We start from the raw sequence: 71,391 nt of genomic DNA on the forward strand, positions 1-71,391 counted from the left end.
TGGTACACCATGGCCAAGTGGGGCTTATTCCATTGAAGAAAGGTTGGTTTAATACTTAAAAATCAATCAATGTAATACACCATATCAGTAGACTAAAGAATAAACATTAAATGATTATACCAATGTGCAGGAAAAACATTTGACAAAATTCAACAGCCATTCATAATTTTTAAAAATGCTCAGAAAAGTAGCAATAGAGAGGATCTTCCTCAAGGTGATAAAGAGTATCTACAAAAGTCCTACAGTCTAATGTCATAGTGAATGACTGAATGCTTTCCCACTAAGACTGGGAACCAGGCAAGATTGAGAACAAGGATATCTATGCTCATCACACTTACTCGGCATACTGCTAGAAGTTCTAGCAAGTTTGATAAAGCAGGTAAAGGAAACAAAAGGCACAAGATCAGAAGGAAAGAAAACTGTCGCTATTTGCAGTTGATATGATTGTCAATGTTGAAAAACCCAAGAAATCTACAAAAATAATCCTAGAACTAATATATGAGTTCAGCAAGGTGCTAGGATACAAGATCAACACACAAACATCAATTGTATTTCTATCTGCTAGCAATGAACACACAGACAGCAAAATTTAAAATAGAATACCATTTATAATTTCTAAGGGAGAAAAAAGGAAATAGGTATAAATCTAACAAAACATGCACAGGAGTTGTATGCTGAAAATGACAAAACATTTATTTTAAAAAGTCAAAGAAGATCTAAACAAATGGAGCGACATACTATGTTTTTGGATTGGAAGACTCAATATAGTAAAGATGTGAATTCTTCCCAAATTCATATACATGTTTAATGCAATTCTAATCAAACTCACAGCAAGATTCTTAGTAGATATAAACAAGATTATTCTAAAATATATATGAAAAGGCAGAGGAACTAGAATAGCTAAAATAATTTTGAAAAAGAAGAATAAAGTGGGAAGGATCCGTCTACCCAATTTCAAGATTTATTATATAGTTACAGTAATCAATACAGTGTAGTACATTGGTAGACAGAAAGACACATAGTCCATGGAATACAGGAGACAGCCCCAAAATAAATCCATGCCAATATGCCCAATTAATTTTTGATAAAGCTTTTACATCAAAGCATACTGGAGCAATTGGACATCCACAGACGAAAAATAAAAAATGAACCTCGAAGTAAACAAAAGTTAAAAATGAACATAAACAAAAATAAACAAACATAAACATAAAAAACATAAACAAAAATACAAAATGAACCTTGACATAAACCTCACACTTTGCAAATCACATAACCAACAAAGAACTTCTATCTAGAATATATACATAGAACTCTTGAAACACAATAGTAATGTAAAAATCCAATTTAAAATGTGTGAAAGATATGCACAGACATTTCACCAAAGAGGATACACAGAAACCTATACACAAGTGAGCATGGCACCTTTATTCTTAATAATGAAAAACTAGAAAATACCCAAATGTCCTTCAGTGGGTGAATGGCTAAACAAACTATATTACATTCATACTGTGGAATACTACTCAGCAGTAAAAAGCAAATAACTAATACATGCAAAACTAAAATGAATCTCCAAACAAATTGTGCTGAGTGAAGAAAGCCAATCTCAAAAAGATACATACTGCATGACTCCATTATACAATATTTATGTAAAAACAGTTATAGAGATGGGAAGCCAGGCGTGGTGATTCACACCTGTAATTCCAGCACTTTGGGAAGCCGAGGTGGAAGAATCACTTGAGCCCAGGAGTTCAAGACCAGCCTGGGAAATATGGCAAAACCTCACCTCTACAAAAAATAAAAAATTAGCCAGGCATGGTGGCATGCACCTGTAGTCCAGGCTACTCAGCTGAGGCAGGAGAAGCTTTAGCCCAGGAGGTCGAGGCTGCAGTGAGCCATGATCGTGCCACTGCACTTCAGCCTGGGTGACACAGCGAGACCCTGTCTCAAAGAATAAAAAATTACAGAGATGGAGAACAGATTAGTGGTTGCTAGGGATTAGGACTGGAAGTGGAGAGGGAGGGTGGAGCCATAAATGGATACCATGAAGGAGTCTTGTGATGATGTTTTAGTATCTTGTTTAAGTATGTTTAAGTATCTTGATTGTGGTTGTGTCATACAAGGCTACACACAGGTCAACGTTGCATCCTAGGAAGCCTCTTAATCCCTGGCAAACCAGACAGCTGGTCACCCTCGCAGATGGCCCCCTAGTAGGGGCCATCATGTAGCCCTTGCATCTCTGAGGAGAAATTTGGTCTTCACCAGGTGAATAATACAGGTCCTCTGGCTGCTTAAGAAGAGCTTGTAGGGGTCAGAGCAGACACAGGAAGGAGCTACTGCATGACTGGGGCAAGAAATGAGGGTGGCCCAACGTTGGTCAATGGGCCAGATGTTCACCAAATTCTTGCTTTTCCTCCTGTGTGTTGTCTAGCACATGGCTGGACTACATTTCCCAGCCACCCTTGCAGGTAGGTGTGGCCATGTGTCTGAGTTCTGGCCAATGGGACATAGGTAGACAGGCTCTGTACTTCCCATAAGCCCTGCCCTTCTCGGTGAGCTTTAAACCAGGTACTGAACAGGGCAGAACACAAGCTGAAAGGAATCTGAGTTCCTGCTATCCCACAGAGAAGGATCTGCTGATCAGGAACACATGCTGTGAGCTTAGTGTGTTTCAGCCATTATACCTGTCTTCATCTATTTGTGACAATGGTGCCTTAACTGACACCCCTTGGGTGCACACCCCCTGGAGCATGCCATCAGCATCACTAGCCTCCCTGGGCACCTGTATTGGGGTAGGGGAACTGGAAAACAGGCCAAGATGCCCAGACAGCCCCCATAGTTAAAGAGAACCAAACACCCTCTGAGCATCTTGGGGCATGAAGGGCCCTGAGTTCTGGGCCTTAGAACCCTAGAAATATCCAATTCTGGAAGCACTAAAGGGGCTCTCACAGAACACGAAATCCCATCTGTGCCATTGAACAACTGGGGAAACTGAGCCTAAGAGAACAGAAAGTACTTGAGGTCCCACAATGAATCTATGGATGAATGAGTGCTTATTCATTCACTCATTTTTTAAAAAAATCCATTCCACAAGTATGTCTTAATCACTGCAGTGTAAGGCACATAGGGACAAAATAGAAGATTCCTGTCCTCATGGAACAAACAAGCAAACAGGAACTGACAGACATGAACAGGTACTACGGATGGTAAAGCAAGACAAGAGGATAAAGTGAATGGTGGTCCATTTTACTGGAGTGGTCACATGGGGCCTCTCTGAGGAGGCAACATCGAGGGGAGACAAGCCCCCAAACATATCTGGGGAAAGATTTTTCCAGGCAGAGAGAACAGCAAAAACCGCAGGATGAGTGACAAGAGTCTGAGAAACACGAGGCTAGCTAGAGCAGAGGCAGTGGGGAAAGAATAGGGGAAGAAATTCAAGAAGGGGTGAGCAGTTTCGTCCTGCAGAGCCATGTGGCTGGCTGTCAATTCACAATGCACATTGGACCTCTCTGGCCCTGCTCATATGGAAGCTCTCCCCTTTGGACTTTGGAGACTCCAGTACTGGGGGTAGTGGGGAAGGGAATGACCTCCACTTTCCTAAGGCTTGATCTTCTGGGGTCACCTCATTTCTCCAAGTACCTGCATTCCATGTACAGGCTGGGAGACTTGTGCATCTGGATAATTCATTCATTCACCATTCATTTATTTATGCATTAATTATGCAAACATTCTGAGCACCGCTGTGTGTCTGGCTCTGACTTGAAAGAGACGGCAGTTTGGAGGGAGAACAGACACATCCATTGTTACCACCTGATGTGATCAGAGCTGTGATAAAGAGATTGTGGATGCCCAGAGGAGGCACTGGACCTGGCCTGAGAATCAGGGAAGGCTTCCTGGAGCAGAGGCAGTGAAGAAGGAGGTAGGATATAGGATGGTATTCCATGGAGAGGCCCCACAACATGAAAAGCTCAGAGGTGTGAGAGGCCTGTGGTGTTTGTGAAATAATCAAGGGCTGAAATCTCTAAGGCTAAAGGGAGAAGGGTGGGGCAGTGGGAAAGACTGAGATCAGAGATATCAGAACAAGAGGGCCTTGCAGGCCATGGTGACTACCACAGTGGGACACCTGGATGCGCATGTCAGCTCTGTCCTTGACTCACTGGGTGGCCTAATCTAGGCACCCCCAGTCCTGAAGCCTCAGTGGTCTCATCTGTGAAATGGAGCACTTTGGGTGGGCTGGCTCTGACATTCCACCAAGATCTCAGTGTTGTCTGCCAGTGTTCTTGGGGCCACACAGAAAGAATGGCCAGGCTAGGGCTGTACCTTCAGCTGCCACACTCTCTGTGTGTTTCCCCTGCCCCTGCCATGCCTTCAGGTGTCCTTCATTGCACTGGGAGAAGGAGCTGGAGGAGATACCAGCATTTACCTTCCATTTCTTTTGGAGCAAGCGCCACATGTAGGAAAAAAGAGGACAGGCTGGGCAGGGTGGCTCATGTCTAGTCCCAGCACTTTGGGAGGCTGAGGCAGGTGGATCACTTGAGATCAGGAGTTTGAGACCAGCCTGGCCAACATGGTGAAACCCTGTCTCTACTAAAAACTACAAAAATTAGCTGGGTGTGGTGGCAGGCGCCTGTAATCCCAGCTACTTGGGAGGCTGAGGCAGGAGAATCACTTGAACCCAGGAGGCAGAGGTGCAGTGAGCCGAGATGGCGCCATTGCACTCCAGCCTGGGTGACAGAGTGAAAATCCATCTCAAAAAAAAAAAAAAAGAAAGAAAGAAAGAAAAGAATAAAGGAAGGACAATTGTTCAGCAAGAGAGTGTCAAGTGTAAGTTTCTCTGGGTCTCCCTCCAAGGCCTCTTCCATTCTGATGAGTCTGTGCCTGAGAAGTGGCTAAGAGGGGCAGGTACTGGACCAGAATGGCCACTGACCTGCTGTGTGGCCTTGGGCAAGTCACTTGGCCTCTCTGAGCTTCCCTTTGCTCCCCAGAAAAGTGGGATTACTTAGAATAGAAACCCAAACCATTGGGTTGTTTTGAAGACTCTATTATATGTAAAGTTCTTAGCAATGCCCACCATATATGCCTCACAAATGATATCTAGCATTATTGTTGTTGTTTTTCGTGGTTATAGTGACAGGAGAGGTGAGCATGCTGTCGGGTTGAAGGAGGAATTTTGCTCTGAAAGGGTTAAACTCGAACCAGCTGCTCCCAGTCCTGGTGATAAGGTTGGAGGAAACACAGTCCAGGTCCCCAGCCCTGTCACAAGCGGATTTATGAGGTGCTGGTCACTTTGAGTCAGAGTAGATGATCCCCGCAGGCTGCGCAGGAAACATTCAGGGTTAGTGGCCAGAAGGGGCTCAGGACTCCGTTAAAAAAATGAGACAGAGTAGAGAGAAAAAGAGAAAGCCAGGCAGCAGGAGCCCCGCAAACACCCCACCCTGCAGGAGGGAAGAAGGGGAGAGATGGGGTTGAAGGGAGAGACAGAGAAAAGGGAGAACCAGAGGCCCAGCCAGGAGGACACAAACAGTGAGCCTGAGAGAGAGACGGCCGGCAAGAGTAAAGGATGCAGGAACAGCCAGGCAGGGTCGGGGGCAGAGCCGGGGAGGGCGGGCCGCGGAAAGACCGAGAAAGCAGGAGCCAAGGAGTTGTCCTTAAGGGCCAGAAGGAGGAACAAACAGAGAAAGGCGGCCAGGGGGAGGGAAAGAAAATCACAGACGCTGAGAGGGCGCGGGAGACTGTAAGGGTCTCCGGGTGTCCGCGCATCTGTACCTGCGCGCGCGTGCGTACCTGTGGCTGACGGTGGGCATGTACACGTGCTCGGGGGTAGTGCTGGAGGCAGGAAAGACGCAAGACCGCGGGCTGCGGGACAGATCGAACTCGAGGACCCTGACCCGAGTGACCCCCGCCCCCTCCCCCCGCGCTCCCGGGCCCCGAGCTGGTTAACGCGCCGCCCCCGCCGCGCCGGCTCCTCCCCGCCAGGGCAGTGCCCCGGCTCCGCCAACGCCCTCATTCGACCTGGCGGCCGGCCTCTGGGCGGACCGCGGGTCCCTGGCGGCCGGACCGACCCGCGCCTGGCGGATGCGCCCGGCGCGCCCACAGCAGCCCCTGTGCCCGCCGTGCCGCCGCCGGGCCGTCGGGCCGTCGGGCTGCCTGGGGAGCGCCAGCCCGGATCAGGCTGCCCAGATGCGGGCGCCACTCTGCCTGCTCCTGCTCGTCGCCCACGCCGTGGACACGCTCGCCCTGAACCGAAGGAAGAAGCAAGGTACAAGGGGTGGCTGGGCGGGGCGGCCGGGCAGGCGCTGCGGGGCAGACCGGGGGCTGGAGGACCGGGGGCGGCGGCTTTGGGGGCATCTGCCTGGTGCCTGGCGCCCTGGATCATTCGCTCCTCCAGACGAGTCTCAACCTCACTTAAGATGGGGAGATTGAGGCTCCAGGGCACCCACTGAGCGAGCCATTGAGCAGGGTGAGCCAAGGAGACTCACCCAGAAGGGAGAGGGTAGCGGGGCTCTCTGTAGCAGCCGCATGGTCAGCAGAAAGGAGGAAGGCTTCGTGCAGAGACAGAAGACTCAAGAGCCAGCCTGGGGGGCACAGGGACTAGGAGACAGACTCAGTGGCGTAGAAGCCATTCCAAGCATCCACGCTCGGCCAGGAAGTGACATAGAGAGCCTTGGGCTGGGAGTCCAGAGGCCCCAGTCCCAGCCTCATCACTCACCCTGACTCCTGGTGTCACCTCCCAGAGGGCAGTGATCCTCCATGGCCCCGCTCTGTTGAGTTCAGCCAGACGAGAGACCTGAGTTCAGGTTGACTTATTCTAATAGGGGATGACCTAGAAGAAGTCCAGCCCCTCAGAGAGCCTTAGTTTTTCCATCTTGACCTCTCAGGCCACTCGGAAGATGAGCCAAGGTTCAGATTGTAAATATACCAGGGGCCGCATGCACTCTCACCTGGGAGTCCTATGCCACAGCCTCGCTGTGAGAGTCAGAACATCCTCAGAAGGTGGGTTGGAGGCTGTCCCTGCAGAGGAGGAGTTGGTAGAGCCTGTGCCTCAGAGAAGGGTAAGTGGGTGAGCAAGTGAGCAAATCGCCTGCCTGAGCTCGGCAGCCCTTTGGCCTCCAAGTGCCACTCTTAAGATCAGCAGCCGAATGCCAGCCACTGTGCCACGGGTTTTTCATGTCCTAGCTCATCAAATCCCAACTATATCCTCATGGCATAGGGATCGTCCAGTTTTAATAAAGCCTGGGATTCCAAGGCTCAGACTGGTTTAAATAACTGCTGAATTGTCCAGCTGGTGTCTTCTCTCTTTCCAGCCCTGGCATCGGGTCTGAGCAAGGATAAAGGGGAGAGAAAATGAGAGAGAATGGCTTGCCCTCTGGGGCCTTCCATTTGTGTGAAAGCCCTACAACGACGCAGTCACTCCTGGAACGGAGCAGGAAGCAGACAGAGGCTGTGGGAGAATTGGGAGGTGGGATTGGATGGGGTTGGGGAGACTGTGGCCCAAGAGGCTCCAGTTCTTGCTGTGACAGTGGGACAAGGGACTGGAGAGGTGTGTGGTTTTCAGCTGAGCTGGGGTGAGTTTGGGACTCTATGGGGACACTCCTTTGTGAATGGCCTTTGTTTAGTAGTTAGGGGCATGGGCTCTGGAGCCAGGTCAACTGAGTTCAAATCCCAGCTTCCCCAGTTACCCACTGAGTGACCTTGGATAAGTCACTTTGCCTCTCCAATCCTCACTTTACCCATCTGAGGGTCCTTTAGAAGATCTCTGAGATCTTTCTCCATTCTAAACAATACCAAAAAAATCAAACAAACCCCCTTTCCGTTCATCAACCCATCTTTTACTTAAGTATCCTGCTCATAAGGAAGATTGTGGGCAAGACTGACTTAGTATGTATGGGAAAGGAGTAGCTAAGGACACAGGCTCCTAATGGGTGCTCGTAAGTATTAATCATTCTCATTTCCTGTCCACTGTGTCTTTGGCTACTCACAGTGGCCTAGTGGGGGGAGAGGAGAGATGCTTGTTTTCTGGATGAGGGAACTGAGGTTCAGAGAAGGAAACTGACTTGTCCAAGGTTGCACAGCAGGTGAGTAGCAAAGCAGGCTCGAATCCCAATCTGCCTGACATAATGCTGAGAAGGTATCTTCTGAGGTGTGCTGGTCTTCCCTTCTCAGAGCCTCAGTTTCCTCATCTAAAGAGGAGCTGGTTTAGGCCAGGTGTGGTGGCTCATGCCTGTAATACCAGCACTTTGGGAGGCCAAGGCAGGCAGATCACTTGAGGTCAGGAGTTTGTGATCAGCCTGGCTAACATGGTGAAACCCTGTCTTTACTAAAAATACAATGATTAGCTGGGTGTGGTGGCGGGCGCCTGTAATTCCAGCTACTCGGGAGGCTGAGGCAGGAGAATCGCTTGAACCCAGGAGGCAGAGGTTGCAGTGAGCCGAGATCATGCCACTGCACTCCAGCCTGGCTGTCCTAGAGTGAGACTCTGTCTCAACAACAACAACAACAACAACAACAAAAAGGAGCTGGTTTAGAAGACTTTAAGATGCTTCTCAGCTCAAAAAAGACAAAAAAGAAAAATGAAAAATTCCTATCCTGCTGCTTTTACCCCCTGCCCCATCTACAGCTCACAACCACCTCCCCAGGAGCTCAGTGAGGAGGTAGGGATATGGCCACAATTTGGCGAGGGGCTCTCAGCATCCCTCCTGCAGTACCTGATCTCTTGCCTCTGGGACACACACCTGCCTAGCATCTTCAGAAGAGGCTTAGGGCTCCATTTATTTGTTGGATACAATGGAAATAGCCTTGGATTTCAGCCACACCCCTGACCCAGTTGTGTCATGTGAACTTGGGTGAGTGGATTTTCTCTGTCCCCCGCCCATAGCCTCAGTGTCCCACTGGCACTGCAGTGGGGACCAGAGCTAGATAAACCCTTCCTGTAGCATATTTTGCAAGGCAGCCACAGGAGTTCTGGTCAAATAGATTGGGAAATGCTGGGTTTAGCAGATTTCTTGGCTGTGAGACTAATCAGAGCATGCTGAAGAGGTGGAGATAGACAGTGTAACCCAGGTGTGATGGCTCAAACCTATAATCCTGGCACTTTGGGAGGCCAAGATGGGAGGATAGCTTGAGCCCAGGAGTTTGAGACTAACCTGGGCAACATGGCAAAACTCTACAAAAAATACATTTTTTGTCTCTATAAAAAAATACAAAAAATAGCCAGGCATGGTGGTGGTGGTACACACTTGTAGTCCCAGCTACTTAGGAAGCTAAAGTGGGAGGATCGCTTCAGCCCAGGAAGGACATCAAGGCTGCAGTAAACCGTGATTGTGCCACTGCACTCCAGCCTGGGCGACAGAGCAGACCCTGTCTCAAAAAAAAAAAAAAAAAAAAAGAGAGAGAGAGAGAGTGACCTTTCCCAAACATATTATGCATCAGAGACCATTTCTCATAAGGCATCTGCTTGGAAAATTCTGTACACAATCCCTCAGGGTCCTACCAGCTTTGACCTTATCTAACTTTGGCAGGAGAATGTGTCCTGAAAACACCTGGGTATTGGCAGTGCTTCATTCATTCACTTGTTCATTTAACAAGTTTCACAGGGCAGCCTCTGTGCCAGGCTCTGTGTTGGGGACCTTGGAGATACCCAGGTGAGCAGCCCTGGGCCTGTCCTTGGGGAGTTGCCAACATAGAGGGATGACCCTTTCCCACCTTTCTCCAGCCTCCCCCATGCCTGAGTCTTTGGCCTTAGCATTTGGCCAGGTCTGCACAATCCCGAGGAATGAGGTGCTGGGCTGGCATCTGCCCTCTCAGCCCCCTTAAGGCCCAATTCCCACAGGCCCATCCTTCCTCAGGCTCCAGCGCCACTGGGTCTTAATGAAGACCAATTTTTCTGTTTCTAAGAAAGAATGAAATAAAAGACTTGAGAAAGATTCTTGGATCTCAAGTGTCTCTTACAAAACAGCATGTTGATTAATTAAGTATAAATGAATCAGAACCAGATGGGGACATTTTTTTGAAACATGCTGGGGTGTCCTGGCAATGGGACAGTAGGGCAGAGTGAGGGGGCCCTGGTTCGCATCCCTAGATATGGAGGTCCATTTAGGCAAGGAGGAGATGCCAGCCTGTGACTGACTTTCCCTGACATCCAAGGCCTTCTGGGGAGGGACCCTCACATTCACATGGGGCTTCTGGATCTTTCTAGACCTGAGCGAGCAAGGGGCAAAGTGAAGAGCCCTGGGTTCAAACCTTGAGCCCTCTCCTACCCTAGATATGTGACATTAAGCAGGCCACATGCCTTCTCCCATCCATGCTTCCCCATCTGTGAAATGGGAAAACTTACACCTACCTCTCTGAGCAATTGGGAAGATTTACTGCAGTCCAAGAGGGAAGGGGGCCAAAGGCACACAGTAGGGGCTTCATAAGGATTTGACCACTTTCCCTTCCCATTTTACAGCAGAGCAGACATGCCCTGGACCAGAAGGAAGTGGGGTCTCATGTGGGTTAAGCTCACCTCTGCCTCTTGCTTGTGGTGCATCCGGAACAAACCTTCTCCCCTCTCTGAGCTTGTTTTTCTTTATTGTAAATTGACTGTGGCAGTGCCCACTCCAGAGGCCTGTTATGTGGAGTGAATATGACACTTCTGTTTAAATTGCAAAGCCCCATGTGGAGGGCCAGGCAGACAGCACTGTCTCCTGTACACAGACAGATGCACCAAGCCCTGGGCAAGCAGGTGCCATCGCTGGGCACAGAACAAGGTATGTCCCCTGGGTGCTGGCATCCAGGTGAAGCCAGGTTTAGATGCAGGGGTAGTTCTGAAAGGGATTCCTACAGGGCGGGGGTGGGTAATGACTGGACATTGAGGGCTGAGGGAATGGCGCTGAGTCTTAATAGAATGTAACCTTGGGTCTCTCGGCTTGGGTTTCTTCATAACAAAGGGGCTGGTTGAGAAATGGAAAGCTGAATGCTTGGCACATAGTAGGTGGTCAATCAGTTGAGCTCCATTTGCCATCCTTCTTCCACTCAGCGTTCTGAAGCCAAGCCTGGGTGCAAAAGAGATGCTGCTTTTCCATCCCATCGCCCCACCACGGGGGGCCCCACCTCCCTCTCCTGTGGACGGAAACCATCCAACCCCCCTGCCCGGCCACCGAAGGAGATTCAGGCCACTGAGACTGAGGCCACTGAGGAAGGAGGGAGGCAGGCCATGTGCCAGGAGCTGTGCAGGTGGGGCTGCGCATCCTCACTCTGCCACTGCCTTGTGTTATGCCTGTTTCCCAGACATGGGAACTGAGGCTCAGAAAGCATCAATGGCCTGCCAAGGAGCTCACAGCTGCTGAGCCAGGACCTGGACCCAGAGTTTTGGAGGCTCTGAAGCCTGTGCAATAGATGTAGAAATGAATCATGTCAGTGATTTGCCAGGGCTGCAAGGTGTAAGTGTCTGAGAGGAACCCCATCACGGGGAGTAGGATTTAGAATTTTGTCAAGCAGAGGTAGCAGTAAGGTGAGGACCTCTGCAGGATGAGGAGAGAGTGTGGCCAGGTGGAAAGGGCACAAGGGACCGCGTAGCCAAAGGAGGTGAAGTTCTGATTGCAGATTGGGCCGGAGTCCAGTCTTGGAGGGCCTTGGGTACCATTCTTCAGTCACCATCATCATGAAGAAATACTTATTGGGTCCTTCCTCTGGGCCAGGCCCTGGGCTGGGTGTTGAAAAGGACAGCAGAGATGGGTATTCCTCCATTTCTGCTGCCAGAGGACTATTTTTGTATGGCCTTCAAGCTAAGAATACTGGAATATGCAACAGATCGTATGTGGTGCAAAAAGCCTAAAGTATTTACTATTGGGCTCTTAAGATCCATCAATGAGAACATCATGGACAAGACCTCTGAGGCTGCACCTCAACACACCCTTGAGAGCAGGCTGGTGGTGGTCCCAGCCTCAGCTGAGGAATCCAAGACAAAAGAGGGGAGGTTGCTTGGCTAAGGTGTCACATGGATAGGGTTTGTTCATCCATCCTGCCATTTGGTGAAAAAACCGAAGCTCCCATTAAAGTTTTCCAAGCTGAGATTTACAATGCATCAGCAGGTGAGGACAATAAATTTAGCGATAGCCAGCATTTTCGAATGAAATGGAATGGAATGGAATGGAATGGAACGGAATGGAACGGAACAGAATGGAATGGAATAGAACTGAATACAATAGAGTGGGGTTAGCAAACATTTTTTGCGAAGGGTCAGATAGTAAATACTTTAGACCTTGCAAGCCACATACGATCTGTCACATACTCCACTCTTCTTAGCTCACAGGCAACACAAAAACATCCAAATTTGGTCCAGGGGCTACGGTTTTTGCCAGCCTCCTTTTTACAATATATCAGAGTGCACTGCAAGTGTGAAAACTATTATTTTGAGAAATGTGTTTCGGTTTACACATATATGTGAATGGGTGTATGAGTGGGTAAGTGTGCATGCACATATATGTGGATGTATGTGAGTGTGTGCATGCATGTGCATGTGTGTACTACTGTGTCTACTGATATAAAAATGTATTTCTTACCATTGTCAAAATAGTGTGGAGGCTGCTGGACCAGCTGAGCCCATCTTCTGTGCTCAGCCCCTTTCAGTCATGGCCTAATGGAGGCCCTCCTGACAGCTGTAAGAGGCAGATTCCAGGAGGATCTTTATGTTATAGATGAGGAGACTGAGGCCCAGTGGGTGGTACAGCAACAGACAGGGGTGCTGGGATGTAAGCCAAGAGTCTGTCTCTGGAGCTCCAAACAATTGCCTTAGTTCAGATGCTTGTTTCTAATCGCCCTGAATCTGACAGCTACATCGTTCCCCAGGTGTGTGGATTTTAGCTCCTGGAAGGTAGAATGATGTGTTGGGGCCCTAAATCTCCTCCTGCATCAAACACCTCTGCGCGGCCAGGGCGTGGCAGACATTGCACGCTCCTTTGCTTTGGTCCTCACCCCAGTCCTGCCTGGTGGATATGCCCCCACCGCCAGCTTACAGAAGAGGGGAGTTGGTTCAGAGAGGGGAACTGGCTTATCCAAAGTGACATTGCAAATACATGTGTGAGCTGGGTCTTCTTAATTCCAAAACCCACAGCAAATCCTGCCTACGGTAGACTTCTCCTGAAAACCGATCTAATGCTGCCATTAACCACCTTCTTGTTTGTGTAGCACTTTATAGTTTGCAGAGCAATTCAGCTTTCATTTTCTCTCTGAAATTCTGGAGAAGGGTTCTAGAATAATGAAGTGTTAAGGCCAAAAAGGCCAAGTGAGACCTTTGAGACCAATCCTTATAAAATTGGAGACTCAAGCAGGGAAGTACCTTACTCAAGGTCACCCAGCTGTGAGTAGGAGTGAGGGTGCAGGAGACTAGCGGTGAAGGCAAAACTTGAATTGGTAGAGGAAGGCAGCCTGCTCCAGAGCCTGATAGGTTGAGAGCCTCTCAGAGCCTCAGTTTCCCCCCATGTGACTTGGAAATGCTCAGTGTGCTTTGCCGTTTTTCTCAGGGCTGGGACAAATGTCAGAAGACAGGAGGGAGCCAGGCACAGTGGCTCACGCCTGTAATCCCAGCACTTTGGAAGGCTGAGGCAGGCAGATCACCTGAGGCCAGGAGTTCAAGACCAGCCTGGCCAACATGGTGAAACCCCATCTCTACTAAAAATACAAAAATTAGCCGGGTGTGTTGGTGCACACCTGTAATCCCAACTACTGGGGAGGCTGAGGCGTGAGAATCACTTGAACCTGGGAAGCAAAGGTTGCAGTGAGCTGAGATTGCACTGCTGCACTCCAGCCTGAGTGACAGAACAAGACTTCGTCTCAAAAAAAATTAAGACAGGATGGAAGTTGGAGGGCTTCCACACATCCAAGGCTGTCTGCAGGAATTTCTTAAAAACCAGAGGCCAACCCAGGGCTGGGTGCCTCTTAAGGGCCTCTAGAGTTACCTGGGCAAGGTGGAGCCTCTCCATAGGGTCTGAGGTTTGGCTGTGTGATTTTGTGAAAGAGATCAAGCCACGGAGCCATCATGGCCTCAAGGCTAGTCCTGTCCTCAGAGTCTTGGGCTATAGGCACCATCAGGACATAGAACAGCCCTGGGGGTGGACACTGGGGAGCACACTCCTCACCTACATCTCTACACACATATATGTTCCCCAAAACATATTTTTTCTTTAAAAATACTTAACTTTCATTGGCATCAAAGGTTTACAAAAGTCACTTTGGATTTGGTTTTGTGGTTGAGCATTTATGTGAGTAGACGTGAGGGTGCAGGAGATGCCAGATGTTACCTGCATTCTTTTATTTTATGTAACAATTTTAGACACTGTTCTACGCACTTTGTATGTATTAATTGATTAAATTACCTTAATAAACCTGTGCAGTGGGCAGTAGCATTCCTGTTTTACAGACGAGAAAACTGAGGCACAGGGAGGTTAATTAACTTTGCCCAAGGCCACTCAGCCAGGGTTCAAATCCTTCCTTGTCCCAGAGCCCAGCTCTAACTACTGAACTTAATTGCCTCCCAGCCTTATTTCATCCTCACAGCACCCCTCTGAGGGGCCTGTTATTACCCACATTTTACAGAGGAGAAAGCAGTTAAAAGAGAGGCGCATTCATTGAAGTATATGCAGTTGCCATTTTTGTAGGTCATAAACAGCCAAATATTAGCAATTTCATGTTTCTACCCCATAGCTTGGCAGAGTAAGTTTGGCAAAAACCAGGATTCCATCCAGACAATTGTTTCCAAAGCCTGAGTCCATAACCACCACGCCAGCCCTCCTCCTGGGCTACCCACATTATAGCCCCATGAAGTGGTTTGACCCTATTATTCTCCCTCTTCTACAGATGAGGCCTTCCACATTCAGGGAGGGGAATCAACTTGCCAAGGACACACAGCCAGGCTGGGGAAAGGTCGTGATGTGCTCCTAGGTCTCTGTGGGCTGGAGCCTTTTTTCCTAGCCCTGTGGAACAGCAGCATCCAGGACACATGTGCCCTCAGCCCCGCCCTCGGAGATTCTTCCAGATCCCATCAGGAATGGTCTGCTTCCCATCTCCGGATGGGTGACGCCAACTCCACCCGGACACTGCTGTCCCATGCTGGGCCGCCACTGCCTGCCCTGGAATGATTTCTTGCAGTAATGCAGCATGATTCATAGGTCCCTTGCTCTGTGGCCCATAGTGGGGGCTCTGATGTGCCATTGCGGATGGGGTGGGAAATTCTGTTTCACCAGCTCAAAACAGAGGCATTCCCAAGCCCAGAGGACCCAGGCCACATGGGGAAACCACTCCCTTTCGCTGGAAGCCTCCACTTTCCCTGGAGCCCGACGGCAGAGCCCACATCCGCCGGGGTGGAGACATGAAGAGAAGGAATGTCACAGCTGCCCTTCTGAGCCTGCTCTGGGGTTGGCCAGTGGGCACAGCTGTCTCTAGCAAGTCCCGGATGAGCACTGGGGGCTTGGCAGGCTGTCACGAGGGCTGTGGGCTCTGCCACTTACTGGCTGAGTGACCTTGGGCAGGTCATCTCTCCCTTCTGTGCCCCTGTTGGCTAATTTGCAAAGTGAGGCATGAAACATAGACAAACGCATTGCTAGCACATAGGGAGTGCTCGTCGATGACGGTTAAGAGAGCCTGGTGCCATGCAGGGAGTGTGAGATTTGGGCTGTGGACAGTCCTGGGCTCAGCTGCCAGTTCTGTTACTGCCATGCTTAGGTGACAGTATTTGACTCCTGAATCTCGATGTTGTCTGTCAATACAATGGGGACAATAAGAGCATCTACCTCATATGGTTTTCAAGATCACTATGCATGTCACCCCCCTGGAAGACAGTCAGTGTTTCTTTAATGGTGATAACTGTCATGCGTCATGGGAGGCGGGTTGGGCTCTTCCTAGTGTACAGAACGTTCGAGCCTGATGTCAGAGATGGCCCTGCCTCTGTTTGAAAGTCCTCAGCAGCCCTAACTCATCCAAACAAGGTCATTTTGAGCATGCCAGATTCAGAGGATAGGGTGGTCCTAAGTGCTGTGTGACTGTGGCACAGTGACCCACCCTCTCTGAGTCTCTGTTCACTCCTCTATGAAAGTGGACCTCAGAGCCTGGGCAACAAGAGTGAAACTCCGTCTCAAAAAAAAAAAAAAAAAAGAAAGTGGACCTCAGAGGACGGCAGTGAGGATGGGGCAGTGAGGATGGGATGATGTAACATGCATGCGTGTGCATGTGTGTATATTGCCAGCACATTACAAATGCATAAATGATGTGATGGCTATTTTGGGGTGAAGCCATGATGGGGCCTGACATCCTGCCCTCTGCCTACAGCGGGCTGGAAAAACCGAGTCAGATGCTGCCTGCGGGTATGCTTTTACTTCCTCCTCCCCTCTCACCCCCTACACCATGCCCCTCATTCACTTCCCCCGCCTCCCTGCAGGCATTTGAGCCAATCGGACTCCTTAATTCACAGCACATCATCAGCATCCATCTAGCAAGACCTTGCTCTCCTTTGATGTTTCTATTATTTTTTCTTCATTCTTTAGATTGTTAAAAATAGCTGATTTTTTATTTTACTCGTAAAAATTCTTTCATGTATTCTTACATTTTTAAATTTTATTTCACTTAAACATTTTACTTTTATTTTTAACATTTTTGTTTTTATTAATTTTAATGTATTTAAATTATTTTACAAATGTATTTTTTATTTGAATGGATTTTTACACTTCATTTTTGTACCTTATTTTTAAATTTTTATTTTGTTATTTAATTTTGTTTTTGAATGTTATTTTAACTTTGTTTTAATCACGTAATTATTATTCACCTGATTTTTAATTTTAATTTTTATTTTTTCACTTTTTAAACATTTTATTTTTATTTTTCCCACTTTTAAAATTGGAATTCCTGAACTTCTCTTGTCAATTTATAGGGCTTCCTTGTATTACCTAGATATCAATCCCATGCTCATTTTGACACAAAAAAATATCTTTTTTAATCTGACTTTGTAGAGTCCTCACCTTTGGAGAGTGGAAATCGTTGCTCACCATGCTGTCAGTGTGGTCAAATCCATTGGTTTTTGAGTGGGGAGAGGGGGATTGTTCTGCCTTATGGTCTGGGTTTTCTGATCTTATTAAAAAGTCTGTATAAGAAGGTCTCACAAGAAGTCACCCCAGAGCCAGGTGCATTGACTCTCGCCTGAAATCCCAGCTACTCACGGGGCTGAGGTGGGAGGACAGCTTCAGCCCAGGAGTTCAAGGCCAGCCTGGGCAATGTGGTGAGACCCCTTCTTTTAACATAAACAAGCAAAGTCACACTCCAGAGTGTGAGCTTGGATCTGCTGCTCGTCACCATTGGACCACCCTTCCTGCGAGGGATTCTTCCAAGTGTTAGTGCTGCTGCAGCAGCCCTCGGGCCTTCCTGAGGACGCTACTGGGACGCTCCATTGCGACAATGCTCCTCTGTCCACCAGCCTTCCGACTGTGCCCTAGGATCACGGCCTGCAGTTGGCACGCATCTGCGGAGCATGTGCTGCAAGCCAGACCCTGTCCTTGGGGTCCCCCTTCCCCCTACTCTGATAGAGGTAGTAAGCTCAACAGCAGTGAATTTTCCTCTAAGAGAGACATCAGCTGGAGACTCCCTGCCCCTGGAGGCGAGTGACATTGGCTTGAACAACACCCCACAGGGGCTCAAAATCCCCCACAAGGAGTATCCCCAGCCAACAGCTTACACTTCCCGCTCGCCTCTGGCTGAGGGCTGCTTTGGCTTAACCAGTTTAGTTTGTGGACATCTTATTCTCTTGCATCAACAACTCCCCACCCCAGGAAGAAAGAGAGAGAGAGAAAGAGAGAGAGAGACTGAGAAAGAGAGAAGAAAGAAAGAGAAAGGAAGGAAGGAAGGAGGGAGGGAGGGAGGGAGGAAGGAAGGAAAGAAGGAAGGAAGGAAGGAAGGAAGGAAGGAAGGAAAGAAGGAAGAAAGGAAGGAAAGAAGGAAGGAAAAAGAAAAGAGAAAGAGAAAGAATGAAGGAAAACATACACTCAGGACGTTTGTGTGCAAAGCCAGCTTTTTTGACGGTCTGGGGGTTGCTGCTAAGGGCTCCATCCCTGCAACGCAAACAATTCCAGACTAAAGGCACTTGGAGTAGCCTTCTCCCTCCTGCCTTCACTTGGCTGATATAACTCCCTGTCTGCCCCCACAAACAGTTTGGAGTCCATCCCTGGTGTGCCTCGGGCCCTGAGAAAGGTATGATTTTAAATAGCATTTGTCGGCCTTTGGAAGCCCAGCTGGCAGGAGTTGGTGACAGGCCACAAGGCAGGCTCCTCCCCAGTAGTTAGGAGCTGGGCTCAGTTTTGCATTCCTCCTGGCTCCTCCTGTGAATGCTTGGGCCAACCCCTTCACCTCTCTGAGCCTCAGTTTTCTCATCCCTGCAAATGGAGTAAGTGTAGCCCCCACCTTGTGGGGTTATGGCAAGTTTTAATGATTTAGTACAAGGACCTGGGTAGCACAGGTCCTGGCATACTGTGAACACTCAGCCAGCATTAGCCTAGTTCTGTTTTTTGCAGTTCTGGTCCCTTTGAAAATCGGCCAGAGCTCCCAGAGGCCCGCATCTCCAGCTGGGGGTGGGGTAGGACAGCCTGTAGCTGCTCATCTTGGTTCCAGCCCAGAATCCAGGTTATAACTGGGTAAGAAGGGTTATGGTTCCCACTTCGCGGATGAGGAAACTGAGGCCCACTAACAGTGAGTGCAGAATTTCCATGCCTGTGCAGGCCCAGGTCCCTCTAGCTGCCTGAATTTGGGTTTGGTGGAGATAGTGCCCCCAGGGCCAGGAGAGGGTTCCAAGGTGGAGCCCCCAACTCCTTGTGTTCCTGCCACCCCCACCATGCACTGCGTCTCTTTCCCCTTTTCTCATTCAACTCCTCCCTACTGGCAACCTACCATTTACTGAGCACCTACAATGCACCAGAGGCTTTGTATGCATTGCCCACAACGTTAGGATCCTCCTACCTGGTAAGTGTTTGCCGTATGAGCTGGGCACACAGCCAGGTGCTCCGCAGGTTATTACCTCACTTTTACCCTGCAAGCAATTCTTTAATAGCATCATTCCTATTTTGCAGATGAGGTGCAGAGACTCAGAGAGGTCAAAGGGCCTTCCTAGGGTCAAGGTGGCAGAGCTAGGACTCAAACCTGGGTTCCCTCCTGCCTGGTGCTGCCTCCCATCTCTCTACTTCTGGGGGCTGGGCAGTTAGTCTGGGAGCCTGGACTGGGTGGAATGTCACGGTTGTGAGAATAGGTGACTCTACTACCTATTCTCAACTTGGAAGATGACTTAGGGAGCCCCCAGATACTGCCTTGGGTTTCATACCAGCTTGGGAGATGGGGGCCGGAGGCTATGCAGTCTGCTTAAAATAACAACTAGAGGAACTCAGAACAAGTACTTCATCCCAGCAGCCTGCAAAAGTCAAGAGGCAACAAGAGGTCAAGGAATCACAGTTTGAACCAATGACCGGGAGAGGCAGAAGCTATTTGGGGCATTTATGGAGGAGGCTGTGGGGTAGACACAGTCATGGGATTCTAGGTATAGGTCTCTTAAAAGCTGAGATCTGGCTGGGCGCAGTGGCTCTCGCCTGTAATCCCAGCACTTTGGGAGGCTGAGTCGGGTGGATCACTTGAGGTCAGGAGTTCGAGACCAGCCTGACTAACATGGTAAAACCCCATCTCTACTAAAATTACAAAAACTAGCCAGGCATGGTGGTGGGTGCCTGTAATCCCAGCTACTAGGGAAGCTGAGGCAGGAGAATTGCTTGAACCTGGGAGGCGGAGGTTGCACTGAGTCGAGATCACACCACTGCACTCCAGCCTGAGTGACAGAGCAAGACTGTGTCTCAAAAATAAATAAATAAGTAAATAAATAACAGCTAAGATCTGTCTAGCATGTGCTATGTGCTGCACTGTGGACTAAGTCACTTACCCTTTAATTTTCGTAATAACCCATGAGCAGAGCTTGTCTGTCCACCCTCCCTGGATCCACCCACTTCTCATAGCTGCCAGCCTCGTCCAGGCCACTAGAATCACCAGAGCCCCTACACCCTGAGCTCCCAGCTTCTACTCCTGCCCCACAGTCCATTCCCCTCAGCACCAGAGAAGCTTTCAAGGTGGCAGACACTCCTTGGCTTGCAACCCACAATGGCTTCCCAACTCACTTCCAGGAAAATCCAGCACCAGCCAAACTCATCCATGTGTCCTGGGGGTCTGGCCCCTCTGCCTCCAGACCTCACCACCCACCACTCTCCCCTCAGTCACTGCACTCTGGCCTCGCTGCTCTCTTCCACACCACGTTCTTTCCCGCTTCTGGGCTTTTGTACCCACTGGTCCCTCCGCCAAGAGTGCTTTCTTGTGTATCTCAGAGATGCCCTTCCAGGCGGCCCAGGCCCTCCCTCCTGCCACTCTGTGTACCCAAATTCAATTCCCTGTGGTTCTCTGAAATGATCTCCCTCTCCCACTTAGGATGTAAATTTAATGAGGGGAAGGTCTGTCTCATTCACTGATGTATCTGTAGTGCCTTGAAAAGTGCCTGGCACATAGTAGGCCCTCAATAAATATTTGTGGAAGGAACAAGCTTTTCAGTGGGTGGGTGATTGTGTCCATTTTAATCTTGTTTGTTTTTGAGACAGGATCTCTCTCTGTCACCCAGACTGGAGGGCAATAGCACGATCTTAGCTCATTGCAGCCTTGACCTCTCGGGCTCAAGCAGTTCTGCCACCTCAGCCTCCTGAGTAGCTGGGACTATAGGTACACATCACCATGCCTGGCTAATTTATTTTTATTTTTATTTTCATAGAGATAAGGGTCTCACTATGTTGCCCAGGCTGGTCTCAAATTCCTGGCCTTAAGTGATCCTCCCACCTCAGCCTCCCAAAGTGCTGGGGTTACAGGTGTGAGCCACCGCACCTGGACAGTGTTCATTTTACAAATGAGCAAACTGAGGTTAAGTAACTGTCCCAGGGAGTAAAGGTGGGGCTGGGATTTTGGAACAGGTTTATCTCATCCCAAACCTTGGAGTCCTACCTCTACCCTCTAAGGCTGCTGCCCAGCAGGACTAATTGAAAGCTTCATCTCTAGGAAGGACAGGGTAATCATAAGAGACGTGTCATTTGGAATAGCAGTGCCCCAGCCATCCTCAGGCCCAGAGCATGGTGCAGCAATGGATATAGCAGACCTAGGCTACCCAGACAGGGGCCAGGGGCCAGGCTGTACACTAGCCCAGATAGAGAAGACCAGCTGGCTGGAGATAAAGAGTCAAAGGTGCCCACCCAGAGGTCTGAGTTCTAGCTCCTTCCCTCCCATGATTCACTGTGTGGCTCCTAACAAGTGCCTACCCCTCTCTGAACTCAGGACACTGCCTGTAAAATGCTGTTACTACCTCATGCTACAGATAATAGACTCTGCCTAAATTGCCTTCTCAAAAGAAGGTGCCAGAGTCTTTTACAGTTTCTGTATCTTGTAGGTCATGGTAGTATTTCATTCTTGTTCTCATCTTCAATTTGAAAATTCTTAGGGAAGTAGAACAGCTTTGCATATGGTTATTGTCCTATTTGTCTTTCTTTTTTAAATTACTTGTAATGTCTTTGCCCATTCTCCCTCCACATACTTGGATCATTCCCCTTTTTCTTATTGATTTATGGGAGCTCTTTGTGTATTAAGGATATTCTTGGCTTACTTTGTGTGTAACTGGCTTAATGATGATACTGAAGTTGTAACAGAGGGTTACAAACATGACATGTTTCCATGCACCCCCCACCTCCCACCCCCAATGTACAGTCGTATTTTTAAACTCCAATCCTTAATAACTCTGGATCTCAAAGCTTTCTGGTAACTTTCAGCTATTAAAAAGCCTAGTCCTGTGCTAAATTTTTAAAACATAGGTCTGATTTGAAGCTCTCCTTTCCCATCACTGCCTTCCCCATCACTGCCTGACTGAGCTTCTGACTCCACTGATTTGCCTTGTATGGAAATATGTCATGCTCTCTCATTCTCTTCTCTCCTCCCTCTGGGTTGATTTCTCCCCTGTATGTTGGGGAGCAGAAGAAGGAATGGGGATAGAGACAGCTGTCACTACCCTGATGCTGCTGTGGCCTCCACAATTCCCGGTGTTAGAAAACTCTGGGGCCATCACCAGTGAGCAGCAGGGAGGGACTGGGACTAAATGTTCCTCTGCCTCCATCCATGCCCTCCCCTTTCTCCCACCTGTGGCAGGTGCCTAATTGGAACGCAGGTGTGATTATTGGGCAAGGAGCACGAGCTTGACCTCTTCAGATCACCCTAGCTTCCTCACTACCCCATCCCCCCTTTGACAGCCTCATGCCCCTTTGGGCTGGAAAACCATGGCTTAGATTAAGCTCAGGCGCCTCCTTCAATGTCCACTTGACTGAATATAGGAAATTGATAGGAAATTGGTCAAATGGTGGCAATGCAGGCTGCCCTTGCCAGACCCCACCCCTTTTGCATTTCTCATTCATTCTCCACTCACTCCCAATAGACACAGGGCAGATCAACAAGTGTGTGTTCAATCAAGGGATGGAATGCCTGTTTCCCTATGGTTCATAGCTTCTCCCCTCCAAGCCACCCCACCTAGGCTTGGGAGTTGGGGACATGCCATGCCCTACCCTTCCCCAGTCACTGCTGGCCAATCCTCCTTAGATCCTCTTTAGAAACTGGCTTATATGGGCTGGGGAGGCAGTGGGGCAGGTCAGGGATGGGGGTGACAAAGATAGTTGGCCCCCTCTCAATAAGTCCTAGAGAGGATGTCTGACTCCAATCTCAGACTCAGGAGGCAGCTCTCTTTAGAACCACAAAATATGTCCTATTCATTCTTACATCCAACAAACATTTTACAGAGCACCTAGTAGACATGTGGCCCTGTGCATGGCACTGGAGAGTCACTGGTGAACAAAAGTCCTGGGGAAATTTACATTTCCAATCCAGTATGATTTTGTGTGTCTTTCTAAAATGTTTCTACAGGTCTGTGATTTGTCTTTTAACTTTAATAAATAAAGGATCCTGGCACATAGATGGTATTCAAGAAATATCTGCAGAATGGATGGATGGACAGATAGGTGGTTGGGTAGATGATGGGTGGGTGGGTGGACAGATGGATGGATGGATGGATAGATGAGTGGGTGGGTGGATGGATGGATGGATGGATGGATGGTTGGATGGATGGATGGATGGATGGATAGATGGATGGATGGGCAGATGGGTAGGTGGATGGATAGATGGGTGGATGGATGGATGGATGGGTGAACAGTGGGCCTTTAGAAACACTGAGTTTAACCATCCATTTGACAGATGGAGAAACTGAAGCCCAGAGACAGGGAGACACTTGCCTGAGGACCCACAGAACTGGACAAGAGTCCACATCTGGGGCTCTCTCCCTTGTACTAGGATTTGAGTGTTGAAGAAGGCCCATGGGGAGAGACCAGACCCAGAATAGGGTCCCCGAAGATGCTCACTTTGTGCCAGGTGTGATTATTGGGCAAGGAGCATGGAGCATTGGGCTGGAGGCCCAAACTGCATTCCCCACTCTCTGCCACCCCTTGGAAGCTCCAGGTACCCAGGGTGCTGGCTGAGAAGAACCGGGGCTTTCCCAGGAACACTGGCAGGGACACACTGACCAAGGACCTGCCTCAGTCAGCCCTGACTTTTAGACCTGGCCCCCTTTCCTGACGCTCACTGGCAGTGGGGCCCCAAGTCTTCTTTTTTTCTGAGACAGAGTTTCACTCTGTTGCCCAGGGGGAGTGCAATGGCACAATCTCGGCTCACTGCAACCTCTGCTGCCCAGGTTCAAGCGATTCTCCTGCCTCAGCCTCCCGAGTAGCTGGGATTACAGGTGCGCACCACCACACCCGGTGCAGGTGTTTTGTGTTTTTAGTAGAGACGGGGTTTCATCATCTTGGTCAGGCTGGTTTTGAACTCCTGACCTCATGATCCACCTGCCTCGGCCTCCCAAAGTGCTGGGATTACAGGTGTGAACCACCATGCCCAGCCTATTTCTAAGCTTTCTTAGGGCTTAATTATATAAGGTGAAGAGGGTATTTATTTTGGACCTATTCTGGGGCCTAGATTCTCCCCAGTACTTAAAATAATAATTATCTGTTACAAAGACTCCCTGGCTTTGAGTTTGCCACTCAGCAGCTGTGTGATCTGGGCAACTTACTTACCTTCTCTGTGCCTTAGCTTCCTTGTCTGCAAGACCAGATAATACTACCCATCTCGCAGGGTTGTTGAGGCAGTCTGGCCCATGAAAGAAGAGATCCACAACTGCTAGCAGCTCCCGCATTGCTGTGCACCCCATGTCAGCCAAACTCTGTTTTGGTATGCCACACACAAAACCGGCTTACTACACTGTCACAACAACATGTGAGCATAGTCATTATCCCCATTTACAGGTGGGAAAACTAATGCTCAGAGAGGCTAGTGTGGGAATGAACCCAGGCTCCAGAGTCCCACAAAATCATATCACCTTCCTTACAGCCATTAGCACTGTGGAACTCTGGGGTTCAAAGGGTCCTTAGGGAGTATCCAAGCTCTCAGAGGCTGCCTCTAGAAGTAGGCAAAGGAAACCAAAAAGACAGCTCGAGATGCTCACCCTCACCCCCATCCTGGCCTCAGCCAAAGCAGCTCAACTCATTCATTTTAGGAATCGATCTCTCATATCACATTTCTCTTGGAAAAAAGAAGGCTCCCTTGGCTAAGAAAAAGTTCAAAAGTTCTTTATCAAGACCAATCCTCTGTTTTTCCGATAGGAAAACTGAGGCAGGGGGCGACGAGGTGCTCTGCCAAAGGTCATACAATGAGTCTGAGTCCAAGGTGAGACAGGAGCAAAGGTCCTAATTCCTAGCCCTGAGCTCTGTTGATTGCAGGACTTTCAACACAAAAAAGTGAAGAAGGTCATTTGTAGAACGAACTTCAAAACCTGGTACCTTTCTCACTCGGGCCGATCTTAGGAATCACGAGCTTTCAGCTCCCCTTAGAAGGTTTCCTCCCACCCTTCCTGGAATCCTGGAGCTCACATCCTCCCCAGAGGAGGCCTCCTGGGTTTGTAACGGTGGGCATTGCCCCCAATCCCTGTGACACTGAGCATCCTGATTGGCTGGAGCTGTCCTGCCAGAGACCTAACCACAGCAAATGTCCTACTCAGCCAAAGCTGAAGCTTCCACAGCCTCCCAAAGAGCCACAAGAGGCCACTCTGCTACCATGAAGAGCCCTGAGGAATCATAAACCCCCCATAAGAGGGAGAGATAATTAGCAGCCAGTATTTATTGTCATACACAGGCCTCAGGGCACTTTACAACCACCAAAGTAGGCTCAGAGAGGATGCGAGAGGCAACAGACCTACCCGAGGTCACACCAGACCAGCCCACTATGGGACAAAGCCAGCATCTGAAAGAACCAGAACCTATCTGAGACTACTTTGCAGCCCTGAGGAGACATTCGGCAAGTACTCATCAAGCACCTACTGTGTGTCAGGCGCTGTTATTACAGAAGCAGCAGCCAAGCACAGTGCCTGTCAGCAACTTGTTCAAGGTCACACATACAGCAAACCTGTCCCTCATACATGCAAAGAAAAGAAACTCTATCCCAATAGTTTTTCAAATGAGTGGCAACTGCATATACTTGACAACTTCATGGCAGTTTTACCTATAGGACAATTGCACGACAATTTCTTATACAAGGTCACATACTTGACAACACTGTGACACCTTCACACACAAGACAGTTTTGTAACAACTCCACAGACAGATTGGTTGGTAACAGTTTCATGCTCAGGACAGCTTTGTGACAGTTCTGTGTTTATGGCTAACAAGGCACTAGCTCTGGGCCGATGGGTCTGGGGAAGCCAGCTGGAGGGTAGACTCTCTGCCCCAGTCCCGAACTCAGCTGGCTGCTTTACCCCCAGCACAGCTTGCCAAATGATGAGGAATCCAAAAACAACCCTTTTTTCTTTCATATGATTTTTCTGAAGGTCACTAGTGGTTGCTCTGGGCTGCTCAGCACCCCCAGGGCTCCCACCAGAAACACAAATGTAACTTCTCTTAATGAGTAGATAATGGAGGGCAGAATAGATGTGGTCCAGGGCAGGTCCAGGAGGATGGGGAAGCAGAGATTTGGTTGATGTGGGGTGGGAAGCGGGGGATGCCAGGCACCAGCAGCCTGTTCTCACTGTGTCAACCCCCGATTTGGGCCCCAGCCGAGCCCTGCAGGACCAGCATGGGGCAGGGGCTCGGGCCTTCTCTATGCTTTAACTTGGAGGCAGGCAAATCCTTTAGACAGAGGTCTCATGTGTCAGCACACAGCTGCTCCTGTCCCCCAAACACACACATGTCAGGCACACATGAACCCAGCCCCTCCTTTTTCTGCCATGCTGGGCCTGGCACGGACTATCCCCAACTCAGGCTGCTTGGGGAAATGCCCCTCCTATGAGTGGCAAAAGGAGTCAGGTTGCCCGTTTGATATTTTATTTTATCTTACCTTTTTTGAGACAGTGTCTCACTCTGTCACCCAGGCTGGAGTGCAGTGGTGCAATCTTGGCTCATGCAACCTCCGCCTCCTGGATTCAAGTGACTCTCATGCCTCAGCCTCCTGAGTAGCTGGGATTACAGGTGTACACCACCACACCCAGCTAATTTTTGTATTTTTAGTAGAGACGGGGTTTTGCCATGTTGGCCAGGCTGGTCTCAAACTCCGGGCCTCCTATGACCTACCTGCCTCAGCCTCCCAAAGTGCTGGGATTACAGGCGCGAGCCACTGTGCCTGGCCAGATTGCCCGTTTTGAGTATCACTCCCATTGTCCCCCCTCCACGTTCATCATTAGACCAACAGGGTAAGGCAGTGTGACGCAGTAGAATGAGTCTGGGGTTTCATCAGCTGTGGGTTTAAATCTAATGCCACCACTTATAATTGTTGGTCTTTGAGCCTTCACTTCCTGAACCGTAAAATGAGGAATGATAACAGCATTTCCCTCCTCGCTTCTTAAAGTTAGTTCTCGGGCCAGCACCTCTGGCCCCATTCCAGAAGTTTAGCATCAAAATCTACATTTTAACCCGAGATCCCTGAGTCAAATCCCTTTGTGTGCATATTACAGTTTGGGAAGCCCTGGCTGGTCTCACAGGACAGGGTTTGAAGATCTCCGAGTTCATGCATGTACAACCCTGGGCACACCATAAGCGTTAAAACAACCACATGTGTCGAGAGGCGACAGCACCTCTTGTTTTTAATAAGCAGCCTCAGGTGATTCTGATGGGGGTTGAAATCTGAGATCACCACTGGCCATGAAATCAACAAATGTGAGTTTGAACCCCAGTTTTACCACCACCCTCTCCACCCCTGCAACCAGCCCATATAGGTCAATGTCTAAAAAGGATTCTGGCCAGAATGTCCAGCAGAGGCTGCAACTTAGCAGGTAATTTTTCTGCATCCTCCCCAAGCCCCAGTTGCAAGGCAAGAGACTCACTCCTGGAGAATTTGAGAGATGGAGTGGGCATTTCATCCCTTGATTGAACACACACCTATTGATCTGCTCACTGTCTACTGGGGGTGAGGGGAGGATGGATGAGGAATGCAGAGGGGGCAGGGTCAGTCCTGGGGCAGCGTCAGTCCTGGGGCAGCCTGCACTGCCACCATTTGGCCAATTTCCTGTCTCAGGTGAGGTCAAGTGGACACCGAAGAAGGCCTTAGCACAGCACTGGGAACTTAGCAAGGCCTCAGTAGGTAAGGGACTCTGCAGGGAGGACTGAGGAGGCGCACAGGGATATGTTGAGTAGCCAGGCTGCAGTGTGGCAACCTGAGGATAACCCTCAGGTTCAGAGTCACACTGCCTGGGTTTGAATATCTGCTCCACTTATTAAGTGACCTCGGGCAAGCAGCATCATTGCCCTGAACCTCAGTTTCCTCCTCTCTGAAATGGGTGTGATAATAGCACCTAAATGAGTTTTGCAGCCCCTCTATGCGGAATGGTAAGCAGCTATAAGAGAAAGAATTGGTTAAGTGAGAAGGCAAGTGCTGCATGGTTGGTCCAGTGTGCTGTGGCTCATCCCTGCCTTCCTGGAACTCATCTTTCACTGGTGGGAAAGAGACAATAGCACTTGCCAAATTTAGAACCTATCAGGTGGGAATAAATGGCATGAAGAACATAGCGATGTGGGAGAGGAATGGGGTGTGGGTGTGGTGCTGCTGCAGGCAGGAGGTCTGGGGGGTCACAGGGAAGGGGTGTTCTGTGAAAGGGCTGTATACATAAAGCGACCCCAAATGCAGAAGGAGCTGAGAAACCAAAGAATGAGGCAGACAATTCCAATTTGTTCGTAAAGGGTTATTAGTTGGGGAACTTATGAACAGAGCAAGATTTGGGCAGCCTCAAGATGGGTAGATCTCCAAGCTGTAATTCCCCAGACCCAGGGCTTATATATCTTGGGGAGAAAGGTCTGCGTGCTCTGAGAGGAGTGCACAGGTGACTGACACTGTGCTATGGGTGTCATAGCCTATGATTCCTGCAGCAGCATCAAGGTTTGTTTTGGAGGAAAAGTGAAACCCGCAGCAAATAAGTGTTTCTACATAGAGAGTAATGCTTCAGCTAGACATCTTGGAGGCATTACTGGACTCAGGGTTAGTCAGGAGTCGACGTGGCACATTAGCATCTAAGAAAGAATCACTCTTGTCCCCACAAGGAGACATTTGAGGGAGGGAGCCTTGTGGGTGAATGTCGGAAGGGCATTCCAGACAAAAGGGAGAGCAAGTGCAAAGGTCCTGTGGTGGGAGTGGTCTTGGCAGATGGGGAACATGGAGGATGAGGCCAGCATGGCCAGAGAAGGTGAGTGGTGGGGAAACAGGGCAGGAGCAGGGAAGGGGGTGGGGGCAGGGAAGGTGGAGAGAAGTATTCCCAGACATATTTCAGAAGTGGAACTGACCGGATTCCTGATGGGCCAATAGTAGGATATGAGGGAGAGAGAAGAGACAAGGATGCCGCTGAAGTCTTTGGCCCTGAGTGGAGTAGCCACTGACTAAAATGGACAGGAGAAGCAGGTTTGGAGGGCAAAGGATGAAAAGTTTCCATTTTGGATGTGTGCCTATTCTTACTGTATTTTGAGGGTCTTATCCATTAGCCCCTTAGGTGTCCTGTATTGGCACCTTAGCAGGGATTTGCCATCTGCTCCTTGCTCAAGCCCCTCCCTTTCTACCAAATGAGTACAATATCATCTTGTACTCACCTCTCTTAGAAATCTTTCTTCCATCTACAAGAACTAGTCCTGCTCCTGGCTTCAGCTTCTGTCCCCACATCTGCCTCCCTAGAAAACCACCCCTGATGTCTCCAGTCTCTGGACTCTCACTCCCACCCTGCCTGGGTCCTTCACTTGGATCTGAGCCCTGCTGGGCAGAGGTCACCAGCTTTCTCCATATTTGTATGGGCCTGGTCCTCCCAAATAGGCTGTGAGCCCCCTGAGAGCAGTTGTTGAGAACCTTTATTGAGCCACCATTCATGCATTCATTTAAGAAATAATGAATGGGCATAATGGGTATAATCACAAATGGGTAGTCAGTGGGCATCTACAATGTGCAGGGTTGTGGGGATTTAAAGGTGAACAAGCCAAGCTGGGCCTAGCCCACAAGGGAGCATCTCTCATGAATCAAGTAGTAACGGAGTGCTCATTCATCTGCCATGAGCTATGCTAAGCACTTTGCGCAGATGAGTTCATGGCATCCCTACAACTGCCTGGGAGGTGGTTGCTACTATTGTCCCCATTTTACAGAAGAGAAGACCAAGGCTCAGAATGGTAAAGCCACTTGCCCAATATCACCCAGCTAGGAAGTGGTGGTTTGTCAGGCCCCAAAGCCAAGGCAACCTCAACATTCTGCTGAATGTTCTGCCCTGCTGGTCCCCCCACCTCCTGAGTGCTGAGAAGGGTCCAGTGGGCTAGCGACCTCTAGCTCTGATCCCAGGGAGTCTCTAAGCTTGGAATGATCTCCAGCGCCCACCCCCTTGCTAGGGATGGTGCAATCTACCCCCAGGCAGAAATGTGCTGGGGGATCTTCTGAGCAAGCATCCAGCGGTGGCCACTGCCTCCCATATGTGGAGGCCTGAGTGGGCAGGCGGGTGCCCAGATGTTGTTTATTTCCCTTGGTCATCGGTGACATGCATCCTGCACTGCCAGGCAGGCATTGGAGGATGCGCTGCCCAGCACTGTCTGTGTGGGGCCCTCCTGCATGGTTCTGGGACCTTCCCAAGGACAGAGCAGGGACCTCAGCCGGGGCAGTGGTGTCTTTCTCTCCTTCCCCATCCTTCGTAGCCCCGGGGAGTCATCCAGGACAGCTGTATTAAATCCTTAGTTCACCATGACACAATGTTCTCATGCAAGACACACTTCCCAGGGCACACCCCAATTATGAAGAAACTCTACCCCCAAAAATGTTGGCATCAAAACCAAAAACTCTGCACTGATTGTCAAAGCAGTTCCAGGATCACAAATGCCACCACAGGCAGGGCAGGTGGTGATAATAATGGTAGTAACAGTGATATCATGGAGACCTGCTTGACTGTCAGCCCCGCCCAGGCCCCCACAGCACACCTGTGAGGTCAGCCAGGAGGATTCTTGTTTTACAGATGAGAAAACTGAAACACAGTGAGGTTAAGGCACTGGTTCAAGGTCACATGGCAAAGGTAAAGGGCAGAGCTGAAATTTCAATCCAACCAGTCTGGCTCTTAACCCTGTTCCACACTAGTAGTTCTCAAAGTGTGGGCCCAGGACCAGCAAAGGTAAGCATCACCTGGGAACCTGTTAGCAATGTGGATTCTCAGGCCCTGCCCAGACCTAATGAATCAGCAACTCTAGGGTAAGGCCCAGCAGCTTGTGTTTTTAACAGACCGTCTAGGTGAATCTGATGCATGCCCAAGTTTGAGAACCCCTCTACATTGTTTTCTATTGTGAGTGAGTGAAGTGGGTGTTAAGATGTAGCTCAAGGATGATAACATAGGGCAGCTGACCTTTGCCCTCAGTATCTGGAATACAATAGGGAGGGGTAGGGTCTGCAGTAACCTGGGGAGCATATGCCTTAATTTATGTAACTCTAACCACTCACTGCCCTGTGACAGCAGACCCAGTGTTGGCAGATGTTCTGACTTTTTCCAGAGAAGTTCAAATTCCAGTTTTTTAATGTGAAATCTCTTGATTTTTTAAATGCTAGAAATCTATCCAAATTAGTCCTGTTTTTAAAAAAAAGAATGTATGGGGCTAGGGTTTCTGGCTTGGGTATTAAGGAAATTTCAGTGACAGATTCACTGGGCTGCTGAGGAGATGAGCTTGCCTAGGAGAACATGACATTTTCAGGGTCCCAGATGTCACCCTGCGCTTTTTGATCCCCTCAGGGAAGTTCTGCAGAGTGAAGGCAGATGGAAGGCATGATATGGCAGAGATGACCCTAAATTCACTCAAAACCCCGAAATGGAAAAAAAAATACAGCGATCACTTGCACATGTTGAGCCGCTGACTCCTGTTGAAACAAGGTGCTTGGGGCAGTTCTCAGGATGTGGGTGATCCTGAGCTTAGGGACCCTTATTTGAAGGGCACAGGTTATTCCCTGTTCCCAAAAGAAAGAATAAGCCTGCCCTTCACCTAGGACCAAAGCTGCTGGCTAATATCTCTGCCCTGAGCACTTCACCATCCAGAGGACAAAAGACCATGTCCCTGGACCCTGCTGGCCTTCTTCCAGCCTCACCAACATCTCTGGCTTCTGTTTGCTCACCTGGGAAAGAGGAGGAGAAGGGTCCAGATGTTGGTTGAGAGTCCCACTGTGTGTCATGGTGGTGAGGGAACAGGGAGGAAGCCTAGGTTTACAGAGGAGCACCTACTATGTGCCAGCGCTTGCCGGTTTGCACATCCCTCATAATAAATCACGTGGAGGTAGGAATTGCTGCCACAATTTTTCAGATGGGGAAACTGAGGCCCACAGAGAGAAGGGGGCTCGTTCAATGAGTGATGGGGCCAGGATATCAACCTGGAAACCTGCATCGTTACACATCTTTAGATTTTTAAGTCCCTTGAGGGCAGAAAACACATCATTCTCAATGTAATAATGGTAGCTTCAGTTTATCAGATGCCTGCTGCAGGTGGTCTGAGCTAACAGTTTTTCACGTACCATCTCCTTTAATCACAACAGCCCTGCAAGATAAGCATTATTATCCCTATTTACAGCTGGAAAAACTGAGGCTTGTAGAGGTAAAGTACCTTGCCCAAGGTCACACAACTGCCCCGAAGCTCATAACCATTGAGTCCTAGCACTGGACCTTACCCAGAATAGGGGCTCAGTAATTGTTGAATGAATGGGTCAATGAATGAATGAATGGATCACTCAACCCTGGGTTAATGCATGCATTCAGAGTTGTCATAAGCCTTTATCACTTTGCAAACTGTCAAATCTGGTGTGTTTGATTCCACTCTCATTCTCCATAAAATGGACATCCAAGTCTGGACTCATCCCTCGGGTGCTTGGGGAAACATGGAGTGACTCAGATTTCATTCTAAGCCTCTCCAGCTGCTGGAGCAACACAGAGCCATGCTTTTGTGGCCTACTGGTGTTTTGTCTGAAGGAGGATGGTCTTGATTACGGGAGACAGTTGTTAATGGAAATTACATGGGATGCCTGCCATCCACTGTGATGTCCCAAGAAAACTTGGAGAGGTTGCAATTAGAGCTTAAATGCTTTTAAAATGTGCATCTCAGCTGGGAGAGGACAGCGACAGAGGCCAAGATGTGTAGAAGGACCCAGGGGGTTTCAAAGTGTGCTCCCTGGAACCTCAGTGTCCCCTGGAGCGCCAGGGTGGTCAGGTTGGGTAGGTGGTGCTCCAGGTTCCTCATCCGCGCCAAAGCAGTGCTGCTCCACCATGATCTGTTCGCTGTCTAGTGAGCTACATCCATTTTTATTGTAATTTGACAGAAGAAAACTAGCTCAAGTGAAAAAGTCACTTTATTTGGAGCTATGGGACAAGCCAAGCTTTGGGAAGGACTGGGAGGCAGTCAGAAATTTTTTCTGTCTTAAGGAGTCCATGAGGTTGTGGTTGCCGCTTCTCTCTCTGCATCTGATTTATTTTTCTCTCTCTACTTCTGTATTAGTCGGGAATCATCTGGTTGCAAGTGACAGAAAACCTAACTCAATGTGACTTGAGAAAAGAAGAGAATTTATGGATCCCCAGGGGGGATCCACATGCACAGATGACTCTTTTTGGTCTTTGTCTGTGTCTCTTGGCTCTGTTTCTGCTGTGTGGCCTCCATTCTCCAGAGGCTCTTCCCTCATGTGGCACTCACCAGCTCTGATCTATATCCTCCTAGATCCAAAGAGAGGAAAGGAACACACACACATCTCCACACACATCCATTGACCTCAGCAAAAACCCCAAGACTAGCTCTTGTGGGGATGCGAGCCTGTGTCTGAACCTACAACCACTGTAGTCAAGGGGACTTGATGCTCTGATTGGCCAAGCCCAGGTTAAGTGCATCTGGGTGGATATGGCAGCACATGAACCTCAATGCCAGAGAGTGCAGAGGAGCAGGGCCTCTGTTAGCTAGTGCCCACCAAGGCTTCTCACACATGTGCATCGGAACAGGCTACCCTCCCACCTGCAGATAGCCTTAGGTCAAAGCCAGCCCAGAACATTGTCCATCAGCCCAGAGAGAGATGGTCTAATTGGCCCATCCTGGAAGAGACAGCCATTGGCTAGGGTCAGAGTCATGCCCTACAAACAGGATTACTGGGGCCAGTTCTCAGGGAAAGGAAACTGTGAACAGGGAAGACACTTCCAAAATTCTGTTACATTTATTTTGGACTTGTTAAAGTGCACATTCCTGGCCCAAAGCAGATACTTTACAAGCCTCTCTGGAGATTGTTATGCACAGTCAAGTTTAAGAACCAGCAAGTTTGGGTCTTTCTAGAGCAGCACTGTACAAACTGTTGTCATCACTGATGATTCACAAAGTGAACATTCAAGTGCCTACACCCATGACTTTAGGGTAGGGGGTAGAGAAAGGCAATAGCACTGCTTTTTCTAATGAGTTACAGAGACATGATGAAACACCAGACAGGCTATCAGAAGTCAAAAAGCAAGAGGTGCCATTACAACATAGAGGCACAAGAGGGCATCCTAGCCAACTGCCAGGGTCGAGGATGAGGCCAGAAACAGCCACTACCCTTCAAAGACCGGGGTGTTGAAGGATGCTAAGCACCATCCTGTGGGCCAACACTCTCCGAGGCCTGGGAGGGTCTTTGTTGGGTTCTTTGGCCTTCAGCATATGCTGTAGCTTTTTGAGGTCAGGAGGTCGAGACCAGCCTGGCCAACATGGCAAAACCCCGTCTCTACTAAAAATACAAAAAAATTTAGCTGGGCTTGGTGGGGGTGCCTGTAATCCCAGCTGCTCGGGAGATTGAGGCACGAGAATCGTTTGAACCTGGGAGACGGAGTTTGCAGTGAGCTGAGATCGCACCATTACACTCCAGTCTGGGCAACAGAGTGAGGCTGCATCTCAAAAATAAACAAACAAATAAAACAAACAAAAAACAAATAATACTATAACTCTAACTGAGGACTGAGGCTTCTTTGCAGTTGGCTGCCTGACTTTGGGGAAAGCTCCACCTCTTCTGGCCTCAGTGTCCCCAGTGAAACTGCAGGAGTTGTGCTGAATGACCTCTAAGCTCTTCTAAGAGTGGTAAGAGCTTTGCTTTGTCTCCATCTTGACCCCTTATCTCATCCTGCTTTGCTGTCACTTCTGTGGGCTTCAATTCCTCCCACCAGGCTGTTTGTCCTATAGGGGTAGGGGCCATGCGTGGCTCACCCCCATGGCCCCAGGCTCTGCCTGACACAGGAGGCCCTGGACAGATGCTCTAAGAGGGTAGCGTGGGGCAGAGTGATGTGGGTCCACCCCTGCCGATTCTGTGTGACCCTGGACATGTCGTTTCACCTCCTTGATTCTCGGTTTTTCTCAGCTGCAAAATGAGCAGCAACACCATGTCAGGGTGTGAGTCTCTGTCCACAGATTTGTTTTGCAGGAAATGCTACTTTGTTTTTCTGTAATTTAAATTAATTTGTAATTTGAAGTTCTATTCTGCCAGGTGGTAGAGATCACCGCAAGTCAACTGAGGGTCCCCTTGCTCTTTGGTAGTGGGGTCGCATCTCAGGCCCAGTGGGCTTACACAGTGCTGGGGCACAGCGCAGGGCACCTTGGTCTCCACTGATATGACTCTGTGCTGCCTTGCAGCAGCATCATCAGTCAATGTGTGTGATATCACCAGTCAATGTGTGCGTCAGAAAGGCCCAGTGACCTAAACAAGATGGGCAATGCTTTCCTCCCTTCCCCAGGAAAGAATCTCGGCGGTGGGCAGTCCTGGGTTAATACAGCCACGCCAAGCTCTCTTTCTGTAAGATCTCTCTGCCTCCTGGATCTGCCATGGCTCCACTCTCAAGCTTGCAGTCCTGCAGGCAGAAGGGAAAATGGGAGGAGAACAGTGCCAGCATTTCCTAAGGGGCTGCACAGGGCATGCCCGCTCATATCCCATTGGTCAGGGCATAAGCACATGACCACATATAGCTGCAAAGGGCCTGGGAAATGTAGTCTTAGAGGACATAAACTCCGCTTAATATCAGGGTTCCAGCCGGGCACTGTGGCTCAGGCCTGTAATCCCAGCACTTTGGTAGTCTGAGACAGGAGGATTGCTTGAGCCCAGGAGTTTTAGACCAGCCTGGGAAACATGGCGAAGCTGTTTCTCTACAAAAAATACACAAATTAGCTGGGCATGGTGGTGCATGCCTGTAGTCCTAGCTACTAGGGAGGATAAGGAGGGAGGATTGCTTGAGCCCGGAAAGTCTAGGCTGCAGTGAGCCAAGGTCGTGCCACTGCACTTCAGCCTGGGGGGCAGAGCAAGACCTTGCCTCAAAAAATAAAATAAAAATCAGGATTCCACTAGTGAGGATGAGGGGAGAGTGGACGAGGAGGATGACTAACAAAGTGTGCAGAGGCATGAGTCGCCACTGCTCTTGGAACCCGGGTCCCACATCTTCAGAATTTGTCACCTTCCCCTGCTCAAGACCTTAGCTTGAGGATGGGACAGGGCTTGGGAGGGGAGCTAGTGGAGAAGGAGAAGAAAGAATGTAGGCCTCCTCCTGCCCCAGGACACAGTAGAGGCTAAATTCTTTTGTTCTTTATGCATTTTTAGGGTGAACTATTTCAAACCTAAAGTCAATAATTTAAAATAATATAATAAATATTTGTGTGCCACAATCCTGAATTCAGTGTTGGTTAGTCTCATGTCTTTTGCTCCGAATGCATATTTACAAGTCACAAATGCTACAAAATATTGCTTTGCAGGTCCTTGAACTTTATATAAATGGCTCTTACTATATGATTCATCGTGCACCTTGCTTTTTTCCTCTCAGCCCCGTCTTTGAGCTGTGTCCACAATGATTACTGTAGCTACCTCAGTCATTTATCATGGCTGGGTTGTGTATGTGGTATCTGGCTGTGGTGTATGAATATACCACAATGTATTTATCTATTCCTTTGGCAGAGGGTTAGCTTTTTGCAGTTGTTTGCTATTAAATAATGCTGCAATAAATATCTTTGTCTCTTTCTACACATATACAAGGGTTTCTCTAGGTCAGTGTTTCTGAGAGCGTGTCCCTGGACCAGCAGCATCAGCATCACCTGGGAACCTGTTAGAAATACAAATTCTCAGACCTACTGAATCAGACGTACCAGGGGTGGAACCTAGGGACCTATACTCCAACAAGCTCTCTAGGAGCTGCTGTTGTGCTCCAGAGTTTGAGAACTGCTGCTCTAGGGTATACACCAGAAGCTAAATTGTTACATTTAGAAGAGAGACATCAGGTCAGTCGTGGTGGCTCATGCCTGTAATCCCAACACTTTGGGACCCTGAGGCAGGAAAATCACTTGAGGCCAGAGTTCAAGACCAGCCTGGGAAACAGAGAGAGACCATCTGTACAAAATTTTTAAAAAAATTATCTGGGTGTGGTGGGACATGCCTGTAGTCCCAGCTACTTAGGAGGCTGAGGCAGGAGGATTGCTTGAGCCCAGGAATTTGAGGCTGCAGTGAGCTTAGGATCATGCCACTGCACTGGAGCCTGGGTGACAGAGCAAGATCCTGTCTTAAAAAAACAAAACAAAACAAACAAACAAAAAAACTTTTTAACACAAAAAGAAAAGAGACATCTCCTAATTTATTAGGTACTGCTAGATTTTTCCCCAAAGTTTACACTCCTATCTAAGGTGAAAAGGTGAAGGTTTCCTCTCATTCTTGCCAGCTCTTGGTAGTATCAGCATCTGAATCTTTTGCTGAGTGAGAAGTCTGGACTCTGCTAAATTCTCAGTGGATGTTCTTGTTTCTCTGGCTCTGGGAATCCCTCTTACAACATCACACTTGCTCTCTGCCCTCAGGTCCCTGCCAGGTATACAGCTCCAGAAGCACAAAAATCTTTATTCTGCTCTCCTGTTGCAGTTTCTTATCCCAGGGCAAGAAAATTGAGGGCAATGCCAACTTTGCCTGGGAACAGGATCCCAGCGTACACGTTAGTTACTGTGTACTTCTGTACGACCCTGGATCAGTCAGGCTCCTGAGTTATAAGCAACAGAAATAGGGTTATCAGCAGGATGTGGGGCCTCACAGAATCTAAGGAACAGAAGGTGAGGACTGGGGAAGTAGCAGTACTCATTCGAGAGCTGGAGCAGGGAGGAAGGAACAGAGGGACTGAGGGATGGAAGGGAGAGAGAAAGGCCTCAGCCAGGGCTGGGCAGAGAGCCTGCCCTGCCTCCACCATGAACCCCATTTCTGTGTGACCCTCACTCTTGTGTCCCACTCCCAGGACCAGAGTCACCAGAATGTGTATCTGGCCAGGCTTTCGTTAGCTCTCACCTGCTGCCAACTTAAAGAAGGGCCAGAACTCTTTTGGTTTCTGTTCCAGGGGGAAGGTGCCAGGGTGTGTTCCTCATCAGGACCTCGCACAATGGGGAATTCCTCTAAAAGGGAGATGGGGCACCAATAGGAAGAGGGGAGCATCTGGGAGCTGGAGAGCCAAGAATGTTTCCTGCCGGGTGGTCTTGGGGCTCAGGTGAATCAAGGCGTATAACCGGATTATTAACCAGTCTGACCCTAATGACATATAAACATGAAACCATTTACTGTTTCCCCAATTGCTGCCTCTCAAAAGCTGCCCTATCCTTTCCTGTCACTTGGTGACACCTGGTCATTTTCTGACTCTCCCCCACCTCCTACTCCCAGTGGTCTCCCCTGCTGCCTCTTACTGCTGGGGCACCTCCCAGCAACCAGCCTTCTTGTGCCAGGCAGCAGGAATACCACCTAAGCCTGGCTGCTCCCAAGGTACCCCTTACCACTGAGAACCCCCTCACATGTGCTGGGAAGGATGTGCATCCTCTTCTACCACACTCTCCCCCTCAGCTCTGCCCTTCTGTCTCCTGGTCTCGTTTCTCTGTTCAAAGAGGAATGGGAAGGGGGCAGATTCGCAGGGCTATGGACATGAATTTATGTCCAAGCAGGGCATGAGATGCTGGCACCTTCTTGCAGGCACCCCCTGTCTTTGTGAGTTTCTCTGGCATCTCCTGACTTCGTTGGGAGGGTCGGGAACAGATGAAAAGTCACAGCACCACAACTCACTTCCCTAGGCTGTCCACTTCTTTTTATTTTCTTCTTTTTTGGAAACGTGGCTTCACTCTGTCTCTCAGACTGGAGTACAGTGGCACAAACACAGCTCACTGCAGCCTTCCTCGCTCAAGCGATCCTCCCACCTTAGCCTCCCAAGTAGCTGGGACTACAGGTGTGTGCCACCATACCTGGCTGATTTTTGTATTTTTTGTAGAGACAGGGTCTCACCATATTCTCCAGGCTGGTCTCAAACTCCTGGACTCAAGCAGTTCTCCCATCTTGGCCTCCCAAAAAATGGTGGGATTACAGGCATGAGCCACTGTGCCTGGCCAGGCTGACAATTCCTAACTCCCATGAGTCCCTCCCTGCAAGTGTTCAGCTTAATCAGCGTCCTGGGGTGATGGTCAGGGTAACAGAGACTCCTTATGAGCCCAGGAAAGGCTCACTTAAGATTCTAGAGCATTTTCCACCTCTTTTTCCCCAGCTTTGGCTCCTGGGTGCCAATTCTGGGGTAACAAAAAATTTTCTCCTTGAAAAAATTTCTCCCATTGCTATTCCTGATGATGGTGGGAGCCCTTGCTGATGGTGACAGTGAGAAATGGAGTATTGTTGAGTATTGTTAAGGAACCCAGCAGGAGGGTGAGGGTCTCACCCCACCCCCACTCATGCATTTGCACCCACACACACTCAAAAATTCACATTACTTTGGTAAAGATTAAGTTTGCTTGTGAGTAATGGAAAACTCCAAATAACAGTGATTTAAGCAAGATAGGTGTTGATTTCTCTCTCATGTAACAGTCTACACAGGCAGGCTAGGGCTGGTACAGCAGTTCTGCCTTCCTCAGGCACCCAGGTGCTTTTTATCTGATTTTTCCACCGCCTCACAGGACGTAGTTTCCACCTCATGATCTAAAATGGCTGCTTGTGCTCCAGCCATCGTTCACATTCCACCCAACAGAAAGGATGAGGGGATGACAAGGGGCACACCCCTGCCCTTTAAGGCAGCGTTCTTGAAGTGTCACATGCTGCTTTACCTTACATCTGATTGGCCAGATTTTGGTCACATGACCATATCTAGTTGTAAGGGAAGGTGGGAAATGTAGTCTTTTGTTTGGGTGGCCATGTGCCCAGTTACTATCCCAATGAGACCATCTCAGCTGCTCACATATATGGTTTGACCATCTCTCTCTCCCTTTCCCCCTCCTCCTTCTGCCCTGGTCTGGTGGGCAGTGGGCACTGGCCTGGGGGGCAACTGCACAGGCTGTATCATCTGCTCAGAGGAGAACGGCTGTTCCACCTGCCAGCAGAGGCTCTTCCTATTCATCCACCGGGAAGGCATCCGCCAGTACGGCAAGTGCCTGCACGACTGTCCCCCTGGGTACTTCGGCATCCGCGGCCAGGAGGTCAACAGGTGCAAAAGTACGTGGCTTCTCCCTTGTTCTATGCTAGTGCTGGGCTCCTAGACACCACGGGCTTAGATCCCACCCTTTCACCCCAGCACAGACAGAGGGGAAGTAGGTGCATGTCTAAGCCTGCGTCCAGGCTGACTCTGCAGCCTGAGGCAAGTCAGTCCACTCTCAGCCTTAATTAGCACTAATAGAGCAGGGAACTTTCACTTCTACCCTAGTTTGCGGTGTGGCCTTAGGCATGTAACTCACCTTCTCTGGTCTTAGCTCAAATAGGAAAAGGAGTCCTAATTCCAAGCTCTAATTTTTGCTGTAACTTTGGGCAAATTATCACTATTTCTGAGGTGAAAAAGAAGCAGGGAGTCCTCACTCCAGCCCTGATTTGCGGGTGACTTCAAGCAAGTCACTGGCTCTCTCTGAGCCTCCCCTCAAATGAGAAAGGGAGTTCTCTTCACATGCAAAGTTTGACCTTGGCCAAGTCTGGGCTTCAAAGGAGACACTGAGTCCTGACCCAAATGCTACCAAGCCTGGAGCTACCCAGAGGGCCTTCCACCTCGGGCAGACCCAGTGGGCCCCATCCTTGGCAGTCTCCCTCACCTGGGGTGTCCCTGGCTCTATTACAGAATGTGGGGCCACTTGTGAGAGCTGCTTCAGCCAGGACTTCTGCATCCGGTGCAAGAGGCAGTTTTACTTGTACAAGGGGAAGTGTCTGCCCACCTGCCCGCCGGGTACTTTGGCCCACCAGAACACACGGGAGTGCCAGGGTGAGTGGGGACCTCCCCGCCCTGCCCCTGCCCCCTTCTCCCTGGAGCGGGGGCTTGGTGAGAGGTGTCAGGGACCCTGGAAGAAATTACAGTAGAATGCCATATGGTGAGGGGAGGCCCAGCACCACCGTTTAAGGTACACTGGGTACCTACGCATAGTAACTGCAAAACACTAGAGCCAACATAACCACCATTACTATGATTACTACTACAACCAACACTGGCATTGTTATTAATGCCAAGGGAATCAGCAGAGTACAGAAGAAGAGCACTGATGTTTGTTTGTCTGTTTGTTTGCTTGTTTGCTTGTTTTGTTTGAGATAGGGTCTTGCTCTGTTGCCCAGCTAGAGTGCAGTGGCATGATCATAGCTCACTGCAGCCTCAAACTCCTAGGCTCAGAGAATCCTCCCACCTCAGCCTCCCGAGTAACTGGGACCACAGGCATGTACCACAACAGCTGGCTATGCGTTTATGTTTTTGTAAAGACAGGCTCTTGCTATGTTGCCCAGGCTGCCCCTGGGCTCAAGCAGTCTTCCCACCTCAGCCTCCCAAAGCATTGGGAGTACAGGTATGAGCCACTACACCTGGCTGAGCACTGATTTTGGAATAGGACAGGCCTGGGGTCCAATCCTAGCTCTAAACCTTACCCTTTAGTGATCTTAAGCAAATCACCTCAGCTCTCTGTCCTTCGGTTTCTCCAAACGTTAGAAAAAAAAAAAAGACAATAGAACATACAGCCTACCTCATGGGGAGGAATTGTTATGAGGATTAAGTGAATTAGTACAATTTAAAGTGCTCAGTACAGCAGCCAGCACACAGTAGATGCTCAGTACATGTAAGTATCAGTGTTATTACTGCTCTGATTGTTTCCTAACAGCTCTTTGTCATACTCCTGCCTGTGAGCCCTCTTCCATTCCTGCACTAGGCTACTCCTTGGCATTCTCATCTAAACTGTGCATCTCTGCCCACGCATTCCCTCTGGGCTCACATTCACAGTCATTCCAGCTGCTGATGGCCCCTGACTCCGTGTCTCTAGCCTCCCTGAGCAGCAGACCCTCACCTCCACTGCCCTCTGGGTGCCTTCTTTCAACTCCCACTGCCACCATCTCCTGCCTAACGCTTCCTCTGGGTTTCCTCTGGGTTTCAATAACCAGCTCCCTGATCCCTGGGTGGCTGTGCGTGAGATGCAGACATCACTGTTGACTCTTCTCTCTCCCTCACCCTATATTCAATCCAATCTGTTCATTTATTCGCTCCAAAAATATCTACTAGAGCATCTGCTATGGCCAGGCACTTTCCTAGGTGCTGGAGACATGTTAGAGAACAAAACAGACAAAGCCTCTGCACTCATGGACATGACATTTCAGTGGAGAGACAGAAGCGACACCTGAAAACAAATGCATAATATTTTGGGTGGTAGGAAGAACTTTGGGGTGAAAATGAAGCAGCACAAAGCTCCCAAACCCACACCATCCAGCTCATCCCTTTCTCCCCACCCATTTGTTTCTCTCCTCTGTGCCCCCCTCTTCCCACCCTCTTGCCACCCCCTGCCTGTCGCCAGGGTTCTGGCCACAGCTCCTGCCCGTCTCCCGCCTCGGCGCTCAGTCCCCCCAGCCCAGTCTCCACTCAACAGCAGAGGGAGTATTTCAAAATGATAGTCTGCTGAATTTCTTTTCCTCCCAGGACGCTTCAGTGGCTCCCACTGCCCTTGGGCGGAGCCCACCCAGGCCCTGGGCAATCTGTCCCATCTGCCAGCCTTTCCACCCCCATCATTTTTTTCCTCCTCAGTTTGAGCTCATTCTCCAGCTTGCCCAGTTCCAGTCCAAATCATCCTGGGACTCTGCTGGGGTTACACCTTCACTTGGAGCACCTCCCGTCCCTCCCTGAGCCTGGCTAGGCTCCCCTTCCCCACCATCCCACCCCCACTTCAAGTCCCAGTCCAGGGGTTTCCTCCCCTACGACCCAACCCATGCTGCCTCTGGGCTCCCACAGTGCCTGCGCTTCCCTCATCACGGCAGTGTCCAGATGGTGAATTCCAGGAGGCCTGCAGACCCTGGTCTGTCTTGCCTGCTGCTGCTCCCTCAGCACCCAGAATAGCACCTGGCACACACTGGGTGCTCAGTCTTTACTTGCCAAATGTGTGCATCTAGCAAGGTCTGGGTCCCACTGTGTCTTGAGCTTGCTGTGTCTGCTGTGTGAGCCTCTTGCTGCGTTCCCTTAGCAAACCCCTGCTCTAGGTCTCAGTGTCCAAATCTACAAAATAGGAGTATTCATAGCTACCCATATTCTGTGCCTACTTCTCATGGACTTTTAAATAATCAAAGTGTGTATATAACACACACACACACACACACACACACGTATATATATAGTGTGTATATATATACACATATATATGTATACATGTATATGTGTGTGTGTATATATATATGTGTGTGTATATATATACATATATATGTATTTTTATTACCCCCTATGAAGAACTTTTATGTCCATGTCCTCCTTTTTCCTCCTTCCAAAGTTGATCAAAGACACATGATCAAGTTTAAAACCTGTGTCCTGGTCCTGAGGGCTTCCCAGGCGACCTTCCAGCCTCCTCTCCTGTCCCCACCTTCCTGAGACTTCACTCCCAACTCAGGCTGCACCATCTCCCAAACATGGTGGGCCTGGCTCCCAAGGCTTTGCACACCTGCCTGGAATGGGCTTCCTTCTTCTCACTTGACGAGCTCCCCTCTCTCCCTTTAACTCATACATCACCTCCTCCAGGAAGCCTTCCCTTTAAAGCTAGACAGTTGGCCACTCTGGCTTCAGGCCCATATTAGTCTGTGCATGCATTCGTTTAGCTCTCATTCCAGGCTCTTATAAATAACTCTGCTCCTAGCAGGTGGAAGTGGTGTCTTCAGTCTTCAGAGGACTGAACCCCTCAAACCCTGCCCTTGGATCTGAAGGACCCTCACTGCCGGCTGACCCTGTCTGTCTGTCTGTCTGTCTGTCTCTCCTTTCACCCCACAGGGGAGTGTGAACTGGGTCCCTGGGGCAGCTGGAGCCCCTGCACACACAACAGAAAGACCTGCAGCTCGGCTTGGGGCCTGGAGACCCGGGTACGAGAGGCTGGCCGGGCTGGGCATGAGGAGACAGCTACCTGCCAGGTGCTTTCTGAGTCAAGGAAATGTCCCATCCAGAGGCCCTGCCCGGGAGGTGAGCCCCAGGACAGGCACGTGAGGCTGTGGTGGGAAAGGCCCACAGGGACAGAGTGGACTCAGATCACTGCCCCACAAATAGTACCTATGAGACTACCTGAAAGGCCACCGTTAGCCATACCATCATGTGGAGTACACATCGCCTTCCCTGGTGTCCTTTCAAAGGAGGACCTTCCTTGCTGGGTTCAGTCCCAAATACTTTAGGAAAATTGAGCTGGCCAGGAGTTCCCAACCCTCTCAAACTGAACACCCCCCTTTTAATAAGGAGGATTTGGGAATACCCTCTTTACCATTCTTAATGAAGTTCATGGAGAATGTAGCTTACTTGCAAAGGTAATTTTTTTTATCAGTATAGTGTCCTAACTGTAATACAGAGGAGAAAGAAAAGAAATTTCATGATGGAAGCGCTTGGCCCAACATATCAGCAGACACTTAGGGAAGCACAATCCCAGTGAGGACCGCGGCCGTGGTCAGCGCCCCAAGTGCGTGGCCGCATCGCCATCAGAGACGCGATTTCCCAACAGTGACCAGCGATTAGTAAGGTCCAACCCAACTGATCTCTGATTGACACCACACTCACAGTGCCCTAGAATCTTCAGTGAATGGAAGTGTTCAAAACCACTTGGCATTCATGGGTCAAACAGAATTCAGCTCCCAGCAAGCAGACTTTTCAGCTACATGAGGGTGGGGCACGATGTAAGAGAACTGGATGGAATGGGGGACAACTCTTCTTTGCGGGCAACTGTCCCACACTGGATCCCGATTGCCGTCCACTGAATGCCACAGGAACCCCCTTCACTGTGGCATTCAAGACCACTACACATATTTCCAAAATGTCTCTGGGGGCTATTAAGGACCACTGATTTACATAGAAGAGAAGCCACAGGGTATGCTTGGTAAGATGTGAATGGTGAGTAGTATTAGCAGTGTTGACTGGGCACTGTGCCGAATTCTCTATAATCGTTAACTCATGTAATCTTCACAGTGATGCTATGTGGTAGGTGTTATTAGCACTATCCCCATTTTACAGATGAGGGGACTGAGGCCCAGAAAGGTTGAGTCACTCACCTAAGGGTCACAAAGCCAGGGAGCTGTGGACCTAGAATTCAAACATAACTCGTCATGCAAACAGGAATCCAAAGTCATGATGAAGGATGAGGGACCTGGAGCCAGGCCACCCGGGGCACCCAGGTGGGACATAGTGGAGCCAGGATTTGAACTCAGGGACACTCCTCTTTCAGAAGGACTTGGCTATTTGGGTTGGGAGTGCAGCTAGCAGAGATAGGAGCCTTTGGGAGTCATGCTGGGCGGGTGAGGACAGAGTGAGATTGAGATGGAACCAGAGAACCTAAGAGACCCCAGAGCCAGGGCAGGACTCACACAGGAGGCAGATAGTTCTCCTGCACTCATTACCACATGGCACCTCTCATGGCTCCAAGAGCTGGGGGTAAATGGCTGTTGGGGGGATCACGAGGGGAAAGCTTTTCCCCTGGATAATAATAATCACAACAACAGCAAACATTCATAAAGCACCTACCATATGCTGGCTGTGCTTAGTGCTGTGAAACATGACTCTAATCCTCGCAACAACCCCGCTGTAGCTCCCTGCATCATCCAGGTCTTGGCTGCAGCGGCTCGTCCTCAGAGAGGCTTCCCAGGAGTCCCCCTCCCAGGAGTCATTTTCCATCATATCACGTGGTAGCACTTACACCCTTCTGAAATGAGCCTGCTCATTCTCGTGTTTGCTTGTTCAGTGTCTGTTTTCCTTACTGGAGTGTGATCTCCGTGAAGGCAAAGGCTTTATCTGCCTTGTTCACAGCTGTCTCTCTAGTGCCTCTAACAGAGTCTGGCACATAGTCGGTGTCCAGTTAATATTTGTTGGATGAGTGGATGGATGGCTGAATGCACAGGTGGGTGAGTGGATAGGTAGATGGGTCGATAGGAGGGTAGATGGGAGGGTAGGTGGGTGGATGAGTAGGTAGGTGGATGATTAGATGGGTGGGTAGGTAGGTAGGTAGGTAGGTGAACAGGTGGATGGATGGGTGATGGGTGGGGTGCCTAGGTGGATGGATGGGTCATTGGGTATGGAGGTGGGTGAGTAGATGGGTGAATAGGTGGGTGAATGGGTAGGTTGGTAAATAGGTGGAGGGATGGGTGGGTGACTGGATGGGTACATGAGCAACTGTCAGGCAGACCTAGGGAAGAGGTAGAGACACAAAGCCACTGGCCCCCAACACCCCCACTTCAGGGCTGGCAGGGCCACTCAGGCAGCACCCACACCGCATCTCCAGATGCTGTCCTACCTGAGGCCTGCACAGTCAGCTCCGCAGCTCGGAGTGGGAGTTGGCTTCAGTGCTCCCCAAGGGCTCAGAGTGGGTGTGGGGAGCCCCAGAAGTGGGCAACCTGGTCTTAGCTCCTTGACTCTGCTCTGCAGAGGAAGGAGCCAGGACTGGAGCCACAGCCCTGACTCTTGTAGAGACAGGCACACATTTGACACCCAAGGAATAAAACTGCCCTCCACTTGCCGCTAGGCTCAGAGAGTCTCTAACAGACTTGCTGCACACCTTCAGAAAGTGACTCATAGAGCCTCAGGTTCATCGTGTTCAAATGGACACACAGCTCCTTGTGGGGAACTGAATGGGGCCCAAGCAATGTAGGAGAATGTCCTGGGTGTGGAGACACTTTGTAAAGCAGAAACTTAGGGCTGGCCTTGCTCCCAGCCATGCTGTGGTCTTCTCACCTGTCAATAACAATGATGAGCAACTGCTCAGAAGAACTCCCCGGGCAGTGGGCACAGCCAGAATGGAGGTGGAGGGAATAAAGGAAATAAAGAGGAAAAAGAAAGGAAAGGTAGACTGGCACAGAAAAATGATAGAAGGGTGGGGAGAAAGAGAGGACAATTGGAGAAGACAGGACTGGGTGTGGCTCAGACCCTACCTGCCTCTCTCGGCTGTTGTGAGTTTCATATATATAAAGCACTTGGGGCTGTGGCCTGCATACAGCGAGCACTTGCTAAATGCTGAAGTATTGTTGCCACAGTGTTATGCAGAAGTTGGTGCAGGGACACAGATGAAAGGTGCCCAGTGTCCAGCACAGAGCCTGCTCAGCTATGGAAGAGTGTGCTGGGGAAAGCCATGGGGACTCCCATGAGGCCACCCTACATGCTGATTGGGGGGCCCCAGGTGAACCTGCTGGCCTGGCCAAGCCAGATGTCCAGCACAAGAAGGCCCTGAGCAAGTTAGTGGCCCTTGCCACTCCCTGAAGAACTAGAGAGAAAGGTTCAGTTTGGGGTAACTTAGCCCAGAGTCCAAACTCTCAACAGGAGGGACTGCAAGGTCAGTGCCCAAATGTTCTTCTGAGCCCCGTTGTTGAGGAGTGGGTGGGGCACCCTTGTCTTTCAGGACTGAGGAGGCTCCCAGGACCTAACTGGCCCTGCAGCCTTGGTCACCGGACTCTGTGCTCTTATTGCAGAGAGGAACCCTGGCCAGAAGAAGGGCAGGAAGGACCGGCGCCCACGCAAGGACAGGAAGCTGGACATGAGGCCGCGCCAGCCCGGCCTGCAGCCCTGACCGCCGGCTCTCCCAACTCTCTGGTCCTAGTCCTCGGCCCCTGCACACCTCCTCCTGCTCCTTCTCCTCCTCTCCTCTTACTCTTTCTCCTCTGTCTTCTCCATTTGTCCTCTCTTTCTTTCCACCCTTCTATCATTTTTCTGTCAGTCTACCTTCCCTTTCTTTTTCTTTTTTATTTCCTTTATTTCTTCCACCTCCATTCTCCTCTCCTTTCTCTCTCCCTTCTTCCCTTCCTTCCTCTTCTTTCTCACTTATCTTTTATCTTTCCTTTTCTTTCTTCCTGTGTTTCTTCCTGTCCTTCACCGCATCCTTCTCTCTCTCCCTCCTCTTCTCTCCCTTTCACACACACTTTAAGAGGGACCATGAGCCTGTGCCCTCCCCTGCAGCTCTCTCTATCTACAACTTAAAGAAAGCAAACATCTTTTCCCAGGCCTTTCCCTGACCCCATCTTTGCAGAGAAAGTGTTTCCAGAGGGCAAAGCTGGGGCACACCACAGGTGAGTCCTGAAGGCCCTCCTTCTGCTCTGGGGGAGGCTCCAGGACCCTGAGCTGTGAGCACCTGGTTCTCTGGACAGTCCCCAGAGGCCATTTCCACAGCCCTCAGCCACCAGCCACCCCGAGGAGCTGGCTGGACAAGGCTCCAGGGCTTCCGGAGGCCTGGCCTGGACACCTTCCCCAGCTGGCTGTAGAGGGTCACGACCTGGCCTCTGGCTGGGCAGCCAGCCCTGGAGGGCATCCTCTGCAAGCTGCCTGCCACCCTCATCAGCACTCCCCCACAGGCCTCCCTCTCATGGGTCCCATGCCCCTTTTTCCCAAGCTGGATCAGGTGAGCTGTCACTGCTGGGGGATCCACCTGCCCAGCCCAGAAGAGGCCATTGAAACGGAAAGGAAAGCTGAGATTATCCAGCAGCTCTGTTCCCCACCTCAGCGCCTCCTGCCCATGTGGGGAGACAGGCCTGAGAAGGAAGGGGCTTGCCCAGGGTCACACAGGAAGCCTTCAGGCTCTGCTTCTACCTGATGGCTCTGCTCAGCACATTCACAGCAGAGAGGAGAATTTGGGGGTCACTTGAGGGGGGAAATGTAGGGACTTGTGGGTGGGGAGCAAGGGAAGATCCGCGCACTCGCCCACACCCACCACCGCACTCACTGACACCCACCCACACACTCGCCCACACCCACCACCACACTCCCCGACACCCATCACCGCACTCGCCCACACCCACCACCAGTGACTTGAGCATCTGTGCTTCGCTGTGACGCCCCTCGCCCTAGGCAGGAACCACGCTGGGAGGAGTCTCCAGGTCAGACCCAGCTTGGAAGCAAGTCTGTCCTCACTGCCTGTCCTTCTGCCATCATAACACCCCCTTCCTGCTCTGCTCCCGGGAATCCTCAGAAACGGGATTTGTATTTGCCGTGACTGGTCAGCCTGAACACATAGGGCTCCGTGACCGGGACAGGAATGGGCAAGGAGAAGCAAGAGTTGGAGCTCCAAGGGGCCCAGGGGTGGCCTGGGGAAGGAAGGTGGTCAGCAGGCTGGGGGAGAGGCTCTAGGTGATGAAATATTACATCCCTGACCCCAAGAGAGCACCCACCCTCAGACCTGCCCTCCACCAGGCAGCTGGGGATCCCCTGGCCTGACCCCCCCCAAGGCCCACCCTCTCTCTGACTTCCCTGCTCTCACATCCCTGAGAACAGCTAGAGCCCCCTCCTTCGCCTGGCCAGGCCACCAGCTTCTCTTCTGCAAACGTTTGTGCCTCTGAAATGCTCCGTTGTTATTGTTTCAAGACCTTTACATTTTTTTTTTAAATTTTCTTAATAAAGGGAAAAGAAACTTGCAAATGCTTCTTGAGCATCAAGAGGGTGTTGCAAAACCATAATACTGCTGAGTTTGGAGTAGCAGAATTTAAAACGTGGAGTGGTTTTCACAGGAATGCTTGGGGCTGAGAGGGGTCAGAGTGTATTGGGGATGGGGTGGGGTTTCAGACTGGGGGGAGCTGATAAAAGAGGAGGGGCCCTCAGCCCCTCCAGGCCACTCTCAAGAAGCAGACTCAGCCAGAGGCAGAAGAGGGTAACACCTCGAGCCCCAGAACCTCGCAGTTTCACGAACCGCATGTCTCAGGGACCAGGGGCACCTAGGAGGTTGACAGTCCCACGGGGCCATCTAAACACCCTGGGCTGCTAGTGAGAGTGGCCTTGGCATTGGGAGGCACAGGTGGGAGCTCCAGCCTGTCACCAGCTCTCTGGTGGGGTCTAGGTCAAGTCACTTCCCCTTCCCGGGCCTCAGTTTTCCCATGCGATGAAGAGGAAGCATGGCTAAATTAAATCTATTGCCGAAATCTGGAAGACACAACAACAGAATCCCCTGGGGAGCCTTTTAGAAATTCAGATTTTAGGGCCCTCCCCCAGATCTATTCATTGCAAACAAGTTTAGGAGCAGGCAGTGAGAGCAAACATTCATTCCAGGACAAGCTGAGGGGAGAGGTGGCTCTCAGATGACTTCCAGCTCAGAGGGCTGAGTCTAGATTTGCGGCTGCAATTCTGATTCTGACCTCAAGGCTCAACAATCTGATTCTATAGAGTTTAGCCTGTATGTGTGTGTGTATGTGTGTGTATTTTTAAAAATTTTTTTTTTTTTTGAGGCAGGGTCTTGATCTGTGGGGTGCAGTGGTACGATCACAATTCACTGCAGCCTCAAACTCCTGGCCTCAAGCAATCCTCTTGCCTCAGCCTCCCAAGTAGCTGGGACTACAGGCGTACACCACTACACCCAGCTAATTTTTTATTTTTTGTAGAGATGGGGTCTCAATATGTTGCCCAGGCTAGTTTTGAACTCCTGGCCTCAAATGATCCTCCCACCTCAGTCTCCCAAAGTGCTGGGATTACAGGCATGAGCCACCGTATCCAGACCATATATAAATATATATATATATAAAATATAATATATAAAAATATTATATATAAAATATATATAATACATAATATATATTTTATATATAATATATATAATATATATAATACATATAATATATATATTATATATAATATATATTATATATAAAAAATATATAAATATTATATATAAAATAAATGTTATATATTATATATAATATATTATATATAAAATAAATATTATATATTATATATAAAATAAATATTATATATTATATATTATATATAAAATATATGTTATATATAAAATATATATTATATATAAAATTATATATTATATATTATATATATAATATATACACACACACACACACACATACATACACTATGTAGTGTTTTCTGTTAAGATTCCAATTGTAGGATGCTGAACGTTCTAATTTTCACAATTCTAAAAGACCAACATAAGAGTGGAAGTTTTCAGTACTGCAATTCCCTGGCCATGTTCTTTCTCCTCGGGGGGTCTGGTCCTCTGTCCTCAGCTGGGGGCTGTGGCAGTTTTTTAATATTTTCAAATTACAGGATGAAATTTCTTCAGGGCCCAAGCCCCTCCTATAACCTTTCCATCTCAGACGTTCCCTGCCCCCAGCTCCAATCCTTTCAAATCCCAGCCTCTCCCACATTCTCTGGAGGATTGAGGGGCCTCTCTGGGAAGGAGACTCTGCTTGTCAGGTGGGCATCGCCAACTCCCTTCTTACAAGCCAAGCTTGGAGAAGTTCACAGAGAAGCTCAGAAACAGAGTGCGGTCACACAGCCAAAGAGGGGCAGTCTGGGCAGAGCCCAGGGGGAGGTTCCACTGCTATTGGCCTTCTGGATGCTATGCCAGAGGGAGGGAACAACCCCTTGGCCAGAGCTGAGGAATCTCTGGTGGGTTCTTCCTGTCACCGCTTCTAACTGGGCCACACTAGGGCCCTCTCTGCAGAGCCCCCCACCCGCTCACTCCATCCTCATCCTTGCCTGACCCCTCACTACAGCCCTGCATGTCATTCCCATATGCTGCCACTGGATGGCGCCAATCAACCAGGAACAGGTCGCAGCCAGGCTTGTAAAGGAGCGCATTTCTGAAACGGGGACATGTTGCGGTTCTCTCCTAGCAGGACTGGAGCAGGGTGGAGGGTAGCCGAGGGCAAGGGACAGGCTGCCTCAGACCGAAGGACTAACTGCCTCAGGCTGAAGGACAACAGTTGCAATGGGGACTTCAGCTGAATGGCCTTCTCAGCTGTGCAGAGTGTCAGACTCAGAGGTCCCTGTCCCAGGCCCTTCCTTGCACAGAAGGGAAATCTGACTCAGAGGAGGACCCAAGCCCAGCATCCCCGGGTGAGTCACCACAGCATGACCTCCTACCCAGACATCTGGCCCAGGTGACCTGTGGGGATTACACCTCTCCATTTTCACTTGGAAGAAAATTTCTTTTTTCTGTCTTTGTTTGTTTTTTAAGATGGGTAATAGCTCTATCGCCCAGACTGGAGGTCGGTGACATGATCCCAGCTCACTGCAGCCTCGACCTGCAGGGATCAGTTGATCCTCCCACCTCAGCCTCCCAAGTAACTGGGACTACAGATGCACACCACAATACCCAGCTATGTTTAAAATTATTTGTAGAGAAAGAGTCTTGCTATGTTGCCCAGACTGGTCTTGAACTCCTGGGCTCAAGCGATCCTCCTGCCTCAGTCTCCCAAAGTACTGGGATGACAGGTGTGAGCCACCGCGCCCAGCCCAGAGGAAAATTTCAAGCCATCGTATGTGGACCTTCTAACTCAGGAAATGTGCATTCTTATAATACAAATAATAGTAACGATGAGGATGAAGATGATGACATCATCTTATATTTATGGAGCACCTATTATGCACCAAATATTGCTAAGCATTTCAGGTGCAATACCTAATTTCCTTTGCTTCTCTCTCCTCAGCATAAATCATAACTACCGTTTTTCTACCAATTCCTCTTACTAACCTCGCATTTCCCACCTATCTCTTACCACCTTCACAGCTACTTTGCCAGCTAACTTCTAGGAGGAAAAACTGAGGCTCAAGTTCAAGTCATTCAAAATCCATCTGTCTCACCCATTCATTCATTCAGTGAATATGCATAAAGTGCCTACTGTGTGCCTGGTACTGTCCTGAGTGCTGGTGATAAAGACCCTGCCTTGTCCTCCAAGCGTTCAGTCTGCAGACAGTCAATTCCAACAATGTGATAAGACCTTCCGTGAAGACAGGATCTAGCATATCCCATCTAAGGCATACAGGGGTTGGGGAGCTCCTCCTCCAGGACCAGATAGCCAAGCTGAGAACTAAAGAGTGCAAGGTGTTAATGAGATAGGTGGGGAGGGGGAGCAAACAGCACTTGCAAAATCCTGGAGAAGCTACTCATGGGGGCACCAGCCCTGGAATTGCTAAGCCTCCTAAGCTGTCAGATCCTGGAACATGCGGACTCAGCCCTGGGGTCTGATAGCTCCCACTCAGCCCCCCATGACTCCCACCCTCACCCATAGCCATAGCCAACCTACCATCCACAAGGTGGAATGGATCCTCCAGCCAGACTTGTAGCTGAAGAAGCCTTCTCGCAAGTGGGTCTTCTAGTCCTTGCTGTTTTACCCGCTGCCCCGCCTTACCCCCCACTGCAGAATTCTCCCCGCCACAGAGTCCTCCCATCGAAGGCCCAGCAGAGATAAGCCGCCCACCTTATCCTGACTGAACTCCTGATCCTCAGAACCCAGGAACATGATAAAATGGTTGTTTGTTTATGCCTCTGAGGTTGAGGAGGTTGTTTCATGCAATGGACAGCTGGAATGGGATTTATGGTGGCACCTCTCTCCTAGAGTGGGAAGGCAGGGAAGTGAGGTGGGTAAGAGCAGGCAGAAGACCATGAATCCTGTCGCTGCCAGTGACCAGCTATGAACCTTTAGGCAAGATCCTGTATCTCTCCCTGTGCCTCAGTTTTCTCATCTTCTTCTTCTTCTTCTTTTTTTTGAGACAGAGTCTTGCTCTGTCACCCAGGCTGGAGTACAGTGGCGCAATCTCGGCTCACTGCAAGCTCCACCTCCCGGGTTCACCCCATTCTCCTGCCTCAGCCTCCCGAGTAGCTGGGACTACAGGTGCCTGCCACCACGCCCGGCTAATTTTTTCTATTTTTTAGTAGAGACGGGGTTTCACCGTGTTAGCCAAACTGGTCTCAATCTGACCTCATGATTGCCTGCCTCGGCCTCCCAAAGTGCTGGGATTACAGGAGTGAGCCACCGCACCCAGCCCAGTTTTCTTGTCTTTAAAGGGGGATAATAAAAGTATCCCTCGTGGTGTCACTGTGAGGTTAAAATACGTGAATACATGAGAAAGGCTTCATAATAAGTACTCAATAAAATTTTTAAGATGATTATATCTCTTTCATTTCTTCATTCAACAAACATTTCCTAAGCACTAACTCTGAGCCAGGAACTGTGCCAGGCATTTCACATTAAAAACTTAAATTCATCCTCCTCAGAGCCATCTGAAGTGGGTTCTATTATTCTTTCCACTTTTTACAGAGGGGGAATCCGAGGCTCAGAAAGTAAGTAGTGGAATGGGAACTCAAAAACCTTGCCCTCCACCAGGCGACCACTCCATGAGCGGGCATCCACAGGCACAGTCCCACTCAGCCTGAGAAGATGAGCATCAGGGAGAATCAGCGTGTCCAGAGCGGCACTGCCGTGTCATCAGCTCAGCACTGTCCCCGTGTGGCAAAAATGCTTCATCCAGAAAAGGAACTCCAAACAGTCACCCTTACTCAAATTAGATGACAATAAAGCCACACAGAGCTACCATTTTCCACCTATCTGATTGGCTAAGAGCCAAAAAAAAGAAAATGAAACCACAGGGCATGGGCTGGGTGGGGATAAGCCGCCACCCTCCCCTACCTTCCTCAGGAGAGGGTGACTTGACCCAGCCTCTACAGAAGGTGAATTGACATCTATTCAAATCACAGTGCACATGTCCCCTGACCCAGCAATCCACTTCTAGGGATTTATCCTCCAATTAGCCTGGCCCAGGGCCAGGCGCGGTGGCTCACGCCTGTAATCCCAGCACTTTGGGAGGCCAAGGCGGGCGGATTACGAGGTCAGGAGATCCTGGCTAACACGGTGAAACCCCATCTCTATTTAAAAATACAAAAAAAAATAGCTGGGCGTGGTGGCGGGCGCGTGTAGTCCCAGCTACTCGGGAGACTGAGGCAGGAGAATCGTGTGAACCCAGGAGGCGGAGCTTGCAGCGAGCCAAGATAGCGCCACTGCACTCCAGCCTAGGCAAAAGAGTGAGACTCTGTCTCAAAAAAATAAATAAATAAATAAAAAACAATTAGCCTGGCTCACATGCCACAGAACAAGTGTACCTGCTTACACAGCTGTTCCCTACAGTCCTGTGTATGATCACAAAATGCTGGAAACATCCTAAATATCTAGAGGTCAGGCATTGCGATACAATCTCACAGCACTCAGTGCAACACTGCATGGCCGAGAAGCACCATGAGGAAGGATTTGACACAATGATGGGGCAGTCCCTGAGATGAATTGCCAAGTGAAAAAAGCAAGTTGCAGAACAGCGTGCATAGTAAGCCCCCATGTCGGGGGATGGGAAGGAGCGAAAATACACATGTGTGTACGATTCAAGAATGCACAAAACCTACAGGTGACAAAACACTCTAGAAACCAGTAACAGTGATGGCTCTGGGGTGGGGAGAGGTTAGAGTGGGTGGAAAGAGAGGAAGCTTACCTTTCTCTTTGGTTCCTTTTGAATTTTTAGCCATGGGAATATATTACCAAGTCGAGAAAAACAAAAATGAAATACTTAGGAGACATTTTGAAAACTGATCTTTAAATACTCTTAATAAGGATTTAAATGGCTTTGACATAAATTCCAAAATGAGGCATTTTTCAGAGAGTGCCTTGGAGACATATCCTTTAGCTTAAGAAGTGAGCCTCCACCTTTAACCCCTGGGTGTGGTGCCCCAGCTGCCTGCCAAAGAGTGAGGGTCCAGCCCTGGGGTGAGCCCCTGCACGCTGTAGCTGTCCCACGATCCGCTTCCTCCTGTCCACACAGGTCCCACCCATCTCCACCCACTGCGCAGGTCTAGTATTAAACTTCTGCTAAGACATGGTCCAGACAGACTCAGGGGTGGTCCGTACCTATGCTCCCTGGGGTCCCTCGGTCCTCCCCAAAGTGGAGAAGGTAGAGTCTCCCAGCAAGTCACACCGACCTGGGTGTGTATCAGAGCTCTGTGTGCAGCTGGAGGCTTGACTTTGGACGAGTCACTAACCCACTGAGCCTCCCTTTCTGCAACTGCAAAGGAGACAGAAACAACAACTCGCCTTCCCAGGGGTGGTAGAGGATGAAATTATATGAGGCATGTAAAGCCTTGGCACACAGTAGGGCTAAGTAATGCTCATGCTCAATATTCTAACTCCATTCATTCTTTCATTTGCTCATCAATCCCCTTGACTCCCAATCGAATCTGTCCTTCAGCCTAGACATTCCTTCTCCAGGAGGCCTTATCTGATCCACCATCTCTTCCCCAATCGGAAGTCGCCCTTCCTCCTGTGACCCCATCTCCCTCCTGTGATCCCATCATCTCCCCCATGTGACGCCCCCCCTTCCTCCTCCGAAGAGCCATCAGATACCTTGGACCATGGCCAATCTCTATTCAGTCTAAGTCCTGTCACTGTATAGGCCACAAGAGGGCGGCACTGCCCAGGAAGCAGAAGGAGCCAGGCCGGAATTCAAGGCTGGAGAGAATACGCACACCGCTCACAGCTGGGCAGCCCTGCTGTGCACCGAACACCTTGCTGTGTGCCAGGCACCTGGCTGAGTACTCTGCATGGTTTCGCTCATTGGAGCCTCGAGGTTTCCCCATGAGAAAGGCACTACCATCGCCACCCTTCCATCATCCCCCATTTTACCTGCTGTACCGTATTTATTTTTTTACTTGGACTTAGGGTGCCAATACCTGGGTTAAACATTCTCATCAATTCTGCAAACTGTCTGTCGCACAATTGGATTAAATTGGATTTCGCTCTTCTGCCCTTTCCCCTCCCCCTCCCACCCAGGCATCTGCTCCTGTAAGTCTGTTCTCTGGGCTTGAATGTGTGTGAATCCTTTTAACGAGTGTAGGGATGTTCTGTAGCTTGTGAGTTTTTTCATAGAAATGGGCCGGGCGCCGTGGCTCACGCTTGTAATCCCAGCACTTTGAGAGGCTGAGGCGGGTGGATCACCTGAGGTCGGGAGTTCGAGATCAGCCTGGCCAACATGGCGAAACCCCGTTTTTACTAAAAATACAAACATTAGCCGGGCAGGGTGGTGCATGCCTGTAATCTCAACTACTCCGGAGGCTGAGGGAGGAGAATCGCTTGAACCCAGGAGGCGGAGGTTGCAGTGAGCCGAGATTGCGCCACTGCACTGCAGCCTGGGAGACAAAGTGCGACTCTGTCTCAAAAAAAAAATAAAAAATCACAGAAATGGTCTTGTGCTACAGATTTCCCCGTCTTCTATTTTTTTTTCTCTCATGCACCTGGTGTTTTTTATTTTTACTTTTTGGTTTTCTTTTTCATCTGGTGTTTTTTAATTCATTTTATTTATTTATTTATTTATTTATTTATTTTTATTTTTTAAGATGGAGTCTCACTCTGTTGCCCAGGCTGGAGTGCAGTGGTGTCATCTTGGCTCACTGCAGCCTCAGTCTCCCAGATTCAAGCAATTCTCCTGCCTCAGCCTCCTCCATAGCTGGGATAATAGGTGTGCACCACCACACCTGGCTAATTTTTGTATTTTTAGTAGAAATTGGGTCTCATCATGTTGGCCAGGCTGGTCTTGAACTCCTGACCTCAAATGATCCACCTGCCTCAGCCTCCCAAAGTGCTGGGATTCAGGCATGAGCCACTGCACCCATCCTTCATCTGGTATTTTTTAAAGGCCCCTGCAGTTTGCTTTTCCTGGCATCGACATGGATTCTCATCTACTGCTCACATCCTCAAACACCATCACAGTGACCCATGACCTCGAATGGGCTCCTTCTGGAGCTGCAGGAGAATTTCTCTGGGGTATACACTCAGGAGGAAAATGCCTAGGCCATCAGATATACTCTTTCTTAGGCTCCTAGGTACTAAACCAGTCCAAACACCCAGCAGCAGAACGTGGAATTCCCATCGCCCACACCCTCATGAATACTTGGAAGTTCCTGACTCTACTATTTGCTAATCCAGGGAATGGAGGTAAAGGGTGTGCCTCCTTGCTATTTAGCTCTTGTTTCTCTGACTACTACTGAGGTTGAGCATCTTGTTGCTTGCTTGTTTGCCCCATTTTACAGGTGAGGCAACTGAGGCTCAGGGCCCTAGGTCGTAGGAGGTGGAGCCAAGCACACAGCCAGGTCTGTGAGAGGCCGAGACCCTGCTCCGAGCCCTCACACTGGGGAGCCTCCTCCACATCAACAGTGATGCATTCATCATCCAACAGTTCAAGTATGATTGCTCGCACCTTCATGATCTTAGGGGACTGTGGTAGGGGGCAATGGCTTTGAAAAAACAGAAGCAATTCCTGCCCATTAATCCAATGACAAGCAAGAGGAGCTGTTCAGCAGGCTGGACCTCACTGTTGGGTGGGGCAGGGAAGGTACTGGGGCGTCAAGAGGGACCTGCGAATGGCCAAGCCCACCCATCATGTTGGGTGGACGCAAAGGAGGAAGCAGGAGCCACCAGGACCAAGGGCATAGAGGGTGTCTTGTCCCATGTCAGGGCTGGTGCAAGCTAGACTTTCCCCACTCCTTAGCTGACCTTACCTCCTGCCCTCTCCTCCTTGCCCCATCCACGGGCCTTTTTCTTTCCTTAAAAACACCAAACTCATTCTGGCCTCAGGGCCCTTGCACTTGCTATCCCCTCTGCCTGGAATGCTCTTCCCCCAGATCGCCACATGGCTAGTTCCTTCTCTCCCTCTAAATCTCAGTTCAAATGTTACCTCTTCAGAGAGGCTTTCCCTGATAACCTTCTCTAAATATCGTACCCCCTCCAAGTCATTCTCTATTTAGTGCCTTGAAAATGTTTTCTTCCTAACTCTTATCATGATCTAAAATTATTTTCTTTATCTGTTTACTTCTCTTTTTTTCTTTTGAGACAGTCTCACTCTGTCTGCAGGCTGCAGTGTAGTGACACGATCTTGGCTCACTGCAATCTCTGCCTCCCGGGTTCAAGTGATCCTCCTGCCTTACCCAAATCTCATCTCAAATTGTAATCCCCATAATTCCCACATGTCGAGGGTGGAACCTGGCAGGAGGTGATTGGATCATGGAGGCAGTTTCCTCCATGCTATTCTCAAGATAGTGAGTGAGTTCTCACAAGATCTGATGGTTTTAAAAGGGACTCTTTCCCCTTCACCTCCTTCACACGCTCTCTCACCTGCTGCCATGTAAGACGTGCCTGCTTCCCCTGCTTCCCCCTTCTGCCATGATTGTAAGCTTCCTGATGCCTCCCCAGCCACGCAGAACTGTGACTCAATTAAACCTCTTTACTTTATAAATTAGCCCGTCTTGAGTAGTATCTTTATAGCTGTGTGAGACTAGACTCATACAACAGTTATTTCCAGTTTTTGGTGATTATGAGAAAAGCTGCTATAAATATTTGCATACAGTTTTTCTTTTTAAAACACAAACTTCTCTTTCATTACTCTTTGTACCTAAGAGTAGGACAGCTGGGTCATTTTGTAAGAAATTACCAAACTGTTTTTCTAAGTTCCAGTTGTTAGATACCCTCTCCAGGTATTATCAGTTATTTTTCATGTTAGTCATTCTAACAGGTAGGTAGTGGTAGCCCACTGTGGTTTTAATATATGTTTCCCTGATGACTGATAACATTGAATATCTTTTCATGTGTGTATTTGCCATCAATATCTGTTTTTGGGTGAAATGTCTTTTTAAACCTTTTGCCCATTTGTTATTGGATTATTTGTTCTTATTATTAAGTTGTGAAAGCACTGAATATATATTCTGGACGTAAGTCTTTTATCAGATATGACTTTTGCAAATATCTTCACCTAATCTGTGGCTTGTCTTTTCATTTTCTTGATAGCATCATTTGAAGAGCAGAAGTTTTGAATTTTGATTAAGTCAAATTTATCTTTTTTTCTTTTATGGTTTATGCTTTTTGTGTAGTACCTAAAAAAATCTTTGCCTAACTCAAGGTCACAAAGATTTCCCTTCCATGTTGCTGTCTGGAACTTTTACAGTTTTAAGCTTTACATTTAGATTTATGGTAGATTTCAAGTTAATTCTTGTATATGGTAGGGGGTGGAAATTGATATTTTTTTAAACATATGGACGTAAAATGCAATTTCACTTCTAGAAAGTTATTCTACATATGTTGTCCTACAAATGTACAAAATGGATATGTACTGCAACCTTCCTTTAAAGAGCAAAATGTTGGAAACAGTCCCTGCTCATCTCTTGAAGACTGGTTAAGGGGCTCTTCCCCCTTTGCTTCTTCACACACTCTCTTGCCTGCTGCCATGTAAGATGTGCCTGCTTCCCCTTCTGCCATGATTGTAGGTTTCCTGAGGCCTCCCCAGTTACAAGGAACTGTGAGACAATTAAAATTCTTTCATTTATAAATTACCCATCCCTGCAATTGGCCCATCTATGCAATGGTGAACCATAAAGACACAGAGCTGGCATCCAGCCAGCAGCCATATACTACTGTAGGGGTGTGCACTGCTCGGGCCCATCCTGATTGGTCAGTTGAAAGTTGTGTAATATTCTGAAACCATCTTCGCCAAGCATCCAAAAAAAAAAAAAAAAGAAGCACTTTATGGAGTGACATAGGAAGATCTCTAAAGGGTATTGTTAAAGTAACAAAAGGACAGTGTGAAATAGTGTGTGTGAAGTTTGTCATCATTGGGTAAAAAATTCCTATGTGTGCATACAGTATCTCTGGGCAGATTCTCAAGAAATTGGTGACACAGATTTTGCCCTGGGGAAGAGGGGTCTGGGTGTCTGGAGGGCAGGGGTGGGAGACAGGCTTACTTTTACCTATGACCCCTTTTGTACCTTTGAAATTTTGTGCTATGGATATGTACTATACATTCAGAAAGTAAATACAAAAAGAAAATAAAACCAAAGAAACCCTACTTTCCTGGGGGTTCCTGGTCCTCCTTCATGTTTCTCTTTAGCCATCGCAGGACACAGCAGCTCTGCCAAGCCAGCTTGAAGGAGAATGCCTGTTTCTCAGATGGGGAAACTGAGGCTCTGAGCAGGGCTGGCATTCCCAAGGTCACCTGGCCTGAACCCAGCTACCGCAGGTATCCCCCAGGGCCAAGGGTGTTGAGAACCAGGGAAGAGGCCCTCAGTTCCACCTCTCAGGGACTCAGAGGGAGTCATTTAAGGCACCACTCAGAGCCAAGCCCATCTGGAAGCTATCGCCACCCCAACCCTGGGCTGTGGAGGAGGGGAGGGTGGCGACCCGGACTGTGAGTGCATCTGTTCCTCATCAAGGCTTGTGCTCTGGACTGAGTGCCAGCCTTGGAAATCCCACTTCACATCCAGGCCAGGCCACCCTCATACCAGCCACCCTCCCAACTGGGACCGGAACAACCCCACCGTGCATGTGGAGAAACAGCTCAGAGAGCTGCAGGCGGCAGTGGGTTTCTAGTTCCTGTTGGCACATTCCTTTACCTCTCAAAGCTCCAGGTTCCCTGAAGCTCTCTGTACACTCAGTACAGCCTCCAATGAGCAACATCTGATATCTCCCAACATCCCTCCTAGTCTCTTTATTATTATTTGGGCTGGAGGTGCCCAAATAATACCAACAGCTAATGTGCCCGGCACCCTTTCCAGCACTGAGCATATATCAACTCATCTGAACTTTACAGCAGCCATCTGAGCTACGTGCTCTTACTAGCTTGGCTTTTTTGATGACCCAGCTTATGCTCAGAGACATCAAGTAATTTATCCGAAGTCACACAACCAGCAGGGAACACAGCCAGGATTTGAACCAGGGCACAAGGCTCCAAAGCCCTCACTGCAAAGCACTCCTCCATGCACCCAAACCTCTTCCCCGTCGATCGCTGATTCTTGCGGGTGCCTGTGATGGTGTCTACTGACCTGAAGATAAACACTGATCTCAGCCAGAGCTGACCGACTGAGAGACAAGCATCTATTGCATGGCTGTGAGATGAGTCTCGACCCTCTGGCCACCTGGAACTGATCGGAACAAGAAAACAAGAGAGGCAAGGAGGCTGGGGACTGCCAGGATGGAAGAGTGAGGGCAACAGGCATCCTCCCACATGGGGGCTGGAGTCTAGAACAGCCTGCGGGAGAGGTGGGGATTGACAGGACCCCCACATGTAAGGAGCACATGCTGCCCGTCAGTCTCGTGTCCAGAAACCTGCCTTAGAGAAATGTGCCATGTGCACAAAGAGGCACTTTCCCTCAAGCCCTGTTAGGAGGAATCTGGCTGCAGCCCAGATGTCCATCAGAGGCAGTTGGCTGTACTGATGGTGGCCCAGCCACACGGTGCAAAACGATGCAGCGATGACAAAGCTTGACGTAGGGCTCACTCATTGCGCCAACAGGGCTCCGTCCAGAGCCCATTGTGCAGCAGACAAAGGAAGCTGCAGGGCAGTGTGCATAGTGCAGCCATGCGTGGGAGCAGAGCCAGGAGTGAATGGACGGAACACAACCTAATTCTTTGCTTTGTATCCTTCTAGAACTTTTTTCACAGAATTAATCCTTGCAGTATCAAAATTAGAAAGAGAGCAGGCATGCCATGCCATGCCCGGCACGTGGTAGGGGCTCCGTGTTTTGAGCCTCTGATGACGGTTTGGTGCTGGGTACAGCGGTGAAGAGGGATGTCAAGGTCCTCATTCCCGGATTGTGACTCCCCAGGCCTGACTGAGAGCAACTTTGAGGGAAGTGGCAGGAGGGGTGCAGGGAAGCTGGGGCAAGGGAACAGTGGGAGTCTGGGGGCCGAAGTCTTACAGTGGATTGATTCACTGAGGGCTTACGATGGCTCAGGCGCCATTCTAAGTAGGACATCTTCCAATATCAGTCCCATTTTACAGATAGAGAAATTGAAACCCAGAGGGCTTAACTCACAGATAGTAAATAACAAAGTTAGGCTGCAACCCCAGGCCATCTGACATCAAACCCCGTGCTCCTAATCACTATTTCCATCCAGCCCTGAGGAGTGGCCGACGGGCTGCCAAACTCACCTTCCACCCACAAACCTCCTGCCCAGTCTGAATGCTGGCCCGGGAGCCTGAAGACCGGCTGGTGACCCACTCGTTCTTCTGCTCCTCCGTCACTTCCAATGTGGGATGACAGCAGCCAGCAGCGGGTGGCCACTCAGCCAAGGGGGCTGGGAGTGATTAGGGCCAAGCCAAGTCTTCTGGACAGAGGTGCCTTCTACGTTTTAATCAAGCGGAGCACAGAAAGACCAGCTCAAGTTGCTGTTCTTCAGTAGGGCTGGGCTGGACTGGAGGAGAGAAAAGGCCATGCCGTTACGAAAGGGGAGAGAAGTGGTGGGGGGATGGGGCAGGAGCTAGGATGAGATAGGGAGGCAGGAGGAATGCGGAGGGCCCCTGGGTTCTGAAGACCAGTCCTCCTGGAGTTAGCAGACAGGCCTGGGGTTTCGTTTCCTTCCTGTCTGCTTCCTCCTCTCTCCGGCTTTCAAAAATATCTACCCTAGTAGACATGTAGGCTCAGCGACAATTTCAGGTCCTGCCTTCTCCTACTGATGGAAACTTTCTTTTTCAGGGGAGTAAAACTAGGGTCCCTGCAGAAGGGTATCTGGGTGAGGAGCACTGGAAGGCTTGAGCAGAGAGGGCCTGGCTGCATCCCACGGTGGGAGGTCCAGTCCCATTTCCCACCCCCACTCCAGGCAGAACATCCGTGGGGTAGATGAATGCTGATCCCCAACACTGACAGAGAGGTGACCAGATGGGAAGCAACCAGGCCAGTCTGAAAGCCAGAAGGGGCCTCAGAACTATAAACCAAAAATAAAATTACAAGCCCCCTAACTGACTGAATGGACCCCCCTCTTGGCCAACGGGACCCAACAAACCCTGAAAATCTAGTTCAGGCCGTGATGGAAAGTGGGGATCAGGCATGCCTCATCCCCTCCTCCCTTTGGAATTCAGGCACAGTTGACCAGCGTTATCATGAAAACAGAGAGCTTGGCAGGTCGTGGTGGCTCATGCCTGGAAGGCCAAGACGGTGGCAGATCACCTAACGTCGGAGTTCCAGACCAGCCTGGCCAACATGGTGAAACCCCATCTCTACTAAAAATACACAAATTAGCCAGGCGTGGTGGCACAGGCCTGTAATCCCAGCTACTTGGGAGGCTGAGGCAGGAGTATCACTGGAACCCGGGAGGCGGAGGCTACAGTGAGCCAAGATAGTGCCACTGCACTCCAGCCTGGGCGACAGAGAGAGACACTGTCTCAAAAAAAAAAAGAGAGAGAGAGCTTAAGACTGACAAAGCATGCTCTTTGTAGCAATAAGATACCACATTGCTCATATAGCATCACACAACAGATAGCAGGACCTGAAAGAAATGGAAGTATTTTACCCCAAAATATATTTCTTTGACATATTTTTGAAATGGCCCTACAAATCTGTCTCTTGTGGAGAAAATCTACATCCTGTAGAGAATCCTTTTCCCTTTCCAGGTCTTTTCCTGATGCAGGAGAGATTTAACAGAGTCTGGGACCTTTACCCTCTATTCTCTCTGAAGCCTGCTACCTGCAGACTTCATTTGCATAATAAGAACTTTGGTCTCCAAAACCCCTTATCTTAACCCAGACATTCCTTTTTATTGATTCCAGGTCTTTAGATAATAACTTAACTCTTTCAACCAATTGCTGATCAGAAAATCTTTGAATTCAACTATAACCTGGCAGCTGCCCCTTTTTCAAGTTTCCTGCCTTTCCCGACAAAACCAATGTACACCCTACATGGATTGATTGATGTCTGCCTACAACTTCTGTACCCATAAAATGTATAAAATCAAGATATAACCCGACCACCTTGGGCACATGTTCTCAAGATCTCACAGGGCTGTGTCACGGGTCTTGATCACTTATATTTGGCTCAGAATAAACCTCTTTAAACAGAGTCTCTCTCTGTCCCCCAGGCTGTAGTGCAGTGGCACGATCACAGCTCACTACAGCCTCAACCTCCCTGAGCTCAGGTAAGGACTACAGGTACGTGCCACCATGCCTGGCTAATTTTTGTATTTTTTTGTAGAGATCAGGTTTCACCGTGTTGCCCAGGCTGGTCTTGAACCCCTGGGCGATCCTCTAACCTCTGCCTCCCAAAGTGCTGAGGTTACAGGCGTGAGCCACTGCACTCAGCCACCAATCTGCATTTTGAATACTAATAGCAACACTGGCAATAGCAATAGAATGGCAAAACAACAGTAATGATGGTAATTCCCAGCAGCCACTGAGACCAGGCACTGTGCGTTTAATCCTCACCATAAGCTTGGAACTGGGCCATCCTCATTTCACGGATGAGAAAACTGAGGTACAGGGATGCTGAATAATTTGCCTAAGGACAGACAGCTGGAAAATGGTGGCACCAGACCAGCTCCCTCCTCAAACAGAGGAGAAAAGGGAAGCCCAGAGCGAAGCAATGATCAGCTCCAGGTCACACAGCAAGTTAGAGGCCAGGCAGGGGCTGTGAGGGCACTCACTCTCAGGGACAAAGGCATCCTAACCAGACTGACTCCATATTGAATAAAGGCAGAAAAGCCAAACCTGCTGGGTTACATTTCCAGGGGTGTGGACATTCTTGGCCACAAGATGTTCATGGTTGAGGGAACGAGTTAATGATGTTACTTAAAGATGCAGAACTTATGAAAATGTCCCAATATCTTAAGAACAAAAAAAAATTCTTAGTTTAAGAATAGGTTTTGGCTGGACGCGGTGGCTCACACCTGTAATCCCAGCACTTTGGGAGGCCGAGGCAGGCAGATGATGAGGTCGGGAGATCGAGAACATCCTGGCTAACACGGTGAAACCCCATCTCTACTAAAAATACAAAAAAACTAGCCGGGCGTGGTGGCAGGTGTCAGTAGTCCCAGCTACTCGGGAGGCTGAGGCAGGAGAATGGCATGAACCCGGGAGGTGGAGCTTGCATCGAGCCAAGAGCGCGCCACTGCACTCCAGCCTGGGCGACAGAGCAAGACTCCGTCTCAAAAAAAAAAAAAAAAAAAAAGCATAGGTTTTGCTTTAACACTCATAAATTCTTGCTAAAATCAATAGTAACATAGGAAAGTAGCAATACTAGTAGCCGGTCACAAGCTGATCACAAGCCTTTGTAACAGAATACACTAGTCTTTTTTTTTTTTGAGACAGAGTCTCACTCTGTCACCCAGGCTGGAGTGCAGTGGCACCATCTCAGCTCACTGCAACCTCGACCTTCGGGGCTCCAGCGATCCTCCTGCCTCAGCCTCTGGGGTAGCTAAGACCACAGGCTCAGGCCACCATGCCCGGCTAGTTTTTTTGTATTTTTAGTAGAGACAGGGTTTCACTATGTTGGTCAGGCTGGTCCCAAACTCCTGGCCTCAAGTGACCCGCCAGCCTTGGCCACTCAACATGTTGGGATTACAGGGGTGAGCCCAGAGTACACTACTCTTAACTGCCTATATAAGCAAGCACTGGTACTTGAAATGGGTACGTTCTCCTCTTGCTTTCTGAGGATGCCCTACTCTGTAATTGATTAGTCTCGAATCCTATCTTAACTTCACTATGCTCTGCAACTCACCCTGAATTCTTTCCCATGTGAGATCCAGGAACCCACTCTTGGGATGTGGGATAAGACCCTTTTTCCAGTGATATCAGGACCGTTCTTTTCCTCTGCTCCACATCAGACATTCAGGAGGGCGGGAATGCGCTCTTGTTGGGGCCTGGACTCAAGCCTGGGCCTCATCCTCCCTAGGGATCCAGCTTCTACTTGGAGAGACAGAAAAAGAGAGAGGGAATGAGAGAAAGGAAGGGAGAGGGGAGCAGCTTAAGTCAAGTGGAGAGTGGGGAGGCAAATTTGGGCTGAAACCCCTGTCTCCTCTCCTCGTTGGAATACCCTCCTTGCACCCCCCAGAGCCGGCATCCAGATGAGTCTTTTCGGAGGATCATCTACCCCTGCCACCATTGCCCACCAAAACTTGCCACTTGTCCCAACCCACTTCCTCTGCAGCCTCATCCCTCCTCACCCCCTCATCACTCCACTCCAGCCGAACTGCTCTCCTTTCTGTTCCTGAACATGACAAGCTCCTTCCAGCCTCAGGGCCTTAGCACTTGCACTTTGCACTTGCTGTTCCCTCTGCCAGGAACAGCCTGCCCCAGATCTTCACGTGGCTCACTCGTTTGCTGCAATGCTTTCAGCTCCATGTCAGAGAGCTTTCCTCCGACCTTGAGATGCACAGCACCACCTCCTCCCTTCACCCACTGCAGCATCCTGACCTGCTGTCTTCATGTCACTCATACTTCACCAAACTCCTTTTGTATATTTACGTGTTTGTGTGTTTATTGCCCATTTTCTCCTGCTAGAGTCGCAGCCCCTTGAGGTCCATATTTCTATCTACTTTGTTCACTTCTGTGTCTTCAGCCTATGAATAATGCTGGACGTATAATGGAATTAAGGTCCAAGCCCTGATGAAAAGCTGTGCTGGAAGGAAGCTGAGCTCAAGAACATGCCCTTTGGAGAATGCCCTCCGACGCCTCATGGGCCTCTGTATTCTTGTCTGTAAAATGGGACTGACATCAGTAGGGCCTTCATTACTGGGCCATGGTGAGGATTAAATGAGATCAGGCCTAGGAAGCAACCAGCCTGCAGCTGGTGAGTGGTAAGTTCTCTTAAATATTGGCAGAGCCTCCTATTATTACTGTTGTTGTTATTATTGTTATTAATCTCTTACCTTGCCTGCAGGCTTGACGTGATCATGATCATGGGCTGCTCTCTGGCGGTCAAGACGGGAGGACTGAAGGACAATCTGGCTCCAACACCACCGTGTGGCTGCCGTTGGCTCTTCAGGCCTCCTCACCTCCCACCCTCTGCCTTTGCTGGTGCCCACATGGAATGCCCTCCCGGGCTGACCGTCCTGCAGACTTTTACAGGTGCCCCCCAAGCGGTGCATGTGGGTAACGTTAGTAAGCCCAAAAGTCACCATGCACCAAACACCAAAGAGGTTTTTTCCTTACTCACCAAAAGCCCAACATGGGTGCCCCTGGTAAGTGAGCAGCTCTAGTGCACAAAGATTTCAGGACCCAAGCTCCTGGTGTCCTGTGACTCTGCCATCTTCCACTGTGGCTGCTGAGGTCTTCAGACCTGTGTGCATCAAGCCCACCAAAGGGGAAGGAGTGCAGTGGATTGGAACTAAGGCACATGGCCACTCCTGACTGCAAGGCAGGCTGTGGAATATGGCCTAACCACATGCCAGGAGGAAATGGCAGTGGGTTCACTCACTGCTGGATGGTTTCTGCTTCAGGTGGGAGCAGATTTTCTCCCTGGGACTCTGGGATTGTCAGGGAAGGGTTCACAGAGAAAGCACTCTGGGTGTTGCTGCTGGTCAAAAGGCCACCATGGGGGAGGCACTTGGCCCACTCTTTCTTGAAGACCGGGTCCTTGAAGTGGGTCCTTCCATCCCCGGTTCTAGAGATGCAGGTGCAGAGAGGTGAGGTGACATGGCGAGGCTGCCCACGCACTGGCATGATGGAGACGGGTTTGAACTCAGGTCTGTCTGGCTCAAGAGCTCCTGCAGGGAAAGTGTCTTGGGGCACAGAAAGGCCATTGTGCACACTGGCATTTAATGCAGTTTTTATGACTTGTCCTTTATTCCCAGGAAGATCCCCTAGTTGGACAGTTCACTGAATTATCCTCCCCTCGAATTCCAAATAAAAATCCTGGAGGATAAATGAGTCAATATCTTCATGTTCCTGGAAATGACGGAAGAAACTTTAAGCCAAGAACAAGGAATTTATTGCCTCCACTGATTCCGAGGTATAAGGAGTGTAGCCACCACTTCCCTACTCTACTAACTTTTGTGCTGGAGAACAACCCTACCCACTCGACGCCTACGTGGTGAGGGTGGCCACTGGAGTGGTCAATTGGCACATCCCATCTCTGCTGGCCACCACAGTCCATTGCAGAATGAGAGCATGACCCCATTAGAACTAATATGATGCCTTCCCAGGAATTTTATGGGGACCTGAGACAGAAGAGTTGTATTAGTCAGGAATGCTTTCAGCTACAAGTAACAAGGAATTTAATGCAGTGGCTTAAACATTGGAAGTTGACTTTTCTCTTAGGAAGAAATCTGAAGTTAGGAGTCCAGCAACTTAACAATGTCAGGGCTAAAAAATAGCGATGATTTTTTTTTTCTCAGCCTTTCCTCCTGGTTGCAAGATGGTCTGTGCTTCAAATATCATGTCTGTGATCAAGGCAACATGGGAAGGGGCAGCTCTGGCCACAACTGTTCCTGTTATCAGAGGAGCAAAAGCTCTCCCTCACCACAAACTTCAGCTTATGTCTCATTGACCAGAACTGTGTCCTGTGGCCACCCAGCTGCAGGAGGGTCAGAAAGGTGGACATTTTGCTGCACAGGCTTTATAGCAGGAAAAGGCTGATGGGAAGGGTGCCAGATTAGCCAACCTCAAAGACCTGCTATGAGGCATTCTTTTTCTGTCTGGACTTGGTCTTTTGGGGGTAGGGGAGGGGAGGCTGGCATGGCATCTTGTCACTTTGACTTGAGAGCCTCTCTAAGAATGGAGCACTTCTAGTGATAGTGTTTGAGACCCTAGATCCAGCCATGCCTGAAGGCTTCCACTTTTTGATGTATCTGTTACATGAGAAAAAAAATAGTGATAACAATGATAATAATTACATATCTATATCTTCTTTGCTTGAGCTCACTTTAGCTGGACTTTATTCTTTCTCTTGGGCAAGAGAGGCCTTGTGGTAGAGGAGGTAACACACAATGTTTGGAATTAGGCCTCTCTGGTCCCAGTCTTCATTCTGCCATGAGTTTGCTTTTGGTCAAGTCACTTCACCTCTCTGAGTTCCCAATGCTTAATCTGTAAAATGGGCTAGTGTGTGGATCGAGCCAGAGGTGGCAGGTGCACCATCCTGTCACAGAGCAAACCCTCGACACAGCAGCCACCTCTCTCCTTCCTTTCACTCATCCCCATGAATGCTTGCAGTAGCTGGAGGTGAATGTGTTAGGCTGTTCTTGCATTGCCAGAAAGAAATATCTGAGACTGGGTCATTTGTAAAGAAAAGAGGTTTAATTGGCTCATGGTTCTGTAAGCTGCACAGCAAACATGGTGGCATCAGCTTTTGGGGAGGTCTCAGGAAGTTTCCAATCCTGGTGGAAGGCAGAGGGGGAACAGGCACATCACCTGGTGAAGCAGGAGCAAGAGAAAGAGGCGGTGGGGGACCCACACTTTTAAATGACCAGCTTTCACAAGAACTCCCTCCCTATCACGGGGACAGTACCAAGGAGATGGTGCGAAACCATTCATTAGAAATCCTCCTCCATGAGAAATAGGAACGCTTTTACACTGTTGGTGGGAGTGTAAATTAGTTCAACCATTGTAGAAGACACCGTGGCAATTCCTCAAGGATCTAGAACTAGAAATACCATTTGACCCAGCAATCCCATTACTGAGTATATACCCAAAGGATTATAAATCATGCTACTACAAAGACACATGCACACGTATGCTTAGTGTGGCACTATTCACAATAGCAAAGACTTGGTACCAACCCAAATGTCCATCAATAATAGACTGGATAAAGAAAATGTGGCATATATATGCCATGGAATACTATGCAGCCATAAAAAGGGATGAGTTCAAGTCCTTTGCAGGGACATGGATGAAGCTGGAAACCACCATTTTCAGCAAACTATCACAAGGACAGAAAACCAAACACCACACGTTCTCACTCATAAGTGAGAGTTCTCACTCATAAGTGGGAGTTGAACAATGAGAACACACGGACACAGGGAGGGGAACATCACACACTGGGGCCTGTCGGGGTTGGGGGGCTGGGGGAGGGATAGCATTAGGAGAAATACCTAATGTAAATGACGAGTTGATGGGTGCAGCAAACCAACATGGCACATGTATACCTACGTAACAAACCTACACATTCTGCACATGTATCCCAGAATTTAAAGTATAATTTTAAAAAATCATAAAAGGATGTTTAATTCTATCATACGCTTTTTCTGCAAATGGTGAGAGAATCGTATGGCTTTTCTTTTCTTAGTCTGTGAATTATAGTAATTTTTGATTATTAAATTAATTTTGCATTCCTGATATATAAAAAAAAGAAATCCTCCTCCATTATCCAATCACCTCCCACCAGGCCCTACCTCCAACACTGAGGATTACATTTCAGTATATGATTTGAGCAGAGACACACCTCCAAACCACATCAGTGAATTTCCTAGCTGTGTTTGCTATGGCACTTGTTGCAATTTCTCTTTTTTCTTCAGACCAAATGGCCTTGGGGCTGAGGACTCTCACTGATGTATTTCTGTATATACAGCCCATAGCACAGGGCCTGGTGCACAGTAGGTGCTCAGAAAATGCTTGAATTAGAAAGTACAATATTTCATTCACCCATTTTACAAACATTTATTAAGCACCTACTATATGCTAGGTACATAGTGGGCAACAGGGATATAGAAGTGAATGGCTTAGATATAGTCCTTACCCTCACAATCTAATGGGAAAGTGCTATGTTCTGAATGTTTGCGTCTTCCCAACATTTATATATTGAAACTTAATTCCCATGTCACAGTGTTAGGAGGTGGGGACTTTGGGAG

The 71,391-nt window shown here is 49.2% G+C and overlaps 1 protein-coding gene across 3 annotated transcripts; it reads left to right on the forward strand.

Annotated features, from left to right (window-relative positions):
- The first annotated feature begins 6,081 nt into the window (after window positions 1-6,081).
- RSPO4 (R-spondin 4) lies at window positions 6,082-49,447 on the forward strand. 3 transcript variants are annotated; one of them, XR_008496134.1, is made up of 5 exons: window positions 6,082-6,256; window positions 39,904-40,092; window positions 40,703-40,843; window positions 47,515-48,108; window positions 48,884-49,447. XR_008496134.1 is itself a non-coding variant. In XM_054467545.2 (5 exons), the coding sequence occupies exons 1-5, from the start codon at window positions 6,178-6,180 to the stop codon at window positions 47,610-47,612; spliced, it is 693 nt and encodes a 230-aa protein (XP_054323520.1). In that variant the 5' UTR covers window positions 6,114-6,177; the 3' UTR covers window positions 47,613-49,447. The 3 variants fall into 3 exon arrangements, 2 of the variants coding, with proteins under 2 accessions (XP_054323521.1, XP_054323520.1); XM_054467545.2 differs by adding an exon at window positions 43,856-44,041 and having other exon boundaries at window positions 6,114-6,256; window positions 47,515-49,447; XM_054467546.1 differs by having other exon boundaries at window positions 47,515-49,447.
- Window positions 49,448-71,391: the final 21,944 nt, after the last annotated feature.

This window comes from Pongo pygmaeus, chromosome 21, assembly GCF_028885625.2.
Source record: "Pongo pygmaeus isolate AG05252 chromosome 21, NHGRI_mPonPyg2-v2.0_pri, whole genome shotgun sequence".
Lineage (NCBI taxonomy): Eukaryota > Metazoa > Chordata > Mammalia > Primates > Hominidae > Pongo > Pongo pygmaeus.

Bases quoted from the DNA above. Each gene is read 5' to 3' on its own strand.
- RSPO4 (XM_054467545.2), top strand. From the start codon at position 6,178: ATGCGGGCGCCACTCTGCCTGCTCCTGCTCGTCGCCCACGCCGTGGAC. The intron at 40,844-43,855 runs GTGAGTGGGGAC...TTCACCCCACAG, and splicing joins GAACACACGGGAGTGCCAGG to GGGAGTGTGAACTGGGTCCC. The intron at 44,042-47,514 runs GTGAGCCCCAGG...CTCTTATTGCAG, and splicing joins CCAGAGGCCCTGCCCGGGAG to AGAGGAACCCTGGCCAGAAG.